This window comes from Taudactylus pleione, unplaced genomic scaffold (assembly GCF_031769625.1).
Source record: "Taudactylus pleione unplaced genomic scaffold, aTauple2 ptg000041l, whole genome shotgun sequence".
NCBI classification, from domain to species: domain Eukaryota; kingdom Metazoa; phylum Chordata; class Amphibia; order Anura; family Myobatrachidae; genus Taudactylus; species Taudactylus pleione.
This window is the reverse complement of record NW_028284443.1, coordinates 12,501,829-12,573,917: the sequence shown is the minus strand read 5'-3', so window position 1 is coordinate 12,573,917 and position 72,089 is coordinate 12,501,829. Positions and strand designations below refer to the sequence as shown.

The 72,089-nt window shown below is 43.9% G+C and overlaps 1 protein-coding gene across 2 annotated transcripts; it reads left to right on the top strand.

Annotated features, from left to right (window-relative positions):
• Positions 1-50,946: 50,946 nt before the first annotated feature.
• On the top strand, positions 50,947-68,658 carry LOC148537977 (hyaluronidase Ccc Hy-1-like). 2 transcript variants are annotated; one of them, XM_088455992.1, is made up of 5 exons: positions 50,947-50,989; positions 62,538-62,615; positions 63,399-64,337; positions 67,270-67,359; positions 67,474-68,658. In XM_088455992.1, the coding sequence occupies exons 3-5, from the start codon at positions 63,405-63,407 to the stop codon at positions 67,903-67,905; spliced, it is 1,455 nt and encodes a 484-aa protein (XP_088312118.1). In that variant the 5' UTR covers positions 50,947-50,989; positions 62,538-62,615; positions 63,399-63,404; the 3' UTR covers positions 67,906-68,658. The 2 variants fall into 2 exon arrangements, with proteins under 2 accessions (XP_088312118.1, XP_088312125.1); XM_088455999.1 differs by lacking the exon at positions 50,947-50,989 and adding an exon at positions 61,359-61,386.
• Positions 68,659-72,089: the final 3,431 nt, after the last annotated feature.

The window sequence follows — 72,089 nt, the reverse complement described above, 5'->3', positions numbered from 1 at the left end:
AGCTAGCCAGCAGTGCGCATTGAGACCGGCGGCAGACTGTTCTTGGTGGCATCAGCGGAGGTAACAGTGGCTGTATCAGCGTAACTGCCCTGATCAGCGGCGCAGGTGGGTGGTCTTTTTCTCTTCCCATGGTGGTGTTACAACTCACAGTGTGGGTTCCACTCCGGTCCTCAGAAGATACAGGCGTTCCAGGTAGCTTCCGGACTTCCCTTCCACATGATTGGTTGCTAGTCCTATTTCTAGGCTTTGAATTGTCATTGCCCTGCTGGCTATAGCTCATTCCTCCCACATCTCAGCTGACTGGGTTGTGACTCTGTGGTTCCAATGTGCTGCTTCCTCAGTTACCTGCTCCGTGGAATATCCTCTGGCATACCAGCTTCCTGGAGAAGCCTCTGAAGCCTGATCTACACCGTGCTGCTGCTGCTGCTGCTCTCATTCAGCTATACACATCCATCATATGTTTAGTGTTTGAGTATAACACACCATTACCAAACCTGTGTGGCACCCCACCAACACCCTGTGTTCCTACCCACTCTGATGTGCCTCTATGAAAATGTAAAATATTAATGTGACTCCTGCCATTGTCTAATATAGGGCATGATTTAACTGGTTTCAATAAGGTTCAGGGACTATTTGCACGCCCCCACAGTGGTGGTGGACGTTAGGGGACCAGTGAGTACTGTAGCAGGCTCAAGGATTTGAACTAGAGAAAAATGGCAGTTGGTGTGTGCAGTTGGTGAGGTAGCTGGACAAGAGAAGGGGCTGCGCTGCCTTGATGCTTACCTGAGGGCTGCAGCCGTACTCCGGGACAAGCAGCGGAGGTCTCTGAGGCGGGGAACATCCGATGGGACTAAGCTGTGTCATCCGGGGAGGTACTGAGAACAATCAGCCTAAGAGGGGTGTGTCGGACGACCCCTAAGGGAGTGCCTCAGGCGGAGCTGCGGAAATATAGAGAGACTGAGCTTGTAAAGGAGCCGGAGGGTGAGAGCTGATACTGGAGGGGTAAGAAAGCTGCTGCAACCTCCCAAATAGACACTCAGTGACATTAGCGCTTATTAACTGGAGGCCTACAGTTGTCCACCATTACATATGCACATCAGTCCCTTCAGAGATCAGCCTGGGGTTTATAGACTGCATCATAATAGTAAGATTAACCCCCTGATACCGCATATTGGAGGTTACAGTTACCAGCAGTGTTAGGGGGACACTTCAGTGCCAGCACCTGTAATACTATGAACTAAGGTTGCTAAGCAGAGAAGGAACTGACTGTAATACCAACACCATCGCAGCAGGATTATTTACAGAGGATTACAGTATTGCATTAAATACAGACAAGTACTGTAGCTGGAGCAGTTTAAGAACTGTTCTTCATATCCCGGGCAAAGAAGCGTGCACCCTATTAACTATTTCAGCGCTGAACTAGCATTATATGAGACATGTCAAGTGCAGTAGTGTGAGGAAAACATTTTCCTAAAAAGATGTATAGAAAACTTTGCAATTGTATTCTTAATGTAACCTTGTCCGTTTATCATACTCACGTGAGGTTTTTGTATATATTTTAGAGATGTTAGGGGAATTGCAAAATTAGTCATATGTTAATTGCCACTAGAGCATACTTACCCATTTATAGTTTGCAGGTTCGAAGTCCAGAGTTCGCTAGTGATCTGCAGGTTCCTGAAAAATAAAATAAACATAAGAAAGGATTCACTATTGCCATCTTTATTGTTATACTATGTTGTCTGATTACATTGTGAATAAACTCTTAAGGCCCCCATACCATAGTTACCTACTTTCAACAATCTCTTCCCGGGAGAAGCCCGGGTAAGAGAAGCAGCAAGGGGCCGATGGGGGCGGGGCCTAACGATTCGCGTCATTAAGCCCCGCCCCCTCGCGGTAAAACTGCCATGATTGGGTAAAATTTACATAGGGGCGGGGCCTAATGCTGTGATTCATGCAGAATCACATCCTAAGCCCCGCCCCCTTCACGGAGACCCGCGATCGCTGCGGTTATTCTCCTCATTCTGCCCACTTCACTAGGAAGTGGGTAGAATGCGGGAGAAATGCCTACCCTTCCGGGGGTGCGGGGGGTTACCCGAAAAATCGGGAGCCTCCCGCGAAAACCGGGAGGGTAGGCATGTATGCCCCATACATCAGAGATGGATTGCAGCAATCGTGCAATTTGCAATCGATTGTGTATAAAAATCTGCAATGTATGGGCTTCACAGATCGCAGATTGCAACCAAAAAGTGATTGGAATTGTTTAATCAGATTGTCCAACATGTTGGATTTCACAGATCGATTGGGGCTGTAGATTACTAGTGTATGGACATGATCAGCAGATTTGCAGACCGTTTCTAGCAAAATGATGGGCCTTTCAAGATTGCCAGATCTGTGTTTGCTGCAATCGATCTGCAAATCACTGAAAAAGATCTGTAGTGTATGGGCGCAGATTGCTCGATTGGGAAATCCTAAGATCGGGCAATAAATCTTCAATATGCTTAGTGACTGAGTTATACACATCATTTCTTTACCTGCATGTATTTTTGATTCAGCTGCATCTTCGTCAAGTCTGGACTACTTTACTAGTTCCTTCTGGGAGTTTAACATACTTGCACTTTCAGCAGTGGCGTAACTTCATCCCAGGTGCCCGGAGGCAAGATAAATGTAGGTGCCCCCCCCCAATTAAAATGTACCACCTCCCAGCACCTATGCCAGCCCCAGCTGCCGCTGCCCCCCCATGCAGTTCCTTTTCTACTATGCCCCCAGTAGTGGTCCCCCTATGCAGTGCCCGCCTATGTAATGCCCCCCAGTAATGGTCCCCCTATGCAGTGCCTCCAATAGTGGTCCCCCTATGCAGTACCTCCAGTAGTGAGCCCCCGGTAGTTGCCCCCTGTAGTGAACCCCCTGTAGTTTCACCCAGTAGTGAGCCCCCTGTATTTACCCCCTGTAGTTGCACACAGTAGTGAGCCCCCAGAAGTGAGCGCCCTGTAGTTGCCCCCAGTAGTGAGCCCCCTGTAGTGAGCCCTCGCCCCGCGCACTCACACAGAAAAACAAACACTTACCTTTATCTCCGCTCCAGTGCTGCTGCCGTCCATCCCCGGCGTCTGCTCCTCGGCACTATGGGAGTGACGTCATTACGTCACTCCCATAGTGCACTGCAGGACCCGGAAGACGGAGTGAGCTCCGTCCTCCGGCTGCCGCCGGGGGTTTGAATAGAAGCCGGGCGCCCGTTGGTAACACACTCAGCGGGCGCTCGGCAAATGGAGGGTGCAGGGGGTGCGACCGCACCCGATGCACCCTCCATAGTTACACCAATGGAGGTGGAGCGCCGATCAGTGGCGCTCCTTCTCCATGCAGCTCCCGGGGACAATGGAGCCAGGTGCCCTCTTCAGGGCTGGCGCCCAGCGGCAAATGACTCTATTGTCTTCGGGAGTTCCGCCACTGACTTTCAGCTTCACGCTACAGGTACACACACCTGTTCCGTGACTTTGTTTCTACCGGCTCAATAGCCGCAACTCTGCCTATGCCGCTCCAATTGGCTTTCAAGGCCCTACATCTTCATTGGCGCAATTGCCACTTCATTCGTCTCACTAGCCGCAACTCTGCCCGTGCCGCATCAGTTGGCCCTCAAGGTGCTACGTCTTCCCTGGCGCAATCGCCACTCCATTCGGCTCACTAGCTGCGACTCGGCCCGTGCCGCACCAATTGACCCTCAAGGTTACGTCCTCACTGGTGCAATCACCATTTCTACCGGCTCACCAGCCGCAACTCGGCCCGTGCCACATAAAATTATTTTCTATTTTCAGGACCTTTTGTTTCATGTACTCTGTTGCTAATTAGCACTCCTTGAATTGTTGGGATCCAACTTTATTAATGTTTTACTGCATGTGTGTTCTATTTTGTTCATTTATGCCAGTGTCACTTTATACTCATTAAACCTTTATTGGGTTCCAATCACCCTGTGCCTCTGTACAGCTTTACTCTGTCTACGTACCAGGTAGATCATAACAGGTGGCCTCAAATGTAAGGAGATTAAAAGTGAAGTGAACTGCGTCACAGACTCATATATTATACACCATGGTGGCTAGTGGTGCTGAGTGTCACAGGCATTAACTGCACTCTGAAAGGGCACTCAATGACAGCCATCCATTTAATCATTACATGTAAGTCTGTCAGTGAGTACCTTTTCAGAGTGCAGTTAGTGTGTGTGTGTGTCATCCATACCTCCCAACTGTGCAGATATCAGCGTGACAGTCCCATTTAACAGGCACTGTCCTGCTGTCCCACCCGCGGGCTGCAGTGTCCCGTGGGCGGAGAGAAGATGGGGAGGACATGCTAACATCGCTGCTCTGCATAGCTGAATGGGTGACGCGGGCATGCGCGCGTCATCCATATACCCATTGCCAGCTGTGGAAGAGGCTGGAGGACTGTCTTGCAGCTCCTGGAGTCCTGGGCAAGCCCCCAGCATGATGAAAACTGGGGTGTGGCTCACGAGTATGGCATTTCCTGCAAGGCTACTCCTCCTGTCAATAGGTCACGCCCCCTCTTTTTGAGATGTCCCTCCTCATCTAAGTAAAATGTTGGGAGGTATGGGCATCTATTAATGTGTCGGAGAGGTGGAGTATTATTGTAAATGTGGCAGGGCAGAGATATATTAATGTCAGTGGGGGAGCTAGGATCTTAGCTTGTAGGAATATATAAGTCCATAAGTGGAGCTAGACACGCCCTTTGTGCAGAGTGGACCACGCCCCCTCAATGGCGCATTCTGCTGCCATCTTCAATCTCCCTGAAAGTGTTTTTCAAAAGTAGGCAAGTATGCTGTTACATCATTAACAGGGGTCATCTCTTCACACAGAAGTAAATACTGTAACTCTAACAGCACTGACAAATGAAAGGTGACTTCCCTTGAACCAATTGTCAATTTGCATATTTATTTTGGCCTGGCATATTTTTACATTGTATTTTGGCATGTGTTTTCTGGAAATGCAATGTGTCATAATGCCCATTCCTGTTTTTCTTTACTGCTGGCACAAAACCTTTACTTTGCAATAAAGACACCCCTTCACTATCAATAAGGGAAAGATTGAATATTTTTATGATACCAATATTAGTACCAGATAGGCCACTTATTTCAGTGGTTCCCAAACTTACTTGAATCACGGCACCCTAGAGTATCAACATTTTTTTCACGGCATCCCTAGGTCAAAAATGTTTTATTGAGAAATTCAGAAAAAATATTAAATTAAGTAAATTCTGCTTATCTGTTGAGGGGTGATGGACAAGGTTGTGCTTCTGTTTTTACACACATTTTTTGATTGGCAGCCACAAGCACTGATTTTGCCTTTCGCTTTGATCATAAATAATTTGATTTGGTCCTGGGCCACCAACCCATGGCACCCCTGCAAGTGCCCTGAGGCACCCCAGGGTGCTAAGGCACCCAGTTTGGGAACCACTGACTTATCTTCATGCTAACAATGTTATGGTTTGACAGTTTTTGAAATAAAAAAAAGAGCAGCAAGAAATGAAACAACACAGCACAAGTGAACTACATTAGAACAGCTAATATGTACCAAATGTTTCAAAAACAGGCAGTGTTTCATCTAATTTCACTACTCAACAGCCATTTTGCATCTGATATCAATCTCCATGTAATTTGGTGCGTAGAATCCAGATATACCATCAGAAATTTGATATCACCTAAGGTTTTTGAGATATTAAAAAATAAAATTAAAGTAAGTGCTCAGCAGGACTCCCTTTTGCCTGCACCATGGGGTACGCATCCTGCCCAGACTCCTCATTCTCTATGTCACCAGAATCCCTTTCCTCATCTTCTTCATTCTCCTCCATGTGCTGATCCTGGGGTAGGACCCTCCTCTTAGTGCCGGATGCCAAGTTGCCTGCTGGCTCCTGTCCCAGTTCCCAGCCAGGCTGCAGAGGGAGAAGTAAGCAGGAAGCTCCCCAGACAGTACCATGACCATCGGTAACCTGGGGGGTGTTCTCACAGTGAGCTGCTTTGTGATGGAGCCTCCGTCTCTGTGTTACAGCACTATGGCTGATGGCTGATCACCATAAGGCAATATGTGGCCATCACACCACTGGCAGTGACCAGTGCAAGTGGCGATTTTACCTTTATTTTAATTTCTCCATTTTAAATCAGTGGCATTCTTTTCTTGTGTTCGTTATTTCGTATCTTCATGAGTACATTTTTCGTGCTGTTTGTAAGTAGATGCTAAATTTATGGCATCCGATGAAATTCGTGAGTGTGTAAACCATCCTGATAATTTTTGTTATATACTGTATGTGGTAAGTTCACACCAAAAAGTCAAAGAAGGCCTATTGGTATCTTGATAAAGAAGGTTTATAAAATGTACTTTGTGCTTTTGGTGACCAAGATAAATTCTGGGCACCCCATATTTCTTGCATAACCTGCACAACTAATCTGACTGAATGGTTGAAAGGAAGTCAATAAACTTTTCTTTGGCCACATATTCTGGAAAGAAAAAAATCAATGTGTGTGTACCGATGTTAACAATTAATGATTGTGATTGGTGTTCAGCACAATAATAGTGTGTGGCGACCGTTTATTGATTCCTCGAAGAGTAGTCTGAAAGCAATGTTCCCATAATGGGAACAAACTCCCTTCAGTGCCTCTGGCCTATGCAGTGGACATGAAAGTATGGCTGTGTTGTTGGGGCTGTGTTCGTGAGAATCAAGTATAAGGATCATGGATGGAATCTTTGTTGTGACTTAAAGGTAGTTGCGCTGCTGTTAGGTTTGCAAGGTGGATTAAAAAAGTCCTGCTGTTTTCTGTGTTGATGGGACAGCACAGATACTAAGGGCTATATTTACTAAAGTTAGAGTTTTTAGAAATGGAGATATTGCCCATGGCAACCAATCAGATTCGACTTAACATTTAACAAACACCTTCTAGAAGATAATAGCTAGAATCTGATTGGTTGCTATGCCAACATCTCCACTTCTAAAAATCTCTCACTTTAGTAAATATACCCCTAAAAATCACTATACCACCAAGAAGTGACCAAAGAGAGAAACCCATGTTGAGAGACACTCCAAAGGTTGAGCCGCATACAATCATTTTACCTCTGGTTCACATTAAGTTGGGCCTTATGAAGAATTTTCCCAAGTTAAGTGAAGCAAAGCTAAAAGAAGACATTTTTGTTGGCCCCCCAAAAAAGAAACTGGTTATGGATGGAATAGGTAAAGCTAAATTGACAGAAACTGAGGGCTTGATTCAGACCCGCTCGCGAGCGCTATGCACTCGCGAGCGGGTCAATGTTAGGTCACTGCGCATGCGCACGCCGGAGCCGACCCGGCTTGCGACGGGCACTCCGTCGCTCCGGGTTTCACACCAAAAGGGGGCGGCTGTCGATTTTGATCGACAGCTCGCACCGTTTTGGAGGCGTGGCATGGGGGTGGCTTCACAAACGTTCCCATGCGAATGCCTGCTGTTTGTGGGCGGCCCCACTGACATCACCAGTGATGTCAGTGGGAGAGCTTCTGGCTCTATTAGAGCCAGAAGCTCTCTGGGGCTTGCGGCCACGAGACCCTACCACAAGGGTTTCGTTGCAAGCCCGATGGTCGCGATGGTCTTGACCATCGCGACCATCATCCTGACCGCCCGCAATAGCTGTGGGTGGTCACCCACAGCTATGCGAGCGGCCAAGAGGCCGCTCCAAAAAAAAGAAAACGTCCTGATTCAGAGTGAGCGCTCTTTCAGAGCGTCCGGCTCTGAATCAGGGCCAGAGTCTGTTGATTGGTCCTCATTCAGTGCTGCTGTGCTTGTCCATTGTGAATGAACTATTGGACAACTACAAGACTATGGGGTCTATTTATCAAGCAGTGAAAAGCGTGGAGCAGTTGCCCATAGCAACCAATCAGCTTTGAACTTGTATTTATCAAATACAGTTTATAAAATAATAGGTAGGAGCTGATTGGTTGCTATGGGCAACTTCTCTACTGGTTCACTTCTCCACGCTTTTCACTGCTTGATAAATAGACCCCTATGGGTTGTAGAAAATAACTTAGAATTCACTTTTTACTTTCCCACCTAGACTTTTTCCCTGACAACCTTGGTAGTATAATACCTCTTTTACATCTGACTGCCAGGTTGCACCCGGGATAATGTTCACGCGCCCATCATCTCCAATCGCCTGCTTTTCCTATGCAAAGAACATCGACCCAGTTACCCGTTAACACTGCACCGTGAGCAGGGTTGCACACGCGATCAATCTTCTCCTGACCAGGGTTGAAATGCCGGGTCACTCGACCCGGAATATTATTTTCAACCTGTCCCTTTCACACTGCACAGTAACCCGGGTTGCTGCGTGTTCATGTGCAATAACCGGGGTTATAGCTGACAGTGTAAAAGGGGTATAAGTGATGAACTGGGGTAACATTTCCATCAAGATATTCTGACAAAGGACCATCACTACCAAGGACGCTGGAACCCTGCAATGATGGGGGACTACTACTGGGTCCTTTTTAGATAGACCAATGAGACACTGTACATACGGAAAGCGTCAACATACTATTTCCCTAAAAAAAAAAAGTGACTTTACATTTTATCTTTTATTAACAATTACATTACGGCTAATTTGGATTGTTAGAAGTTTAGTTTCTGCCGTTTTTAAGCGTTTCTGTAGTTTCATTAGTATTTTATAAATTAATAAAATGAGAAAATTTTTAATTCTATAGAGATTAATTGAAATTTTCACTTATCTTACTTTGTTCAGATGTAGCTATTACCGTTTTTTTTTATTTGTGTGTATCTAATAAATGTGATGTAATAAAGAAAATCTGTTTTTTTGTTTCCCACTGAATTCAGCATCCCTAAATTAGGGGAAAATACATATTAACATGCCAGATGCAGTTCATTTTGTTGAGCAGAGTTATCTAATACTTAAGAAAGATAATAAACTAGTAGTCCAACTGGTACTCTGATACTTAAAGTTAAGAAAGATAGTACAGTAGGGGTATATTTACTAAAGTGTAGATTTTTAGAAGTGCGGATATTGCCCATAGTAACCCAATCAGATTCTAGCTTTTATCTTCTAGAATGTGCTAGATGAATGTAAAGTAGAATCTTATTGGTTGCTATGGGCAGTTGCTAAGACGCACGCAATTGGCCGATTGTTGTGTACTGTGCATGCTTCGCAGTGCGCGTGTGTGAACCGGCCACTGCGATGTGGACTGCGGTCGCAGTGACCACGCAGACCCATCGCAGAGTGACTGACAGGAAGTGCCATTTGTGGGTGGTGACCGGGGGGTGGTGGTTGACCGCGTTTTGCTGTTGCATGGGTGTGCATAAATTATCCACTGCGATACCCTTTGCAGCCTGAGGCCTCATAGCGTGCGCTGAAGTAAGCAATCCTGAGTGAGGTCTGACCTGCCTTAACTGTGCGTATGGGTCCGATGGTACTCGATTGTACCGATGTTTGCTTGCGCAGTCTTGCTAACCATTACGTATGTGCATGTAGGTGAAGTGGGTGTCCTTATGTAGTTCTGCAGCGGCATTGCAATTGCTATGAATTAGCATACTATCGCACTGAACTGCGTGCGTAATCGCTATATTGTGATCCGTAGTGAATCAGGCCCTAAGATCTGCATACTTAATGAACATCTGAAAAAAGGATTGTGAAGAAACCTCCACACCCCAGAGCTAATCAGTATGTAAAGCAATTAACTGCAAGTGGAATAATAGGTTGTGCAAATACCCATTAGTGCTGGTGTTATTAACTTTTCTTTAAATCTATTTACATATATTGTATATTATCAAATTGTATGTTTATTTATGTATGTTAGGTTATTCATATAACATTTTAAAATTATATATTATTGCATCTATTACTTTCTGACACAAAATGCACCTGACTTGACTTTAAAATGCATTGCATGAGCGCAGTGCTGGTTTTTTTTTATGTTGTGTTTCTTAATGAACAGTTATAAGGGCCACCAGAGAGTTAAAGAAAGAAGTATGCAATGTCCAATCCATGCCACCACTGTTTCCTCAATGTATGAATTGCACTGGGAATCACTACCCAAAACAGCAGAAATGTCTAGCTTTTAACAAGCAATGTACTGCATGTAATAAATGGAGCCACTTTGTCAAATGCTGCAGGTGCGTATGCACTAGGCGATTAAAAGGAGCGATTGAACGATAACAACATCATTATCGTTCAATCGCTCATTAATCGTTCACAAATCGTGCATTAAAATGTTTAAAACAACTAGCGATGCGCGCTCTCGCTGGTCTTTTTCAACATCAATCATCGCCTGCACATGTGGGTCAATCTGCCTGTAATGACAGATTGTGCATGTTCGGGGATGAGGGAGGGTGCCTACACTGAATGACATATCATTCAGTGTAGGCACGTTATCCACTGCACAGGATGGAGAACAATGTTGTAATTGTGCAGTCGTTCCACTCTCGTGTAATGGATACGCACCTTATGGGCAAATTGCTAGGCTGCCACGTGACACAGAGTGAGAGAGCTGCACAAATCAGTTAGGTAGAGATGTAGCAAGAACTAGGGATGAGCAGGTTCGGATTTCTGAAATCCGAACCCCCCCCGAGCCACCTCGATCCGAGACGGGAACCGAGTCCGGCTCGGGTTTTCCCGCCTGACTCGGAACTGAAATCGAGGCAAAACGTCATCATCCCGCCTTCCGGATCTCGCCATTTCTCACTCCGGCTATGGACAGTGAAGAGGGAGGTTGGGAGCTAGGGCTGGCTGGGCTGTGTTGTGCTGCTGTTGTCCATAGGGGCTGTGTCCACTCAGTCCATAGGGCTTACTGGGCTGTGTTGTGCTGCTGTTGTCTATATGGGCTGGCTGGGCTATGTTGTGCTTTTGTCATAGGAGCTGGCTGGGCTGTGTTGTGCAGTCAGTTGTCCATAGGGGCTGTGTCCACTCCAAAGTCTATAGGGGCTGACTGGACTGTGTTGTACAGTGGCCCATAAAGGCTGTAGTCCTAAAGGGGTGCTGTAGTGTTGTCCAGGGTGTGATCTGTGCATCAGGGGTGCTCCCCCAAAGTGCACTCCATAAAAAAAAATAATTCTCTGTTTGTGAATTGTGTGCGCAGTAGCCACACGTGCATCAACAAAGTAGCGCCAAGTGTACGCCTGTGTCATAAATCAAGGTACGGATGGCTTGTCCGTTAAAGGGTGCTGTAACCCCCAAAGTGCACTCCAAACAAAATAAAATATTATTTTCTGTGTTTGTGAATTGTGTGCACTGTGGTTGCACGTGTATCAACAAAGGAGCAGTGCCAAGCGTACGCCTGTGTCCCATAAGTAAAGGGCCAGCTGGCTCATCTCTTAAAGGGTGGTGTAACCCCCAAAGTGCACTCCAACAAAAATAAAAAATAATTTTCTGTGTTGTGAATTGTGTGCGCTGTAGCCGCACATCCATCAACAAAGGAGCGCGCCAAGCGTGCGCCTGTGTCCCATAAGTCTGTTAAAGAGTGGTGTAACCCCCAATGTGCGCTCCACAAAAAATAAACAATTCTTTATTTTCAGTGTTTGTGTGCGAAATGTATGCGCAGTAGCCGCACGTGCATCAACAAAGGAGCAGCGCCAAGCGTGCGCCTGTGTCATAAATCAAAGGCCAGCTGGTTCATCTGTTGAAGGGTGGTGTAACCTCAAAGTGCTCCAAAAAATAAAAAACATTTTTTTATCTGTGTTTGTGACTTGTGTGCGCTGTAGCCGCACGTGCATCAACACAGTAGCAGCGCCAAGCGTGCGCCTGTGTCATAAGTCAAGGGCCGGTTTGGACATCTGGTCTGGACTGAAGGACGTGCCAACAATTTCTGACATGTCTACTGTCACTGCATATGATACTGTCACCACTGACAGAATGGTGGATGATTCCATCTGTGACAGCATCCAAGTAGGGATGTCAGACAGTCCGTACCTGTACTGGCAGGAAAAAGAGAGGCAATTTGGAGGCCCCTGTATAAACTGGCTCTATTTTGCCTGAGTTGCCCCCCTCCAGTGTGTACTCCGAAAGAGTGTTTAGTGCAGCCGGGAACCTTGTCAGTGAAAGGCATAGGAGGTTGCTTCCACAAAATGTGGAGAAGATGATGTTCATAAAAATTAATTATCAACTCTTCCAGGGAGACCAGCCTCCAGAATGTACAGAGGGACCTGTGGTGGTGGATTCCAGCAGGGATGAATTAATACTCTGTGAGGATGAGGATGTACACAACACTGAAGAGGGTGAGGAATCGGTGGATGAGGAGGATGAGGACGACATCTTGCCTCCGTAGAGCCAGTTTGTGCAGGGACAGATTAATTGCCAGCTTGTTTTGTGGGGGCCCAAACGAACCAATCATTTCAGCCACAGTCGTGTGGCAGACCCTGGCGCTGAAATGATTGGTTTGTTAAAGTGTGCATGTCCTGTTTATACAACATAAGGGTGGGTGGGAGGGCCCAAGGACAATTCCATCTTGCACCTCTTTTTTTTTTTTTGCATTATGTACTGTTTGGGGCCTAGTTTTTCAAACTGCCATCCTGTCTGCCACTGCAGTGTCACTCCTAGATGGGCCATGTGTTTGTGCCGCCCACTTGTGTCGCTTAGCATAGTCATCCAGCTACCTTGGTGCAACCTTTTGGACATAAAAACACTAGTGTGAGGTGTTCAGAATAGACTGGAAATTAGTGAAAATTAAGGTTATTGAGGTTAATAATAGCATAGGAACAGAAAACCCTACAAATTCTGTGATTTTAGCTATTTTTATGCTTTTTTTTTTCAAAAAAATACAGATCCAAAACACAAAACCCAGAACCCAAAACACGGAAGGGTGGTTTTGGCAAAACCAATCCAGATCCAAAACACGAAGAAAGATCCAGATCCAAAACCAAAACACAAAACACAAAAAGTGGCCGGTGCACACCCCTAGCAAGAACCCACCAACATGCTGGACTTTGAGAGTATTGACCTCATAACTGAGCGAGGTGAAATCTTCACCATCGTCCATGTTAAGCACAGCGACTGTGTTATCAAGATAAAAATCTACACTGGAGCTAAGTGTAATTTCATATAACAAAGCCTCATTGTAAAAGTACACCCTCATGTACAAATTACCCTCACAAGTTCAATGAACCTAGTAACATGGAGGTTAGATAATCAAGACTGGTCATGGCCATATTGGAATTCAAATATGCTTTATTAGAAATTCATGTGGTCAACCTTGATAAATCATAGCTGGGCCTACCTGATAGTATCAAGTTTGGTCTGATACAGTTAGGTCCAGAAGTACAAGTAATACAACATTAAGGAATTCAGTGTCTGCCACCATTGACAAGCTTCCAGTGATTTATTAGATGATACACATAGAAAAGGGTTGGCCAAAAAGCGCTGTTATTAACTTTTAAAGCTTGTGTGGGTTCGAGCTGTACTCTTGAGCCATAGAAGGAAACTAATGTTTTTTACGTCTTCGTCATTAGTTGATATATATAACATAACAAATGGAGCGAGAAAAAACAACAATAGAGTGATCCTGAGGATAAATATTTCCTATTGTCAATAGTCTTCTTCAAAAATTGCACTCACCTGACCTAGGTGAGAATTGGGCCAAAAACTTTTTTTTAACTTGCAATGGAACCCAGATCAATTGTATACTTTCCTTGCTAATATTTATAATAAAAACAAGGTGATCATAGTGCAGTATAAACAAGGACCCTGGCTATATAATAGTAATAATGTTATTTATATAGCACTTTTCTCCTAATATGACTCAATGTGTTTCACATTTACATTTAACATACAGAATAAGCTTAACAGCAAAGAGAAACATTAGTGAAGGGACATTAGTAAAATGCTTGAGAAAACAGGTGGGTCTTGAGTCTGTTTTCTAAGGATTCTAAAGTGGAGGCCTCTCGAACTGTGCGGGGAAACGAGTTTCATAAAGTCGATGCCGCAATGCTAAAAACTTGAACCCCAGATGAGCTCAGAGAGATTCTAGGTACTGCTAATAGTCTTTCATCTACAGACTGCAGTAATAGAGTGGGGCAGTAAGGAATCAGAAGCTGCTTCAGGTACCTTGGTTATGTAGGGCTGTGAAAGTCAGTAAGCCAATCTTGAAACAGATTCTCCATCTTACAGGCAGTCAGTGAAGGGAGTAGAGATTGGGTGTTATGTAGAGATGAGCGGGTTCGGATCTCAGAGATCCGAACTATGAATGCCCTTAGATTGCTAGAGAGAAATAATCGCTGTCCAGGCAATAAGGACCTCATTCAGAGGCGGTCGTAGCGGCCGCACGGTCGTACGCATTCAATGTTTTTCTTTCTGCGCCTGCGCATGTGCGTACGAGCTCTACCGATGCAAAATACTGTCGGTCGTAGGGCATCCGAACCGGAAGTGGCATGCGAAAGTTGATTTACAGGAAAGTCCGTTTGTGGGTGTATACGGGGGTGGTGGCCTGCAAACGGAGGCGTGCTTCAGCGTTTCCAGGCGGTTTAGGGGAGTCCATAAATTATCTGCTTCGTACGACCATGAATTTCGGAGGCATGACAATGTCACTCTACGAACAGGATGATCGTCCAGGGTAAGGTAGGCAAGGAGCATCCGTAAGCCACAACAGTACAATCGTTGATCCTATGTTACTTGTGATGTTTCTAATTGGAACCACACAAACCAAGCAGCAAAGAATCGTGCATTGTAACTATTAACACTGCTAATTACCTTGTAAATGATTTCACTTGCGTGTGCATTAGAGTATTCTTTACACCACTCTTTATTTGTGGTTTTTTAACTTATTTCTTTCTTTCCTTTTTTAAAACATATAGCATTGTGTTTTGCGTAGCAGCCTTTTCAGATACCATACTTTTTAAACCATGTATACATTGATATAGTCAAATATGGACATTTTGAAAATATCATTTAGTTTATTTTTGGTAATTAGCCATAAATCATAATCATTTTAAAAATTGTTATGGCAACATTTGCACAAAACAAACAAAAACAAAAATAAAACAAATTAAAATAAAAAATAGGCAAATTATAAATGAGCTTGAGACATTGGTGACAAGAAATATGGGGACTGGACAAGAGGTGAGGGAGGAGATATCCAGGGCTACTTGCGTCGTTTTGGCCGGCTCGGAGGAAGAGGTAAGCTATGGACAGCCGACTGGCGTATAACACGCCGACTGGCCTGGCCAGAGGTAGATGGTATTTCCTCTGGCCTAGGCATAGGGCTCTCCACACTTGCGGGGGTGGCTGTTGGGGTGCCAGAGGTGGTGGTCCTGGGAGGAAGGGAGTCTCGCTCCATCATGGCAGGTGGGTTGGCCTGCTCCTGGGTATTGGCCAAACGATCCATGGCCCCAGCAATGGTCTCCAGGGCCACCGCCACCCTCACCAGAGTCGTCTCCATCCTCAGGAGAACACATCTGTTCTCCTGAGTTTGGGAGATCAACCTGGTGAAGAGAGGCACTGCTCGTTCCGATAGTTGCCCAGGAGTAGACTCTACAGGGTCCCCAGATAGAGTACTTGGATCCTCCCCTGCAGAGTCTCCATCTGTGCTGGAACCAGACCTGACCTCAGGAGCAGGCACTACCTCCTCTGAGTCTGTAAAAAAAATATAAAAATTAGTTTTTTTTTATTTTTGAAATGCATACACATTTTAGCTTTATACGTTTTCGAAACAATAAATATTTACATTCTTGAACATGTGGAGCGTTGAAGTCGGCCATGTCAGTGTCCATAGTGGACACGCCAACTATCTCCTCTTCCGTCACACATCCCTGAGCCAACGTCTCCAACCTCGTCAAGGTCAGTTCCTCAGGGATGGGACCACCACCTGTCCCCGCAGCATGGTCCACCCTACTCCGTAGCTTCCTCTTCAGCTGGTATTTAAAATCAGTCCATCTGACAATGTGAATTGTCATTTCTTCAGGGTTAGTTTATTATATTAATATCTAGCTTATGACTTCAGTACACTCACAATATAATTTCCTCACCTTTTTTTAACGACTTTCATGGTTCTGTGGGTTGTCCCCACAGCATTAACAGCTCTGGATATCTCCTACCAAATCCTCTCTTTTGCTCCAGCCCCCATATTTCTTGGGGCATGTACAAGGTTATCCATTGTCATGGTCACCAATGTCTCAAGCTCTAGCCTCGAAAACAGAGGATTTCTGGGCCTTGGCCTGCTGGGCCCCGCCTCCTCCTCTCGTGGTGGGACTGGATTCACAGCATCTACAATAAGTTGTTATTTATTTCCAAATATAGCATTTTTGGAACATATGAACTGTTATTGACAATTTTTAAAAATGTGTTTCAAACTTACCTGCCTCATTTGGCCTCTGCCCACCATGCTCCTCGCTTGCCATTTTACAAACTTTGGAGAGAGCATGAATACTAGTGCTTGTGAAGACTATTTGATAGATGTGATCGTATCTCTGCATTGGTTACCCGTGCATCCCTATTTGCCTACATACAATGCACACCTTGCCTGCATTATTCAATCACTGCGTGGGTTGGGCGAGATGGGATAGCATCTCTGGATTGGTTACCAGTGCATCCCTATTTGCCTACGTACAATGCACACCTTGCCTGCATTATTCAATCACTGCGTGGGTTGGGCGAGATGGGATCGAATCTCTGGATTGGTTACCCGTGCATCCCTATTTGCCTACGTACGATGCACACCTTGCCTGCATTATTCAATCAATATGTTATTTGTGTGTTTTTTTGTGTAGTTTTTTTTTGGGTGTGTGTTTGTTTTTTTGTTTTTTGATTCGGTTTTTGGGGTGTGTTTTTTGTGTAGTTTTTTTTTGGGGTGTGTTTGTTTTTTTTGGTTAAAAAAAAAATCACCGGTTACTTCATGTGCTTTGGTGGCCATGTATTTTGTTGTGGAAAATTAGAACGTTGTTTGCAGACTCCAGTAAGTGTTTCAGCCTATTGCGAGCATATTTCATTTTTTTTTTAATTAAAAAAAAAAACAACATTAGTACAACAATTATAGTCATGTTTTATATTTTTGTTTTAGGCGTTTAACAGGCCAGTTTGTACTGGATCCAGGTAAGTGTCTATTTCTTTAATCCTAAAAGTTTGTTGTATTTAAATTTAAAGGGTTTTATGCTTTTTTTTTTAGATTATACAAATGTTTTAGGCTGATTTTTTAAAAATTAAACAGTGATTTTGTCATTTATTTATATTGCACAATTTCAAAGTTAAGGATTGTTTTACCAATAATAGTAGTAATATACTTGGGTATAACTTTTTTTTTTTTAATTTTCCCAAAATGTTTTTTTCAGAACACAAACAACACCTGTAGGGGTTCGAGAAGATGGCACAGGCTGACCCTGTAAGAATATGCAACATTATTACTAAGCTAAGTATTTTTTTTTTTTAAATTGTAAAAACATTCTCACCACAACTAATTTTACAAAATTCAAACTTTACAGAGCGTTGTTGGCCAGCTAATAGTGGCCATGTTGCCCCCACCAACCTTCCTCAGCCTCCTCCTGGGCATAGGCATAGGAGGCGTGCAAGGGTCAAGATATATAGAACACGTGTCACCCTTTTTGGAATGCCTGATGATGTGGTTTTAACCACTTATCGCCTGCCTCCAAATATTATCCTAGACACTCTTTCAATAATAAAGAATGATCTAGAAAGTCAGATTAACATTCCTACAGCAATCACGCCACTTACACAGTTGTTGGCGGTGTTACATTTCTGCACCTCAGGGTCCTTCCAAACCACTGTGGGGCTGGTGGGTGGCCTCTCCCAGCCCTCATTTTCACGGATCCTGAGGCATGTGCTAGATGCATTCTTCAATCATATAGCACATTTTATTAGTATGCCTTTGGATACGGAAGCCCTTGATGTGGTAAAGCAGAAGTTTTTTGAGATTGCAGGCTTTCCACACGTCATAGGGGTAGTGGATGGCACTCATTTAGCACTTCAGCCCCCTGCATGCAGGGAACAAATCTATAGGAACCGAAAGCATTTCCATTCGCTAAATGTAATGGTGCTATGTGATGCCTCCCTCCAGATCCTCTCCTTGAATGCCAAATTTCCGGGCTGCAGCCATGATACGTACGTGATCCAGCATTCAGGGATTTGCCCTAAATTAACCACACTGCAAGCTGGTGACGCATGGCTTCTTGGTAAGTATAAATCCAGTATGTAGCTATAGTAATAGTGTAAACATGGTTTCCTTATAAATTTTTAGAACTTATGGTGTCCCATTTCCAACAGGTGACAGTGGATATCCTTGCACGGCCCCTGCCTGCTGACTCCTTATTTGAATCCCACACCAGGGCCACAAACTCAATATAATGCCGCGTTTACTTCCACCAGGCAGGTGGTGAAGCGCTGTATCGGCCTTTTAAAGGGCCGGTTCCGGTGTCTCCATCACTCTGGTGGTGCACTCATGGACTCGCCGGATATGGTTTCTCGCATTGTGGTTCTGTGTGGGATTTTACACAACATCGCAATAAGGAGTCGAGTACCCATGCAGCCAGAGGATGCCTTGCCAGAGGATGGCCCCCGGGAGGAAGGTGTTGTGATGCTGTTGGGGTGGGGGGGCAGACGTGATTCTGTGGTTTCCAGGTTTTTTAGGTATTAATTTTTAAGTTAAGTTTGTATTTTACACTTAGAGCAAATGTATTTTAAGGTGAAACTAATTTTTTTTTTTTTTCAAACAAAAATAACACTTTCCTAAACTGAAAAACAAATGGAACCCATTGGCAATACCCTGTACTGTTTTTGGACAACTAACATAATTTATCCGGATATACCACCACATGTTTAGTTAATTTTGTTGAAATTTGTGTTATTTTGCTTAAAAAAATTAAATATTATGTTGGAGTTTACCTTTTGCTGTTTATGTCTGACTAAGCAAGATATTTACTGTATAAAACACCTGAGGCCATTTTGTTTTGTGATTCTGTTATGAAATGCTTTTTAGAATTAAAAGCATGTTGGCAACATGTTTGTTATTGAATACATTTAAAAAAAAAAAAAGGTTTGGTGTGCATTGTTTGGAAATCCCATTTTGAGGTGGATAATGTAGGGCAACCCAAAAAAAAAAAAACACAGCAAAACATTACTGCAAATGTTCTTAAGATTAAAAAATACATTTTTGAATTAGTTACACTATGGGAAGGCACCCAACTTTGTTAGCAAACTATTTTAAATGCAGAATTACACCATTTAATGTGTTTCAAAAATGAGGACAAATGTTTTTTTAACAAAAACTTTACTTGAAATTACAACATTTTGAAATGTGCAAAGGTAAAAAAAAACTAAAAACGCTCCAGACTCCCCACAATCCGCTGTAGGCAGCAGTAGGCCTCCAAAAGATGCCCACTTGCTCTAGTGAGCTCCTCTCTTATGCCTCCAAGTATGCTTGTTAGATCTGTGGACATAAAAATGTATTTCCTTTTAAAAACTGACCCACATTTTAACAGGAAACATTATTCAATGTCCCAAACAGTGGGTGGACACAATGATGTTAGGGTGTGTTATAAAGTTGACTCCACACAACATTAGTAATATGTTGAAACATTTAATGTCTGAAAACACTGGGAAACCATAACTATGTGGCATCATAAAAAAGCCCCTAGGATGATTTGAAATCAACTGGGAGGTGTATTCCTAAATCATGATGGCCATAGCATTAAAACACACTGCACGTATTCACTTCTAGAATGTTCTTGATAATCCAAAAGTACAATGTGTTTGTTTGCTGTGGCTAACATCACTTTTCCAAATGTAGTAACACCTTAGTACTTTTTAAACACAGTGTACACAACATTAACAAGGTTAGTCTGGTTCCTATCACCTTCCCAAGTCCTGTGACATGTTTTTTTTATTTTAAAATACAAATCAAAATGTAAAAAAATGTAACACAAATTAATAAGCATTTAGAAAACCCCAAAAGTCAAACATTTTTAGCCACCCCAAAAAAATATAGTGCACAGCCACAAAACATAACCACAAAATATTGAGTAACATGATTAATGTGCACTGATTATGACACCCATACTGTGATAATGAAACCAAACACAAACCCAAAAAAAACTAATGGCTAAAAACACAACATGGATAACAACACCACAAAAAAAAAAAGATGGTTAAAAAATACAAAAACATACCATCACAGCCTGCCGAGGCACCAATGGAGATGGTGGAAGGGTGGGAGGGGAAAATGGCAGGAAATTTTCAGAGGGAGGGGTTATTTGGGATGAGGTCTCGGGTTCGGGAGGGGTGAGTTGGGATGAGTGGGCAGGGGAGGGAGGATTATTAGGGGAGTATTGAAAGAGGGAGGGAGGGTTACTGGGGGAGTATGGTGGTGGGGAGGGAGGGAGGGCTGGGTTGAGCGGATGGGGAAGGTGAGGGTGAGGGCTGCAGGTTGGGCCCTGCATTGCGGCCAATTCTGAGGGCCCTTCTCCGTCTCCGCTGTTGGCCTAAAATAAAAAAAAAAGGATAACATCTTAGTTTAGTTTGCACTTTCTGCTACACAATACAAGTACACTTTACACATTCTGGACAATAGGGATAACCTACATGAGTGTTTGTTTACATTTAGGAAAAGAATTGGAAAAGGTACAGACTTTTTAAGGGTCCTCTAATTTAAACATTTATACAAATGCATACTTACGTCGGCGTAATAGCGCCCGCAAATTGCCCAAAAGAACTGGCGACCGGCGGCACAAATTGGACCACCGCCTCTCTAATTGCGCAATATTGTGGCGAAAACCCGCACGCCAAAGGGCACTCCTCACCTCCGCATAGGCCGCACACTTTAAGCGGTTGGTAATGGGAGGCGGTGCGTTGGTTATGCGCCTGTCCAGGATATTAACCAGGATGCTCAATTCCCGATGGGTAAAAGCTGCGGCTCTCATGATGGCAATGACAGTTTTTACAGAAAACATGAAATATACATGGGGTAATAGAAAGATGATTGGCTAAAATATTTACTCAGTTTCATCAAATAAAAAACTATTGGACAATCCATTAATCATGTGACACCAAAAAAAAGGACAGATTTGATTGGTTAAAACACGCACTGTGCAATTGCAAACCTAAGAGTGCAAATGATCCTAACGCAAAATGCAAATGCATTTTTAAAGTTAACACAAATATCAACAGTACATTCAAAGATAATAAACATTACTTTGTATTCGAAACAAACAAAATACACGAGAACGGGGAAACCAAAAAAAAAAAAGTGATCAATAAAGTTTATTGTCAAACTAAAAAAAGCTGGTTAAAAAGAACAGCAAGAGTTAAACACTCTTAATTAGATAATTGACAACAAGCTAATAACAAGCTGTTTGATAGTCCATGTAAACATGACATGTGACCATCAATACAACACATATGGCCGCAACCATCACAACATAATTAGCATACAGCGACTGACAGCGCCTGACTATGATTGTCTCGATCGTTCGATCATATCAGTCGGTAGCTAGAGGAGGTGCAGTGCTAACGAATGGGCGTCACTTTGTTTACGATCGACCAGCCGTACGATCGCTTCCGTTTTGGATACTGCGGTCGTAGCCCGTACAACCGTGCGTCCGCTACGACTGCCCCTGATTGAGGTCCTAATTGTGGTTCCAAAGCACAAAAATTCTTATTGCATTGAAAAAGAAAGGTACACGCTTTCATCTAGCACAATTAGCGCAAAGACAATTAAATACAGAATTTACGATACAGCCCAATACATACGCATGCGCACTGGTCCCAGCATACAGTCATCAGTCCAGAAGCCTGTGGTCATCCAAAAAGAATAGCTGTATACTAGAACCAGCATGCAAGCTATATACTCTCCCAGAACAAAGAAACTAGTTAACGGGTTTCCATTGGGTCTTGCTCGTGGACATTCTGCTACGATGCAGTTCATTGGACAGTTCATATAGCATTACTAGGGGTATGTTCCAGTTCCTCAGATGTTGCTTTGTGTGGTTTTCCCGCCGAATAACTGGTTACTTTAAACTATTAAAAAATATTTCATACATTTTCACATTCTAACCACTATTTTCATTTAGTTCATATCTTGCGAATGCATGATGCGATTTCCTTGCGGGTCGAACCGGAAATCTGCAAATAAACAGTGGTTTAGAATGGTACCAAACATGATATGTCTACTAGCTTATATACCTTAAATATTGTATACCTTACATTTTGCAACATAAGTATTTGCTAATAAAACCTCTAATATTTAGCTTTTAATGTGGAGGAACCTTTTTATAAGTTTTGGTATGTGTAAGTGTGAGAATATTGCGTATAGTCGCTAATATGCATTGTGCGTTTTATGTGTAGAGTGCTTTGATAAACAGCGCAACTGTGCGCTGTGCAACTTCTATACTTTATATGTATTTAATGTGCGTATGGGGTATGGTACTACTTTCAACAATATGCGGTAGCAATGCAGACGCATGACACTAATAATCTCATATAGCATTGCACACAATGGTTTCATGCTGAAGACGCAAGGTGGCGTCGTCAGGGGCGACACAAAATGGTGTCATCCGATATTAATTTAAGATCTGGTCTCAGCCAATCATCCGGCTTCGACAGACCCACCCGAATTTTGTAGATCCGAGTCGGATCCAAGCCGGCTCGGGTTTTCGCCCCTGACTTGGTTCTCTCAAATCAAGGCAAAACCATAGAGACGAAATCTCGCGACTTGCAAGCTTTCATCTCTATATATAAGGGACGCGGTGGGCGCCATTTCACTCTGGCTGTGGAGACTGAACAGGGAGGGTGGGTGGTATAGGGCTGGGGAGAGGTGCTGTGCTGTCTGCTGTGTCCTGGGCTGGTGACTGCTGATCTATTCTGGTCTCTGGTCATGGTACTGTCACTGTCATTGTGCTGTCTGCTGATCCATTCTGGTCTCTGGTCACGATGCTGTCACTAATCACTAACACTGTGCTGATCCATTCTGGTCTCTGGTCATGGTGCTGTCTGGTGATCCATCTGGGCTGTCTGCTGTGTCCTGCGCTTGTGCTGTGTCCATTTCTGGGCCCAAGTTCTGGACTCCAAAAAAAAAAAGTATTTTTATAATTTTCTGTGTGTGCATGCGTGTTAGGCTTAACCACAGTAGCGCACAAGAGCCAGTCAGCAACGTACGTTGCACTTGCAACCTTGTGCTGCCCGACTCCAGTATTTTTTTCTTCTGTGTGTGCATGGGTGTTACCACAGTAGCGCACAAGATCAAGCAACTACAGTCGTCTTCAATCAAAAAAAAAACAATACAAGTGTCACTGTCTTATATATTTTTTTCTTCTGGGTGTGCGTGGGTGTTAGGCTTAACCACATTAGCGCACAAGATCCAGTGACTACAGTCATGTTCAATGGAAAAAAAAACAATTAAAGTGTCATATTTTTTTCTTGTTTGTGTGGTTGGGTTTTCGGCTTAACCGTAGTAGTGGACAAGATCCAGAAAGTAATGCAAGTTGCAACCTTGTGCTGCCAGACTCCAGTCGTGATCAATCGTTACTCTGGGCCAAGTTCTTCTGGAGCTGACAAAAAATATAAATCATCATTTGTCGTTTTTTTCTAATATTTTTGTGTGTGTGCACAACTGCACGTGTGTTAATTTTGTAACTGCACCTTGACTACACTATTGGTGATTGTGACACTGCTTCTAGACTGCAGAAAAAATATGGATGGCTGTCACATGACAGGAGAGTAAGGCCAAGAACCACATGTTGTAGCTGCCAGCAGCAGTGCAAGGCCGTCAACTTCCTCAACCTCTAGGAAGGCCCATGCCCCAGGGCTTAAGTCACGCCATCGATATGGTAAAGCAGGTTTTACTGAAATTAAGAAAAAAAAATTGAAAGGATATTTGACTTTAGATAAACAAAAAATTGGCAATATGCGATTCACTACACGAAGTGGCAAGGAAAGGATAAGGCCTTGGCCTTCTTACTTTATGAAGAAGACTGCTGATTCTGATAGCCCTTCTGCTTGTAGTAGTAGTAGTAGTAGTGGTGGTCCAATTAAAAATGTGAAAGTTGTTAAGACAGCTCTGGAAAAAACAACTGTGTGCCCTGAGAAATCGAAATCACAAATCCCTGAGGAGAGTGCAAGTGTGTCCGCGTTTGCCATATGTGAGCCCGACCTAAATACTAGTGTACTGGAGGATGCTCCAAGTTCCAACATTTGTGTGCCCTCTGTAAATGTGGGGAAGGGCAGTCAACATCTTGCACATGTAGTCATTGAGGATGCTTCTGGGAATTGCACATGGAGGAGGAGGATATTTTGGTGGATGAAGGTGCTAAGGATGATGAGGATGTTGATGATGAAGATGTTGGTGATGAGGATGTTGATGTTCCAAAATTCAAAACATAACAAGTCCAGTGTCACCTACCTGCTCCCTCTCTGTGAGATCCAAGCGCCTTCGATCTCCAACACCAACACCTGCATCATCAACATCCTCATTCATCATTGGGAGTAGTCCTGCTGCATACAATGTTGGTAACATCCAAACATGATTGACTCCTCTCCTATCCATGATTCCTCAGAAGGATTCTTGATGACTACGCCTGTTGCTGCTGCTGTTGCTGTCAGTGGATCTTCATCCCAGAAGGGGACCAGGAGGAAGACTACTTGTAGCGTATCCTCCAAAAAGCAATTAACTGTTAAACAATCGTTTGCAAGGGCAAACAAGTATGACAGCAATCACACAGTTGCACAGCGGATTATTGACGCCGTAACAGCTATGCTGGTATTAGATGTGCGTCCAGTATCCTCCATTACTGCAGTGAGTTCTCAACAGTTAATTCAGGTCCTGTGTCCTCGCTACCAGATCCCTTCTAGATTCCAATTCGCTAGAAGAGCAATTTCAAATCTGTACAAGGACATTAAAAAAAACCTTATTAATGTCCTCAGAAATACCGTTGTACCCACAGTCCACTTGACCACTGATATGTGGACAAGTGGGACAGGGCAAACTAAGGATTACATGACTGTGACAGCCCACTGGGTAGGTGTATTGCCTACAACAGCAACATCCCAAAATACAGCTGATGCAGAGGCAGGCTACTCTTTGTATAACTGGTTTCACTAAGAGGCATACCGCTGAGAACCTCTTAGAAAAACTCAGGGAAATCATTGGTAAATGGCTTACCCCACTTGGACTCTCCGCGGGATTTGTGATTTCGGACAATGCCACCAATATTGTGAGAGCATTACATCTGGGCAAATTCCAACATGTCTCATGCTTTGCTCACACAATTAATTTGGTGGTATAACATTTTTTTTAAAATGACAAGGGCGTGCAGGAGATGCTCTCGGTGGCATGCAAAATATCCAGACATTTTAGACATTCGGCGACCGCTTGTCGAAGATTGCATGACCAGCAGGTACAGTTAAATTTGCCCTTCCATCAGCTGAAGCAAGAGGTAGCAACTCGGTGAATTCTACCCTCTATATGCTTCAGCGGATGGAGGAACAGCAAAAGGACATCCAGGCCTATACATAGGCCGTGGAGGGGGAATGCACCTTACTCAAGCGCAGTGGAGAATAATTTCCGTGTTGTGCAAGGTTCTCAAACCTTTGAACTTGCCACACGTGAAGTTAGTTCAGACACTGCCAGCTTGAGTCAGGTCATTCCCCTCATCAGACTTTTGCAAAAACAGCTGATGAAACTGAAGGAGGAGCTGAAATGGAGCGGTTGCGCAAAGAATGTCGGACTGGTGGATCAAGCCCTTGATTCACTTCACCAGGATCCAAGAGTCGTCAATCTATTGAAACCTGAAAAATATATTTTGGCCACCATTCTGGATCCTAGGTTTAAGTCCTGCCTTTTGAGTTTTTTTCCAAAAGACCTAAATCTAAAACTATGCAAAAAGCTGTTGGTCAAAAAATTGTCAGCTGCAGCCGCATGTGAAACACCTTCATCTCCTCCTTCAGTTTCAATAGCTGCCAGGAAAAAACTACATTTTCCTTACAGAATGCCTGCTGGTCATGCAGATCAGTCACCAAAAAATGACATCTGGTCGGGCCTGAGAAAACTGCCTACTAGTGACATGTCTTCTACCGTGACCATGTGTGATACGGTCTCCATTCACAGAATGGTGGAGGACTATTTCAGAGTTAACATCCTAATAGACATGTCAGACAGTCTCTTTCAGTACTGGCAGGAAAAAGAGGCACTTTGGAGTCCCATACACAAATTGGCTTTGCATTACTTAAGTTGTCCACCCTCCAGTGTGTACTTCGAAAGAGTTTTCAGTGCAGCTTGCGACCTTGTCAGTGATCGGCGTAGGAGGTTACTTCCTCAAAATGTGGAAAAGATGATGTTCATTAAAATGAATTACAAACTCCACGAGGAAGACCTCGACCAACACGTACATAAAAAAATGACAGAGGCGCCTATGGTGGAATCCAGCAGGGATGAATTGATATTGTGTGAAGAAGAAGATGTACACACTGATGGGGAGGACGAGGATGAGGATGATGACAACTTGTAATGTAAAGCCAGTTTGTGTATGGGATTATTTTATTTTCCATGTCCAAAGCACATTGGCAACTTGTTTTATGGAGTTCCAAACATACCAATCATTTCAGCCACAATTGGCAGTCATTGTCACTGAAATGATTGGTTTGTTAAACTGTCCTGTTTCATATACAACGTAGGGGTGGGTGGGCCCAAGGACTATTCCATCTTGCACCTTTTTCCATTCCATTACGTGCTGATTGGGGCATTGCTGTCTGACATTTTGAATTAATGTTATGGTTGGTTAGGAACCAATGATTTTTTAAAATTAATTTATGATCAATTTAACAGCCAGGGGCTGCAACCAATGAATTGTTTTTTTAATCAATTTATGATCAATTTAACAACCAGGGGCTGCAACCAATGAATTGTTTTTAATTAATTTATGATCAATTTAACAGCCAGGGGCTGCAACCAATGAATTGTTTTTTTAATTAGTTTATGATCAATTTAACAGCCAGGGGCTGCAACCAATGAATTGTTTATTTAATTAATTTATGATAAATTTTACACCTGGCTGTCACTGTCATCGGCATAGCTGTGCAAGGGTGCTGTGCTCCTGTCTGTCGAGGGGCTTCTGCCCAAAATAATAAATAAACAATTTTTTTTATGTGTGTGTCAGCCACACATTTCATTCGCATAGCTGCGCAGGGGTGCTGTGCTGCTGTCTAACGAGGGGATGCATGAATATTGCAATGAAAACTTTTTTTTAAGTTATTGGGTTACAAAAGTTTTTTTTGTTTTAATCTTAAACATAGCAGAAATGTTATCCTAACAGCTTATAAAGTTATATGCTCTAAAAAGACTCCCATCACCCCCATCCACCACTGCCACCCTTTCCGAAGTCTTCAATGGCCTTAGGGTGGAAGTGGAATGACAGACTGCAGCCATTGAGGCCTTGCATCATACAGTCCAGACCAGCATGGGGGAGCAAACCTCCATTCTAAGGACAATCAACCAAGATCTCAGGGATATCAAAGAACGACTTCCTGGCCCAAAAGAGTGTTCGAGTGAGGTGGACCAGTGCCCTGCCCTGGCAGGAACTAGCTATGAGCAGGGTACATGACGGTCCACCCGAATCCTGAAAATTACATCTCCTGAGTTGGCTGCAAAGCGTCATTGCCATGATTGATTTTGTTTGCAAATTTGGAACCAGATCTTTCCTCGAGCTTTTGCCTAATATGAAATCTGGTTAGTGCCTCTGTAGACCATATTACTATTACTTGGAACTTATATCTTGCCATCATATGTGGCAGACATATTTGGATGTGATTTTTGTTTTTGAGGAGGTGAAGTAGGGACATTTGGTGATGGCACAAAAATCACATCCCACATTTGCAAGTGTGTACCCCTTCCAAATTTGACCAGAAAATCTTGTATATTCCAAAAATAACTTTTTTTGGTTACAGTATTCTTTTTATGTGAATCTTTTTATTTAATTAAAAATAAAAAACATAATTTACAGTAATTTTGCATGTTTATTATTTTGAATAAATCATTTTGAACATTTAAAACAGTGTGTGAGTTTTATTTTGAAAAACATTTAAGTATGCATTAAAAACAATTTTGCAAAAAAAATGTTTTTATTAAGAGGGGCACTACAGCCCCTCCAAGCATGGGCTGCCACAGTATTGCTGTGAGTGCTTAAGGCATGTAATAATTACTGTGGAATGGCATGCTGGGAGTAGGAGGGGAGCACAATAAAAAAAACCTTTTTTTAGAAACAACTATTCCTTAGTTTTCTATTTCACTCTTGAATTACACAATTTGTAATGTTTTTATAAAAGGAACATGCTGCAAACTGTTAGGGCACTAATATTTATTTGTTACCTGTAAACACATCACATTTAAAAAAATTCAGACTACACAAAGTGAAATGTAATTGGATTGGGCGAATATACACACCTATACAGCAGAATGCAATCACTCAATGCAATGACCAGCACCTGCTACTTAATTTTGTGTGTATGCATCGACAACCATCGAAACTATACGTACAATAGTGGTTGACCTGACCCTACCGCAGGAGTTGAGAGATTCCTGCACGCATAGAGACGCCCGGCTGCGTGCGGCACAGCATAGGCTAATTTATGCATGCCCCTGCAATGCACGGGCATTCCTGCGTTTGCCTGAACACTCCCCCATCACCACCCACAAATAGCACTTCTTGTCAATCACTCTGCTTAGGGTCTGCGTGGCTTCTGCACACGCAGTTTCCATCACAGTTGGTAGTATGCACACGCGCATTGCAATGCATATGAATGTGCAGTGCGAAAACATCGGCCGAGTGCGTGCGCTCTCTCACTTGTGTTACTTGCTGAATCAGGCCCTTAAACCACTGACTACACTACATCTTCTGCACTTTAAAACAATTTTTCTTTTGACCACTAGAGGACCACAGTACATACCCATCAATATGATTCATTTAAAGCTCAGTGCATTCTGAGCAACAATGTGTGTGTTTTATATTATACATATTAAGCATTGATATTTATAGTGATATTTGCTTTATCTAGTTCTGTCGGTTGTGACTTAGGAAATTCAAACAAACCTTTATCATTTGTTTCTGGACTTTATCAGTTTTATTTCAGATCTCAAGCAAATAGCACATTTGATTTTCTATAACTAGAGAAGTAGCTGAATTAGGTCATTAAAAACATACTAAATGCTGCATACTTACACACACTGGGCCTGATTCTCAGTGGCTGCAAGTGGCTTTGTGGACGGATCTCACTTATTTAAGCATAATGTGCATGCATGATAGGAAGAAATAGTCAACTGTGATTGCGCAGGATCAGACTAACTCACATAGATGGAGATTCCAGGTGCGGATATATTGCTTAAATCACTTTTTACGTGAATTTGGCGTTTCTGGCCTGTAACTGGATGGCGACCATGCAGACACACGAAACTGTTTAGTCTAGTGGGAGTGTCGTGGGCATATAAGCTAACTTCCACTTAAGGGGCCCATACAACAGCGCCACAATTTCCAGACTCCGAACCCATCGGCGATCAAAGCCAATAATTGGCGAATGTGGGTGTTCAGCGATCTGTCGGGGAATTGAGGAAATTCTGCATGTTAAAATTCTCTGATTTTCTAGTCCCGATCTTTTTTTTTTATACATGATCGGCAAATCAGGGAAATCCAACAAGTTGGAATTGTGGCAATCAGACGCATATGGGTCCCTTTAGCGAGTGGATAGAGATAGGATGCCTGTTTCTGGCAGATCTTTTGCACCTAGCATGATGATGGCTGGGAATATAAAACAGTGGTCAAATAGGCTTCCACATACAGTCATATGGATTTTCGCCATACGTGGATGGATTCTTGTATTAGCATAAGGCAGTAAGTTGTCGCGATCGCACGGAAGAGAGGCCGCATACACGTTCAACTGAGAATCAGACCCACTGACATTTTCATATGCAGACTTCATGCATGTCACGCAAACTCAGGCTCATTTGTTTAAAAAAGGGCAATGACACAAAACATAATTTGCACTACATGTGTGCAGTTTCAAATTTCTATTAGTAAGATGAGTCAGTGGATGAGGATATTTGGATGTCCTTTCCTTATCTGGTATATGACCAGACTGTCGATACCAGTTGTTTGATGAAAGGGAAAGTAAATAATTTCCTGACAAGGGTCCTGGCCTGGAGGCTCTCAGGAGAGTGAGCTCTTGACGGGCTCCCAGCACTGTGATGGACTCAGGGGCCCAAAGCTCTGATGGCGTTGCCGCCAGCTCTGGACACTGGGAGCTGCCATGTTGGTAACCGCTAATTCCTCAATGGCAGCTGGGCTAATGTCCACCTGCACATCGGCCAATCACCGTGTGACCCAGGGTATAAATACCCTCCACTGACCGCATCCTGAGTTTCGTCGCTGTTAGACGTCCAAGGCTCCAGCTCCCTGGTTTACTGTCTACGGTTCACTTGTGTATTCCAGCAGTGATCCCACTGTGGCTCCAGTTTGTGCTACAGTCTGGTCCCACTCCTTCTACAGTTTGTGCTATAGTTCGATCCCACTCTGGCTCCAGTTTGTGCTACAGTGGAAGACTGGAACTCCTTTAGACTTCACATTGGCCTTTTTTGGCCTCCTATTACAGTCTTGCCAGGACATATTCTTGTACCCTTTTCTCATTGACCTTGTCCCAGATTTGCTAGGAATATTCTGTTGTTGTCTTTGGGCCTGATTCAGACCCACTCGCGAGCAGCTGTCCGCTCGCAAGTGGGTCGATGTTATGGACTGAGCATGCGCACGACGGAGGGAGCTCCGTCGTGCGCATGCGCCAGACGCGACGAGCGAAGGAAAGTCCTTCGCTCGTTGTGTCCGATCAAAGGGGGCGTGCTGTCAATGTTGATTGACAGCACGCCCCCTTTGGTGGGCGTGCCGGTGGCGTGCCTCCATGACGGGGGCGTTCCCACGGGAACGCCTCCCGTCAGAAGCCGGCCCACTGACATCACTAGTGATGTCAGTGGGAGTGATTTTGGCTCTGATAGAGCCAAAATCACTCCGGAGCTTGCGGTTGAAAACCTCAACCGCAGGCTCCGGCTCGCAATTTCGATGGTCGCGATGGTCTCGACCATCGCGGCCATCACAATGCACGCTCGTATAGCCTGTGTGTGGTGACCCACAGCTATACGAGCGTCCAGGAGGACGCTCCATGAAAATGGAGCCCGGCCCTCATTCAGAGCGTGCGCTCTGCTCAGAGCGTACGGCTCTGAATGAGGGCCTTTATTTCTTAGGGCCTGATTCAGTATGGATTGCTATTGCGTTCGCAGCTGCAAATTCACATGGAATGCAGCTGCGAAAATATGCTAATGCTTGCAAAAACACCACTGACATAAAAGCGCCCACTACAACTTTCTCACATGCATCCGCTGTCGCTCTTTTGTGTAAATTTTGGTACCATCGATGCACATCAACCACTCAGGCAGCATTTACACTAGGTCTGACCTGCTGCAGACACTGCAAGCCTCAGTGCAAGCAGTGGGCTCTCAAGCTGCTGATGCAATCGCGGTGGCTAATTTTTGCACGTCCAATGGCGTTCAAACGGACAGGCACACCTGCGTTTTTCCTACTACTCCTCCGTCACCACCCCCAGACGCTCACAATTTGTCACTCACTCTGCGATGGATTCCTCTGTGCGTACTTAATCGCAGTGTGATCGTTGCGCAGTGCAGCATATACGCATGCGCAATGGCTAACAATCGCTTGGTCTGCGTACGCAGTTGCATTTGCAAATACAGCTGAATCAGGCCCTTAGTCTTTGCTAGGAAATATACAACCTAGGTGGGGGAGCTCGCAGTGACAGGACTTTTTATACTGACACAATTTGACACATCTTAATTGCACACAAGTATACTTCAATAACATAACCTATTTATGTTGCTATGAGCTCCCGATGCCTGGCTTACCTATGTTGGGTATGCTGCCGGGTGTTGGGATTTCGGCATGGGGCTAATGATAGGTGTCTGTATTTAGACGCCTATCATTAGTCCCATGCTGTGCTTTCACTGTCGGGAAGCAGGTGGTCGGCATTTTGAACGCCGGCTTCCTGACTACATCCCCTTCAATAACATAACCTACTTATGTGACTTGTGAAGAAAATTGGTTACTTCAGAGGAAATCTAGTATGGATATAGGGCCTAATTCAGAGAAGTACACTATTGCTGTCATTGCTTAGATTTTCTAAGCAGAGAATATGAGAAAATATGCTACTGGTGCAGACACCGGGATTTGTATTGAGACACCCCCAAGCACCATTGCAAATCCAAGAAACTCTGTACTAACACACAGCCACATGCGCAGACCTTCAGAACCCAATTCAAACTCCTCACACTCACTTACAAAGCCCTCAACCAATCTTTTCGTATTTAAATCCCTGACCTTATATCCCTTCAAACTCCCGCCTGCCCACTTCGCTCCACAAACAAATGCCGCCTCTCCATCCAACTCATTACTTCCTCCCACGGCCAGATTAACAATGGGGCAGATGGAGCTACAGCTCCAGGCCTCCACATAAAAATAGGCCCATTGTCATGACAACATGATGTTGACTGGCCATCTGCTCTCCACACGGTCAGCCATATATTATAAGTCATAAAATTGTATTTCTATTTACCTCACAAAATGAAGCATTTTTTTTCTTTTACATATTAGGGAGACATTGGGGCTGAGAGTATAGGGTGTACACACCCACATGGCACTGGCCACACCCTCACAGCACTGGTCACGCCTCCTCTGCTTCTCATAATAGGCTCTTGATCATTTTCAGCTCCAGGCCCATGTGGCCCTCAATCCGGCCCTGCTTCCTCCCACTCTTGCCTTCAAGACTTTGCCCGTGCTGCTACTTTCCTCTGGAACTCTCTCCCTCTTCCTATCAGACTCTCCACCTCTCTACAATACTTCAAACAGGCTCTTAAGACCCACTTCTTTATCAAAGCCCCCAGCTGTCATTCTAACCCACTGCTCCATGCTCTTTGCTCACTGTCTCTGCCCACTGTGTACCCATGTATGTCTGCCTCTCCCCATTAGAATGTAAGCTCTTATGGGTAGGGCCCCTTTTCCCTTATGTACTTTGTCTTGTCTCACTTAGAAAATCGTCATCTCCTCACTGCCTACAACGGTACCTATCAGTCGCGCCGGGTGTCTCATGTGAGGTTGGGTATGGGATGCTGGCACCAGCATCCCGTCAGGGTTAGAATACTGACACTATGTTGGTCGGTATCCTAACCCTCCCCCTTTCCCTACCCTAACCCTCCCTCCCCGGTGCCTAACCCTAACATCCCTCCCCCTAGTGCATAACCCTAACCCTTAATCCTCCCCAAACCCCGCTACTTACCTTTGGGATTCCGGCGGTTGGGACACTGGCACCCGGATGCTGACAAGTGTCGGGATTCCGGCGTTGGCATTCTGACCGCCAGAATCCAAGCGGTCAGGATATTGACCGCATCCCTTCATGATTGACATGCTGTGGCCTTTTGGGATTGGGGAATGGGCAGCGTTGGCCAGTGTTCCCAAAAATGGGTGCATCTACCCTGTTTTCTGTGTGTGGCAAGACCAGTGTTGGCTTCTTCCGATGCATATTTACTGGCCTTTGCTACGGAAATGAGACGGCCATTCTGAGTAGCATTGGGCTCAGATGGCCAATGCCATGACTGATGGTCGCTCTGGAGATCCAATGCTACGTCTTCAGATACAGCACTCAGATCTGCGATGCCAACAGTGGGTTCAGACGCCTCCAGCAGCAAAGACGCAGCAGTGGTGTAAATAACGTCCATCGCTGAATCAGGCCATTTCAACTTGGACTGTCTTCTTGCCAACCTTCCAAACAACCCAGAATTATGAAGTGTGCATCTTATTATTGTCCCATGTATAGTTATTCCCATCTCTGTCATGGAAGACTGAAACTCCTTTAGACTTGACATTGGCCTCTTTTTGACCTCCCTTATTACAGTCTTGCCAGGACATATTCTTGTACCCTTCTCTGGATTGGTACTTCTCATTGATTTTGTCCCAGATTTACTAGGAATATTCTGCTGTTGTCTTCATTTCTTAGGGCCTGATTCAGTATGGATCACTATTGCGTTAGAAGCTGTGAATTCGCATTGAACGCAGCTACAAAAATCTGCTAATGGTTGCAAAAGCACCACTGACATAAAGACGCGCACTGCAACTTTCTCACGTCCGTCCACTGTCACTCTTATGTGTAAACATTGCTACCATCAACGCACACCGACCACTCAGGCAGCAATTACACTAGGTCTGAGCTGCCGCAGACACTGCAAGTCTCTGTGCAAGGAGTGGGCTCTCAAGCTGCGGATGCAATTGCAGTGGCTAATTTTTGCACGTCCAACGGCGTTCAAATGGACAAGCACACCTGTGTTTTTCTTACCACTCCGTCACCAACCCCAAATGCTCACAGCCTGTCACTCACTCTGCGATGGATTCCTCTGTGCATACGTAATCGCAGTGCGATCGCAGTGCAGCGCAGCGTATACGTATGCACAATGGCTAACAATTGCTCAATCTGTGTACGCAGTTGCATTTGCAAATGCAGCTGAAATCAGGCTCTTAGGGCCAAATGTAATAGGTAGTCTGTTTTAGTAACAGTACAAACTCGCACAGTTTGTACTGAAACTCACAAATTCAATAGCCTGCGAACTTTTCAGCTCGAGGCTACTGCATTTGCGAGTTTAGGCGAGTTTAGGACTATGTACACTGGCACCTTTTAATGCAAGTAGCATTAAAAGGTGCGAGTTTTAGAGAAGCTATCACAGATCAGTGAGATCCGTGATGGCTTCTGTGTGTGTAAAAAAAAAAAAAAAACGTGCACCCCCTCCCCAAAAGCATAACCAGCCTCGGGCTTTATAAAGCCTGTTCTGGTTCTAAAAATACAGGGGCCAAAATGCGTAGGGGGCCCCTGTATATTAAGAACCAGCACAGGGCTTTGTTGAGCTGGTCCTGGTTCTGGAAAATCTGGGGACAAAACGAGTAGGGGTCCCCTGAAAATTCCAGAACCGGCACTGAACTCTTTCTAGCGGGGGGATAATGCCACAGCCAGGGAAAACCTTTCACCGGTTTCCCCGGCCAAAGCATTATCCCTGGCTACTAGTCAGTCCAGGCCGGGGATCCCTGGGGAGTTGGGTACCCCCCCCAATAAAGGGGTACCCCTCTCCAGGGCACTCCAGGCCTAGACTGATAGCACGGGGTGGTGGGTGCCAGGTTGATTGTGTAAAGTGTAAAAATAAAATTAGCATATTGACTTTAGTTGTAGAACCACAAGTACCAGCAAGCCTTCCCTGCATGCTGGTATTTGAAGAACCACAAATACCAGCATGCGGGGCATTATGGGCCCGCTGGCACTTGTAATTCCACAACTAAAGAAATACATAAATAAACAAACATACACCGTGAGAGTAAAATTTTAATAAAACATACATGCACACTCACACTCACACATACTCACCTAGTATCTGAAGTAATCCATAGGGGTGTACCTGAAAAAAAAAACACATACTCACCTCTCCTATGCGTAGATTGCGTCCACTTATCCAAATAGGCAATCCAGGGGTTAAAATAAAAAACGCAAAAAACCCGATCCATGCCAGACTGAGCAAAGGTATGTGTGTACACATACCTTTGCACCGCATAAATGACCGGGGCACACGTGTGCCCCGTCAGTGAAGGGGCCGCCAGCCAATCAGGGAGCATCTCCGTCAGAGCAGCTCCCTGATTAGCTGAATGCGGCCAGCCTGTGTCTCCCATAGACTTCTATGGTGAGAAATCCCCATTGAAGTCTATGGTGGGAACCGCTACATCGTAGCCGCAAGATTAATTGAGGTTAATCTTGTGGTTACATCAATGATACAATGTCGTGACTGAAGCAGGTCAATGCTAGCCTGAAGCAGGTCTATTATTTGGGGACTTTTGGTAATCTTTTTTTTGCGAGTCTGAAACAGACACTCTATTACATTGGGCGAGTTGATTGTTTTCAATGTGAAAACATCTGGATGCGAGTTTGAGAATGGAGAGTTTTAGTAACTCTGCGAGTTATAGTGAACAGACACCCTATTACATTGGAGAGTTGTGAAAAATTGCGAGTTTAGCACCAAACTCGCAATTTACCAAAACAGACACCCTATTACATTTGGCCCTTAGTATTTGCTAGGAAATATGCAACCTAGGTCAGGAAGCTCGCAGTGACAGGTCTTTTTATGCTGACATATTTGACACACATTAATTGCACACAGGTATACTTCAATTGGAATCGGTATTTATTACCGCCGGACCTAAACCTGGCAGATGAATTACCAACGCTGGAAGGCTGGCAGATGAAAACTGAGGTGAGTATTTACCCTAACCCTCCCCTCTCCCCCTAACCATGACCATCCTTAGGGGTGCCTAACCCTAACCTCCCCCCTAGTGCCTAACCCTAACCTCCCCCCACGGGTGCCTAAACCTAACCCCCCCTTCCCACACACTAAACCTAACTCTCCCAGGGGGGTGCCTAACCCTAACCCCCCCCCAGGGGTGCCTAAAGCCCCCTCCCCTAGCCTAGCCCTAACTCTCTTGGGGGGGTGCTAACCCTAAGTCCCCTCGGGAGTCCCTAAACCGGTATCGGTATGAAATACTGCCGGCCGCATGACCGGCGGTTCGATTCCCAGCAGCGGCAGCCCGACACTGGAACAGGTCCCGGCAGCGGCAGCCCGACAGTGCTGGAAATCCAGATCGTCCCTATGTAAGTATTAACTAACCTAACCTACCCCCCTAAACCTAACCCTCCCTTAGGGGTGCCTAACCCTAGCCTCCCCCCCAAGTGCCTAACCCTAATCCCCCATCTAAGTGCCTAAACCTAACCCCCCCTTCCCTGCTGCCTAAACCTAAGTCCCCTGGGGGGGTGCCTAACCCTAACCTCTCCCCGGGGGTGCCTAACCCTAACCCTCCCTCCCCCTACCCTAACCCTAACCTCCCGGGGGGGTGCCTAACCCTAAGTCCCCCCTGGGAGCCATAAACCTAACCCTCCCCCCCGCAGCTGTCAGCTCGCGGCGCCCGGCATCCCTTCGATCGGGATGCCGGGCACCGGTCTCCCGGCATCGGGGAAATGAGTGGCGTCTACATCTAGACGCCGGACATTTCACTCTCGCCGGGATATGACAGTCGGGAAGCCGGCTGTCGGTATAATGTCAGGTGGCTTTCCGTTTGCATCCCCCTTAACCTAACCCTTCCCTCCCCCACGGCTATGAGCTCTCGACGCCTGACTTACCTACGTTAGGTATGCCGGTTGTTGGGATTTCGGCGTGGGGCTAATGATATTTAGACGACTATCATTAGTCCCATGCCGTACTTTCACTGTCGGGAAGCAGGTGGTCGGCATTTTGACCGCCGGCTTCCTGACTACATCCCCTTCAATAACATAACCTACTTATGTGACTTGTGAAGAAAATTGGTTACTTCAGAGGAAATCTAGTATGGATATAGGGCCTAATTCAGAGAAGTACACTATTGCTGTCATTGCTTAGATTTTCTAAGCAGAGAATATGAGAAAATATGCTACTGGTGCAGACACCGGGATTTGTATTGAGACACCCCCAAGCACCATTGCAAATCCAAGAAACTCTGTACTAACACACAGCCACATGCGCAGACCTTCAGAACCCAATTCAAACTCCTCACACTCACTTACAAAGCCCTCAACCAATCTTTTCGTATTTAAATCCCTGACCTTATATCCCTTCAAACTCCCGCCTGCCCACTTCGCTCCACAAACAAATGCCGCCTCTCCATCCAACTCATTACTTCCTCCCACGGCCAGATTAACAATGGGGCAGATGGAGCTACAGCTCCAGGCCTCCACATAAAAATAGGCCCATTGTCATGACAACATGATGTTGACTGGCCATCTGCTCTCCACACGGTCAGCCATATATTATAAGTCATAAAATTGTATTTCTATTTACCTCACAAAATGAAGCATTTTTTTTCTTTTACATATTAGGGAGACATTGGGGCTGAGAGTATAGGGTGTACACACCCACATGGCACTGGCCACACCCTCACAGCACTGGTCACGCCTCCTCTGCTTCTCATAATAGGCTCTTGATCATTTTCAGCTCCAGGCCCATGTGGCCCTCAATCCGGCCCTGCTTCCTCCCACTCTTGCCTTCAAGACTTTGCCCGTGCTGCTACTTTCCTCTGGAACTCTCTCCCTCTTCCTATCAGACTCTCCACCTCTCTACAATACTTCAAACAGGCTCTTAAGACCCACTTCTTTATCAAAGCCCCCAGCTGTCATTCTAACCCACTGCTCCATGCTCTTTGCTCACTGTCTCTGCCCACTGTGTACCCATGTATGTCTGCCTCTCCCCATTAGAATGTAAGCTCTTATGGGTAGGGCCCCTTTTCCCTTATGTACTTTGTCTTGTCTCACTTAGAAAATCGTCATCTCCTCACTGCCTACAACGGTACCTATCAGTCGCGCCGGGTGTCTCATGTGAGGTTGGGTATGGGATGCTGGCACCAGCATCCCGTCAGGGTTAGAATACTGACACTATGTTGGTCGGTATCCTAACCCTCCCCCTTTCCCTACCCTAACCCTCCCTCCCCGGTGCCTAACCCTAACATCCCTCCCCCTAGTGCATAACCCTAACCCTTAATCCTCCCCAAACCCCGCTACTTACCTTTGGGATTCCGGCGGTTGGGACACTGGCACCCGGATGCTGACAAGTGTCGGGATTCCGGCGTTGGCATTCTGACCGCCAGAATCCAAGCGGTCAGGATATTGACCGCATCCCTTCATGATTGACATGCTGTGGCCTTTTGGGATTGGGGAATGGGCAGCGTTGGCCAGTGTTCCCAAAAATGGGTGCATCTACCCTGTTTTCTGTGTGTGGCAAGACCAGTGTTGGCTTCTTCCGATGCATATTTACTGGCCTTTGCTACGGAAATGAGACGGCCATTCTGAGTAGCATTGGGCTCAGATGGCCAATGCCATGACTGATGGTCGCTCTGGAGATCCAATGCTACGTCTTCAGATACAGCACTCAGATCTGCGATGCCAACAGTGGGTTCAGACGCCTCCAGCAGCAAAGACGCAGCAGTGGTGTAAATAACGTCCATCGCTGAATCAGGCCATTTCAACTTGGACTGTCTTCTTGCCAACCTTCCAAACAACCCAGAATTATGAAGTGTGCATCTTATTATTGTCCCATGTATAGTTATTCCCATCTCTGTCATGGAAGACTGAAACTCCTTTAGACTTGACATTGGCCTCTTTTTGACCTCCCTTATTACAGTCTTGCCAGGACATATTCTTGTACCCTTCTCTGGATTGGTACTTCTCATTGATTTTGTCCCAGATTTACTAGGAATATTCTGCTGTTGTCTTCATTTCTTAGGGCCTGATTCAGTATGGATCGCTATTGCGTTAGAAGCTGTGAATTCGCATTGAACGCAGCTACAAAAATCTGCTAATGGTTGCAAAAGCACCACTGACATAAAGACGCGCACTGCAACTTTCTCACGTCCGTCCACTGTCACTCTTATGTGTAAACATTGCTACCATCAACGCACACCGACCACTCAGGCAGCAATTACACTAGGTCTGAGCTGCCGCAGACACTGCAAGTCTCTGTGCAAGGAGTGGGCTCTCAAGCTGCGGATGCAATTGCAGTGGCTAATTTTTGCACGTCCAACGGCGTTCAAATGGACAAGCACACCTGTGTTTTTCTTACCACTCCGTCACCAACCCCAAATGCTCACAGCCTGTCACTCACTCTGCGATGGATTCCTCTGTGCATACGTAATCGCAGTGCGATCGCAGTGCAGCGCAGCGTATACGTATGCACAATGGCTAACAATTGCTCAATCTGTGTACGCAGTTGCATTTGCAAATGCAGCTGAAATCAGGCTCTTAGGGCCAAATGTAATAGGTAGTCTGTTTTAGTAACAGTACAAACTCGCACAGTTTGTACTGAAACTCACAAATTCAATAGCCTGCGAACTTTTCAGCTCGAGGCTACTGCATTTGCGAGTTTAGGCGAGTTTAGGACTATGTAAACTGGCACCTTTTAATGCAAGTAGCATTAAAAGGTGCGAGTTTTAGAGAAGCTATCACAGATCAGTGAGATCCGTGATGGCTTCTGTGTGTGTAAAAAAAAAAAAAAAACGTGCACCCCCTCCCCAAAAGCATAACCAGCCTCGGGCTTTATAAAGCCTGTTCTGGTTCTAAAAATACAGGGGCCAAAATGCGTAGGGGGCCCCTGTATATTAAGAACCAGCACAGGGCTTTGTTGAGCTGGTCCTGGTTCTGGAAAATCTGGGGACAAAACGAGTAGGGGTCCCCTGAAAATTCCAGAACCGGCACTGAACTCTTTCTAGCGGGGGGATAATGCCACAGCCAGGGAAAACCTTTCACCGGTTTCCCCGGCCAAAGCATTATCCCTGGCTACTAGTCAGTCCAGGCCGGGGATCCCTGGGGAGTTGGGTACCCCCCCCAATAAAGGGGTACCCCTCTCCAGGGCACTCCAGGCCTAGACTGATAGCACGGGGTGGTGGGTGCCAGGTTGATTGTGTAAAGTGTAAAAATAAAATTAGCATATTGACTTTAGTTGTAGAACCACAAGTACCAGCAAGCCTTCCCTGCATGCTGGTATTTGAAGAACCACAAATACCAGCATGCGGGGCATTATGGGCCCGCTGGCACTTGTAATTCCACAACTAAAGAAATACATAAATAAACAAACATACACCGTGAGAGTAAAATTTTAATAAAACATACATGCACACTCACACTCACACATACTCACCTAGTATCTGAAGTAATCCATAGGGGTGTACCTGAAAAAAAAAACACATACTCACCTCTCCTATGCGTAGATTGCGTCCACTTATCCAAATAGGCAATCCAGGGGTTAAAATAAAAAACGCAAAAAACCCGATCCATGCCAGACTGAGCAAAGGTATGTGTGTACACATACCTTTGCACCGCATAAATGACCGGGGCACACGTGTGCCCCGTCAGTGAAGGGGCCGCCAGCCAATCAGGGAGCATCTCCGTCAGAGCAGCTCCCTGATTAGCTGAATGCGGCCAGCCTGTGTCTCCCATAGACTTCTATGGTGAGAAATCCCCATTGAAGTCTATGGTGGGAACCGCTACATCGTAGCCGCAAGATTAATTGAGGTTAATCTTGTGGTTACATCAATGATACAATGTCGTGACTGAAGCAGGTCAATGCTAGCCTGAAGCAGGTCTATTATTTGGGGACTTTTGGTAATCTTTTTTTTGCGAGTCTGAAACAGACACTCTATTACATTGGGCGAGTTGATTGTTTTCAATGTGAAAACATCTGGATGCGAGTTTGAGAATGGAGAGTTTTAGTAACTCTGAAAAATGCGAGTTATAGTGAACAGACACCCTATTACATTGGAGAGTTGTGAAAAATTGCGAGTTTAGCACCAAACTCGCAATTTACCAAAACAGACACCCTATTACATTTGGCCCTTAGTATTTGCTAGGAAATATGCAACCTAGGTCAGGAAGCTCGCAGTGACAGGTCTTTTTATGCTGACATATTTGACACACATTAATTGCACACAGGTATACTTCAATTGGAATCGGTATTTATTACCGCCGGACCTAAACCTGGCAGATGAATTACCAACGCCGGAAGGCTGGCAGATGAAAACTGAGGTGAGTATTTACCCTAACCCTCCCCTCTCCCCCTAACCATGACCATCCTTAGGGGTGCCTAACCCTAACCTCCCCCCTAGTGCCTAACCCTAACCTCCCCCCACGGGTGCCTAAACCTAACCCCCCCTTCCCACACACTAAACCTAACTCTCCCAGGGGGGTGCCTAACCCTAACCCCCCCCCAGGGGTGCCTAAAGCCCCCTCCCCTAGCCTAGCCCTAACTCTCTTGGGGATGCTAACCCTAAGTCCCCTCGGGAGTCCCTAAACCGGTATCGGTATGAAATACTGCCGGCCGCATGACCGGCGGTTCGATTCCCAGCAGCGGCAGCCCGACACTGGAACAGGTCCCGGCAGCGGCAGCCCGACAGTGCTGGAAATCCAGATCGTCCCTATGTAAGTATTAACTAACCTAACCTACCCCCCTAACCCTAACCCTCCCTTAGGGGTGCCTAACCCTAGCCTCCCCCCCAAGTGCCTAACCCTAATCCCCCATCTAAGTGCCTAAACCTAACCCCCCCTTCCCTGCTGCCTAAACCTAAGTCCCCTGGGGGGGTGCCTAACCCTAACCTCTCCCCGGGGGTGCCTAACCCTAACCCTCCCTCCCCCTACCCTAACCCTAACCTCCCGGGGGGGTGCCTAACCCTAAGTCCCCCCTGGGAGCCATAAACCTAACCCTCCCCCCCGCGGCTGTCAGCTCGCGGCGCCCGGCATCCCTTCGATCGGGATGCCGGGCACCGGTCTCCCGGCGTCGGGGAAATGAGTGGCGTCTACATCTAGACGCCGGACATTTCACTCTCGCCGGGATATGACAGTCGGGAAGCCGGCTGTCGGTATAATGTCAGGTGGCTTTCCGTTTGCATCCCCCTTAACCTAACCCTTCCCTCCCCCACGGCTATGAGCTCTCGACGCCTGACTTACCTACGTTAGGTATGCCGGTTGTTGGGATTTCGGCGTGGGGCTAATGATATTTAGACGACTATCATTAGTCCCATGCCGTACTTTCACTGTCGGGAAGCAGGTGGTCGGCATTTTGACCGCCGGCTTCCTGACTACATCCCCTTCAATAACATAACCTACTTAGGTGACTTGTGAAAAAAATTGGTTACTTCAGAGGAAATCTAGTATGTATATAGGGCCTAATTCAGAGAAGTACACTATTGCTGTCATTGCTTAGATTTTCTAAGCAGAGAATATGAGAAAATATGCTACTGGTGCAGACACCGGGATTTGTATTGAGACACCCCCAAGCACCAAATCCAAGAAACTCTGGGCCTGATTCAGATCCGCTTGCGAGCGCCATGCGCTCGCGAGCGGGTCGATGTTAGACCACTGCGCATGCGTACGCCGGAGCCGGCTCCGACGTGCGCATGCGCGAGACCTGGCTAGCGACGGGCACTATGTGTCTCGCATTTTGATCGACAGCTCGCACCGTTTTGGAGGCATGGCATGGGGATGGCTTCACAAACGGAGGCGTTCCCATGCGAACGCCTGCCGTTTGTGGGAGGCCCCAATCAGCACCTAATCAGCTCCTACCTATTATTTTATAGACTGTACTGATAAATGCTACTTCAAAGCTGATTAGTTGCTATGAGCAACTTCTCCACTGGTTCACTTCTCTGCATTTTCACTGCTTGATAAATAGACCCCTTTGTTCTTGTTTTCTTCATACTGTTTCTGTCTATGGGTGAGATATACTAAGCTTTGGAAAGTGATACATTGGAGAGTGATAAACTACCAGCCAATCAGCTCCTACTTGTCATGTTACAGTTATGAGCTGATTGATTGGTACAGTAGTTTATCACTCTCCGATTTATCACTTTTCAGATCTTAGTGCATATACTGTGTAAGGCCCTCCGGACCCCTTATGGCTCCATATAAATAAAGGACAGTAATAATAGTAATATATTTGCCTCTCAAGAGAAGTTGCAGAGTATGAGTGGATATGAAGCACACACACCACGGCTGTCCTAATCGTACACAGAGTAACTGCATAACTATAGTAATAAGCTTTGGAAGCTACATGAATAAAGCTTCTTAGATGTCGCCTACATTGAAAGAATTAGCTCTTCATTTTATTCCCCACTGCCATCTCAGTGGCACGCCCCAAGTTTCAGCGTCCTAGTCTGCAGCCTGATCAGCCCTCTCCCCTGTACTTCCAACAGTCCCTCAGTCCTCTCTCCCCCTGCAGCCACTGTCAGCCATGCTCGCTGCCCACTCCCCCGCCTGTCAGCGCCCCCTAGTGCTCTTGCCACCTCCAGACGCTTCAGCCATGCCTGCTGCCCACTCCCCCGTATTGCCTAAATGTGTCCCCACAGTCCTCTCTCCCCTGCAGCCACTGTTAGCCATGCCCACTCCCCTGTATTGCCTGTCAGTGTACCCGCACAGTGCTCTCCCCACCTCCAGCCGCTGTCAGCCAAGCCCACAACCAGTTCTCCCATACTGCCTGTCAGTTTCCACATAGACCTCACTCCACCTGCAGCTGCTGTCAGCCATGCCCGCTGCCTGCTCCCCAGTACTGCCTGCCAGTGTCCCCGCAGCCCTCTCATTTATTCCTACTGCAGCCGTCTCTGCAGTCCTCTCTCCCCCTGCAGCCACTATCAGCCATGCCTGCTGCCTGCTCCCCTGTACCCCCAGCATCTGTCCCCACAGTGTTCTCTCCACCTCCAGCTGCTGTCAACCATGCCCGCAGCCTACTCCCCCTTACTGCCTGTCAGTTTCCCCGCAGTCTTCTCTCCACCTGCAGCCACTGTCAGCCATGACCGCTGCCTGCTCTCCCATACTGCCTGCCAGTGTCCCGTAGCCCTCTCTGCCCTGAAGACTATCGGGTACTGTACGCCATCTCCAGATGGCATATAATAACACTGTCAAGTTACGAAAAAAATGCTTTCTCGGAACTTGATGAATGAAGTAATTTCTACATTCCCATACTAAAGTATGGGACCTGTGGAAATTATTGGGGGAAAAATGTAACTAGGAGATATCAGTGATATCTCCTGCATTACTAGTTTCATGAATGTTAATTTTCACCTGCTTTTGTAGAAATTAAGTGATGATGAATAGTGAGCATCAAACCACGGTGGGAAAAGCCGATGCGTGGTGTCACAATTCTCCCTGGGATAATATGGATGTTGGTCGTACTTATAGGATTTGCGTATACCCAGAGCAGAGGTAACCAGGGACTCCTGCAAGGAGGGCTGGTCTTTGCTGCACTCATTACGCAGGTTGTGGCCCTGTGACTCAGTTACTAATGTACGAGGTGGTGCACTCTGGAAGAACCGAAGGCAGGCAGTAAACAGGGTGCCATTATTTGTACACCAAGAGTTGAATCCGCACTAAATTAAACTTCACACAATTGGCTAGTAATAATCATCTATAGACCAACATCATAACTGTTATTGTGACTAATACCACAGCATTTGGTTGGTGGTTCCCCAAAATTTTAAGTAATCAAACTGTCAATGAATTTTGCAAAAGAGCAAAACAAGACATAAATAGCTTTTTGGGGGCTAGAGCGGTAGCTCTTTTGTCCACATTTCCCTGTGCAAATCAGCACCTGGATTTCTAGCAATTCCCAGTACACTTTCCAGTATTCTCTAGCAAGCCTGTGTTTAGGATCTCTAACAGTGTTCTATCATTTACTTAATTTAACATAGTTTCCGGTCTTCTGCCATTCCCAGGTACCTGTCCAGAGGGCCGCAACCTGCTCACTTGGTGCGGCGAAAACCAAATCCCAATTGGAGGGGTCACTAGAGAATACCACCAAGTGAGTTAGACTCCGCGCCTCTGGGCAGGTCTAGCCAAACCTGGGTTCGGCCGCAACTAGGAGACCTAGTTACAGTCACTTCCCTAGTCACCCGAACCTCCCGGCTCACCATCCTCTACAGAGGAACACTTGCACCGCATCATGACAGAGCTCCAGTTCTCCTGTCTCAATTGTTATACTGCCGTTTGTGTCATCCAGGCAGCACAGTTCGCATACTATCTACCTGCCGTTTGTGTCATGTAGGCGGCTCCCTGGATGTTAATTTGTTATTGTCTCGTTCAGAGAACCCCTGCCAGAAGATAGCGACAAGGGCCTCATTATTCCAATTGAGCACACAAGCTAGGGTTCTACATTTTAAGCCATATTGACCCACAGATTGGGGCCCCTGTTTGAGGCGCAAAATAGTGGAGGCTGCAGGCATCTCTCATCCAGACTCATCAAAAACCTTTTTGAATGCATAAAGGAAATTCACTCTATTGTGCACCAGAGGATTCTTTCTTTCCCATTAGGGAGAGGCCCAGGCCAAGGCCAGACCAGAATACTGGATTATGATATAAGCCACCTTTGTTCTTTCCATTGGGAAGTTGGTGGCCTGTATTTAAATTTTTATTGGACACTAATTCAGAAAACCCTGACAACTTTCGGGGTCCCCATCAAACTTCTGAGGGGTTAGGTATACACAGCTAAGATGAAGCAGAGCTGCAGGATGTGGCACAAGCTGCACCTAAAGAGGCTGGATAGCATCAACCCGCTGTATAAAAGTCCGCAAGTACTGCATTATCTGGGCTTAGTTGTTCTTGTCTCTCCTCTCTGTTAAGCAGATGTTTAAGGAGTTTTCTTCGAAGAAGAATTACAACCATGTTTCTTAGGCCAGAGCATACTGCCACTATTCGCTCTAAAAATATGGATGTTGGCTAAACTTGTAGGATTTGCATGTACCCAGAGCAGAGGCGCGTAGTCTAACATATTAGTGGTTTTCACATGGGACCCCTGCAAGGAGGTTTAGGCTTCGCTGTGCCCTATATGCAGGTAATGTCCCTCTGAATAGGTTCCTAATGTACAGGCTGGTGGACTCTGGAAGAACTAAAGGCAGGCAGTAAACAGGATGCAGTGAGGCAAACTGAGGAGTGGTTGTCAGAAACTGTCAAAACCAAGTGCCACAACCAGTGTTTGTTACCCTTGCCACTGGGTCACTTAACGCTTCTCTGGCCAGTCAGCTTGCTCCCTGATCACGGGATGTGCCTCCACTACTATTCCAGTAAGACGCAGGCTTCACTGTTCCCGGCCTGCTAGGCCGCAGCTCATATACAGCCAGCCCCGGAGTACTGCTGTCATGATCAGCTGATCGGGCCGACCAATCCCTAACCAGTCTGAGTCAGCCGGGACCTATATTATCAGTATATCAAGTTGCACGGGTAATCTCAGCGTGTTCCAGTGTGCTGTATCTGTGCTGTATCTGTTCAAAACATCCACCTGTCTGCTTAGGTGTATTGCTGTTCCTGTTTACCTGAATCCATTCCAGAGTATTCCACAGTTAACATCCATTCCAGTGTTCGGTCTGAATCTGGTCCTGTCATCTAAAGAGTGCTTCCAGACTACAGAGAAAACCCAGTCCAAGCCTGGTAAATCCTTCTGCCAAGATCTGCCACTCAAGTGTCCTGGACTACAGCCAAGTAAAACGAGTGCTTTATTATTATTATTATTATTATTATTATTATTATTATTATTATCAAGTAACAAGCAGTTCAGCCTGGTTAATCTACTTCTCTGCTACATACATCATACCTTCAACAACACCGATCACCCTGATGGTCTAGTGGGTATGATCCAGTATCTCTCTGCCGAGACCTTGGTTCGATTCCTGGTCAGGGAGGCATCTAACTACATGTCAAGAGGTCTCCTCAGGCCTGCCAGCTTTGCATATACACCTTCCACCTCCAATACAGACACCTACTCGACTCAGGTTCCATATAAAAAACAAGCGAGCCACCTGGTGGGCAATGCAATGCCATTATAGGACAAAACTAGGTCAGAAGAAAGCTAAAGTCTAAACCAGGAAGCCAATATAAGCAGTACCAAATAAGCAAGTGAGGAGAATCATAAGACGGACCAGATCAGAACACAGGTAAGTACACAGGGAGTCAAGCAGAACAGATGCTGGAGATCTGGTAGTGAGCCTAATTATCTGGCAGTGATAAACACTGCCAGAGCAATTTAAATAGGGTGGGCCATTTGAATTTGGCGGCAGAATGACAGGAGGCCGCTCTTAAATTCAGAGGGACGGCCCTGATTCAGAGCGAGTGCTCTGTCAGAGCATCCGGCTCTGAATCAGGGCCTTTGTGCGTACAGAAGACACGAGCCTGAAAAAAGGAAAAGCTGTACCCACGAGCCATACATTTAATCTCTTGAACTCGTGACAGTGCGAGCCATCTGCAAAGGGGGCGTGGCCTTGCCTCACACCACCATTTTGTCACTCTGGGGACGTGCCCAGCACTCCCGGAGATGATGGGCTCCCCCCAGAGACTCTCCTCGTGTAGATGCCATGTTCATGCGCTTCTGGGTAAAGTGCCCGGAGCTATTTAACTATTCCTCATGGTTAGCCCACGGTTAGCTACAAAAGTTAGCTACAGACCTAGGGATAAGTGGCAGGAGGTATTCAAGTACTGCCCTTAGTACGCACCCAAAACCGAAAAGCCTCGAGTTTAGCCACACAAAGCGGCTAAACCCAACTAAAGTCCTGACCGCAGTGCGAAAAGTGCTGTTTGGCCCTAATGTGCGCATGTGGTATGGAACCTAGACTGCAAGCTCCACTGGGGCAGGGACTGATGGGAATGGCCAAATATTTCTCTGTAAAAAGTGCTGCGCAATATGCGTGCGCTATATAAATAACTGATAATATATAAATTGCCCTCATAGAATACACACCTCTATTTGAAGTGAAGTATTTCTATGATAGAAATACATAGCAATACGTCCACTTCAAATTCAAATAGCTAACAAAAAACCGCAAGATGTCAACAAACATCCACTTTCAAAACAAATATATATTTAATTACCAAAAAGAAACATTTAATTTGTAGGCAGTAAATAATATATTTTCCCAGTATATATATTCCCAATAGTTTATTTTCACTAAATATGTGTGTATAGAAGAGAGAGGCACACACACATGTACACATTTTAAAATCAAGGCATTAACATACTTATTGGAAAAAAAAGCTGTTTTGTGTGTGTGTGTGTGTGTGTGTGTGTATATATATATATATATATATATACATATATATATATAATATATATATACATACACTACACATTTGGGAGTTTAAACAAAAATATCTTATTATTATCATTTTTTTAAAAACCTAAACTGAGTAATCAAACTAAAATACTTTATATAATGTACCCCCCAAACCATCTCCCCCCCATCTCCCTCCCCCAAGGCTGCAACATCCCCAAGTCTCTAGGCCAGTGACAGGCAGCCTGACTGGTGGTGATAACTGCTCACCTTCACTTCTATGTGGGCGTCCTACGAGGAGTTTTTGTGTGCCGCTCCTCATCATTGGCCCAGCGGTGATGCTGCTTTAAGAATAAGCCGGCGAGCGGGTGTGCTGCGCCCGCGTGATGTCATCACGCCACGTTGCGCAGCCAGAGGAGGCGGAGCTACAAGGCAGCCATAGTCCTCCTGGTCAGCGGGTGGACATTATGTATTCGCGGCTCAGCTGTCTGTATCAGTAGCCGCTCAGGGAAATGAATTGCAGCCCGGTGGCTTCACGTCGCCCTCTACCGGCTGGCGCCCTACGCGCTGGCGTAGTTAGCGTAATGGGTGGGCCGGCCCTGCCAGTGGTGTATCTATAATGGGTGCAGTGTGTGCGGAGCACACAGGCCCCCGGGTCCAGGGGGGCCCCGCACCGCACACCTTGCACCCATATTATTTTAAACTTACCTGCCCGTGGTACCGCGGCGAGTGTCAGCGCTGCTAAGAACACTGGAAAATGGCCACTGACCATTTTTCCGGTGATCTGCGCATGCGCAGTAGACTCCGGGCACACTCTAGTGCCCGGAGTCTACTAATGCTCCGGTGGCTGGCCAATGGCCAGCCGTGTCAGTCGGCTGCCGGCCACTGGGAAAAGAGGAGGGGGCCCCACACGGGGAGTGCACACGGGGGCCCTCCTCTCTTAAGACACCCCTGCTAGGCACTCTAGATATAGCTATACAATATCATCCCTGGCTCCTCCAATACCCTCTCCAATGCCCAGCCCTTCACATCCACTGCCATTCCAGCCCACGTCCCAGCCCCCTGGTCATATACAGTCAAAAGCCAGATTTGCAGCTGCATTCCGAAAAAACATGCATGTATTGTAAGACGTCAGTGCTGTTGTGACACTTTCCACACTAAAGAGCAGAAGAAAAGTGACGCATGCAACAGGAATAGAGCCGCAGCCATTACCAGTATTATGTATAAGAAGGATGTCTCAGAGACATTGTTTAGGTTTGTGGTAAGTGGACAAAGCAGCACCCTCCAGTTAATGTGGCACTAGGCAGCTGCCTAAGGAATCCTAATGGTAGCGAAGGTCCTGGACAAAGACAAATATTAATACCCCACTAAAGTTTTGATATGGTTATGGCAATTTTGTGTTACCCTTGGCTAGACTGACACTTCTGAAAGTAAGGAAGCAGTGTACTCACTAAGATCTACTGAAACTAAGGGCCTGATTCAGATGTGGACGGATGTAGAATATCGATGTCTGAGATGTAATGCACAGATCAGAATTGCATTCCTGGGTGATAGAGGGGGAGTGGCTGGCATTGGTGGGCATGTTGACGGCATGTTAGGGGCATGCCTGTATCAGGGACTGCATCAAAAAACTCAGTTTCTGTCGCACATTCTGAGCAACCACAGAGTTGCTCAGAAATGTGATGGTGTAGCCACTGTCCAACGGTGCGACCTTTTGTGCACCACAGCAGATGAGAGCCACAGCTGGTGGGCGTCTCTGTAGAAAACCAATCGCTGCAGCACTAACATAAATTTACAGTAGCGGCTGCAACGAAAGTCACAGCCACTACTGCACCTTCGTCCACCTCTGAATCTGGCCCTAAGAAAGGAAAGATAGGATGTGGGGTATGGGAAATTGGGTGCCGATAAGGAGCTTTCATCCATAAGTGTAAAACCATTTATTTATAACTCGAATTAAAGATAAAAATGCTGTAAGAAATACAGTTCCACAGTACAATGGAGGACAGCAAGTGCAAGGCAGAGGCAAGGCATATTTGATATATACATTAAAGCTTGAAGCATAGGTGTGGTGATTTGGTTCATTATCAAATTTGAGGTTTCTGTTATCAAAGGGCAAAGTACAATTCTGTGTTCCTTAAGCTATTGAAGTGTGGTGACTGGTGAAACACTTGAACCACTTTGAAACCTGATCTCAAGAATTTTCTCTCTTCACAGTTGAATTTTGTTAACTAAAACACGCCCCATATGGCAAGGAGAAGAGGCGACCACTCTTGTACAAAGAGGAGAATCCCTGCCAACTTCTCCTGACTGGCTGGAAAGGTGAGTTGTTGTTGTTATTTTATTTATATCATAGCATCATACTCCACAGAGCTGTACAATTGGGTTCTATCAACATGTATTTATAAATATGGAATTCTGATGAACATACATACATACATACATATAATTATAGCGGGCATTTTGAAGATTAAAATGCTATGAAAACATAGACATGTATTTATATTACTTGTAAACATAACTCAGAAATATAAGGAATATAGCAGACTTGTATGCAAAAAATTATTTTATACTGTTAAGTTTTCTACTAATTGTAGTATAACGTGTTATTTATTAATTTCTGAGTTTCTAAATTGTGACTTATTCCTACATTATTCTTTTTCTACTAATAAGGTATGTTTTAATATTTTTGCTGTGCAAAATATGTTTATATTTAAAGGAATAATTAAGAAAAAATTTTCTTTGCAAATGTGCTGCCTTATTCAACGTTATTTTATTTGACAAAAAAAGTATTAGAACATCCTATATACTCACAAGTGTAGTTTACAATCCAGACAAAGCAGTGTTAAATTTGTATGTGTGTTTCCTATTTGGGAACAGCATATGCTGTTTTGTTGCTGTTGCCTAATGTATTGATTCCTGCTTTCATCTTTCAGTATAAAAACTAATGGCTTCATTATGAGTGTAGGCAGGGGGCAATAAATCCTTAGAATTCATACCCCCTGTAATTATTACTAGGCATCTGTTGAACAATGGTATTTAGCAATGTGCTGTTTTCATGTTATAAAAAATATGATTTAATGCAAAATATAACCTATACTGAGGCTTATTAATGAAAACAAGTAAACAAAAAATAAATGCTTCCTCTCATTGTCTCCTTTCTTTGCTTTTTCCCTCCACCTCCCCTTCCCTCCCCTTTTCTTTCTTTATCCTATTTCAGTAAATAATTTGACAGTGTTAAAGTTGACTATGATACTTCTGTAAACCTCTATTTTTTACCACTTTCTCATACTGTTACATAGTAGGAGTAACAGAATGCATGACTTGTGTTGTTGAGCGTTAAAAATAAAAAAAATAAAAAAATTTTGATCATGCTTTATGGGGTCAATTCTGTTACATGTGATGCACTCGTGGTGCGAGTCATCGTGACAACGGGCACACTTGACGGTAGCCCGAATTCGCATATAAATTCTCGCATAAGGAAAGGTGGCAACCCAGATTGTCACCTAGGGCTACGTGGCAACTTAATTCGGTTCTGTGAGGCCCCAACATATCTAGGTATGTCTCTGTGTATGGGTGTATACATAAGCATACAGTAGCATCTTCTATTAGGAAATCCAATATAACGTTAAGAAAAACAAATTAATTGTTTTAGTGAAAATAATACACACACACACATATATGTTTACTATATATGTCTTCCTACAGTGACTATCAGGAGCACCTCTTAACAATTTAATAAGTAATGGCATACAAAAGGCCCTGAGTGAAAAGAGAGGGGTAATTTTTAAATAGGATTTATTATATCTATTGCTGGACATACACTATACAATTATCTGTCAGACATCTGTCCAATCTGGCTGGTTGTAATGAAAACCTGGTAATGTATGGGAGCAAATCACATTTAACCATATGGTCCCAAACAGTAGAAAATGGACAAAAACGATTGTTCAACTTGGTTAAAATCGATTTGATTTAAACAATTTGTCTGAATGACCATTTTTGTCTGTTTTCCAGTGTTTGTGAGCAAATGGTCAATTGTCATTTGCTCCCATACATTAACAGGTTTTCATTCCAACCAGCCAGATTGGACAGATATCTGACAGATAATTGTATAGTGTATGCCCAGCTTTAGGCATGTTGCTCCTAATTATAAAAAAACTGCAATAAATGCAGAAGATGGAACCAGTGGTATGACAGCAATATAAACAATGTTTAAGAGCCTAAAGTTTCTAAATAATAGATCCCTACACATATCTGTATTTCACTTATTGAATTATAAGGGCTTAAGGTGGGTACACACTTAGCAATTTTTTTAATGATTTGCCTGATTCCATCAGATTGGAACGACAAATTGTTAAAATCGGTAAGTGTGTACCCACTGTATCGTGCAGAGCGTGCTCCCGTGGGATAGTCAGCCTCATCGTCAGGACAGCCCATCATGCAGCCCTTCATGCAGCTCTTCATGCAGCTTGATGTGGCAGGGGCCGACATATCAGGCAGTCGGGCACCGGATCGTCAAGTGTGTACCGGCCGCCTAGAATGTTGGCCCATCGGCGCGTAGGGGTCACCGGCGCATCGTGATTTAGTGTGTATCCAGCTCTAGGGAATCGGCTAATGACTGATCACACTATCAAAATGAGGTCTTCGGCTAACTGGCATTATATTCCAGTACTTATTAACATCTGAGATGCACTAAGCTTTGGAGAGTGATAAAGTACCAACCAAATAGCTTCTAACTGTCAGTTTATAGGCTTTATTTGAAAAATGACAGTTAGGAGCCGATTGGTTGGTACTTTAACACTCTCCACTTCACCACTTTCCAAGGCTTAGTGCATCTCCCCCTGATCTTATGGCAGAGAGACCCATCACTGATTGGTTTATTTTATTGTTTATTATGGTTTCTTAATACATTACTGATTTATGTTTTAAAGGGGTTAATGTATCAAGTAGTGAAAAGAGTGGACAAATAGCCCTGGGGGAGAAGTTGCCCATAGCAACCAATCAGCTTTGCAGTAGCATTTATCAAGTGCAGTTTATAAAATAATAGGTAGGAGCTGATTGGCTGCTATGGGCAATTTCTCTAGTGGTCCACTTCTCCATGCTTTTCACTGCTTGATACATAAACCCCTTATAATCATGGCAGGAAACTGAATCAACTAGAGAACCCCATAATTATTATTATTATTTATTTATATGGCTCCACAAGGGTCCTGCAGCGCCTAATAAAGTACATAAACAGTTGAGCAGAACAAGAGAATAGTGACTTACATTACAAGACATTGCAGGACAAGTATATGGTATATAAACATTGCTGCAACAGCTGACATATCATTCACATAAGTAGCAGAGTGGCAGAAGTCAAAGGTTAAGTGCTGTTGTAAGGAGTATGGAATAAATAATATTATAAGTAAGGGTAGGAGAAGCACATAAGGGAAGAGGTCCCTGCTTGTGAGAGCTTATATTCTAAAGAGAAGAGGCAGACAGACAAGGCTGACACAGATGGGGTAGATAGTGAGCATGGGCCAGAGTGTTAGGATGATGGATGGCTTTGATGAAGGAAGTGGGTCTGGAGAACCCCTTTGTAGTTTTGTAAAGTGGTGGATAGTCTGATAGAGAGAAGTAAAGAATTCCAGAGATAGGGAGCAGGACATGCAAAATCTTGGAGGGGAGAACACACAAACTCTACACATGCATTTTCATTTAAAATGACGAATAATTGTGTGTACTTGAAGCTTGAGTTTCATTTTCAGCAGACCTGGGACAAGTTACTGTCGAAAAAATGTAAATATATTTTTGTTTGGATGTTATGGATGTTTTTCTATTTCCAAAGTTAAAGTAAAGAACTGTTACAAAACCTTTTTATCATTGAACACTTTAAAACATAATAATGCAGTTTATGTATGAAATAACATTGAATATACCAAAGTGTTGTTTTAATAACTGAATGAGCCAGGAAGCATGTGTTGGTACAACATGCAAGTTAGTATGTCTAAAAGATGTTATGTATTAGAGTCCCTGGTGCTTCCTCTAGAGCTCTATCCTGTTCCTTTTCCAGATGGTCAGTGTTTGGCAAATTCCTTTCTTTTATAGAAATGTAAGTCACCAGACTTATATATGCATATGTACCTCATATGCATTGCATAATACATACATTAAGATGGGTCCTTTGCAAATGTAGCTGTCCTTTTCACTTTGTTCAGTGAAACAATGTTTACCTCTATTTACATACTGTTGCAACAGTTTCATGAGCATTAAAACAAACTAATTTCACTAATCTACATACCATACATTACCACAAAAAAAAATCTATAATAACAGAAGAAATAAAATAATAGAACATGCTCTTGATATGCTCTTGATAACACAGTGTAGGTAGGCTGTCAGGAAACACATAGTTTTTATATGCATAGGTACTGGATTGCAAGTGATATGATATATTTGGATTTAGCAAAAGCATGCAATACTGTCTATGTAAGAATCTGGTACATACGATGAGAGCACTACGACTGAGAAAAAGGTATGTATACGGGTAGAGGACTAGTTGATGGATAGGAGACAAAGGAGTACAATTACCAAGCTTTTGCAAACTGCTGATTCTCGACTGGTTAGTCCCTGAAATGTAAAATGTCAATACAAAACCAGACGTGTTTTCTACTTAATATTGTTGACATTTTAAATATCGGGGTCAAACCTGCAACTTAATAAAACTAGCTCAAAGTGGAACATATCCAGACTAGGCTAAAATTATTACTTGTAACAAAGATATATGCATTAGGCTGTGTTAATTTTAATGTTTTTTTTTATTAATGACCTTGTAAACCATCTGGAAAGTATGGTGTCCATATTGTGATGGAAAACACTGCACAGAATTACAGTCATTTTCATTTGATGGTGACTGTTGCAGCATCCTAAAAATGAGGGTGTTCAGTCTATATTCTGACACCTAAACTATATACTGTAGGGTATTTAATACAGTTCAGGATAGTAATTTGCAACAGAAAAGACTTATACAAAACAGATAGCTTGCAATTACATGGCAGATTAAATGTAACAGTAATAATGAATTACATAATCTATTACAAATGAGTTCGGAGTAGTGGTTGACAGAAAACTGAGTAGCAAGATTAAAGAAAAAATCATGGAATGCATAAAAAGGGGGATAAGAGCTCATAATGCAAAAAACACTATTACCATTGTATGAACAGAGGTGCTGAGATGGGGATGGGGCGTGAACCTCTCTAGGGACTCAGGATTGCTGGGGAGGCGTAATCACGCTCCACAAGATGGCAAGGCGCACGTCACTGCATTGCACAGCTCCTTCAAATGGCCCAACAGGGCATCAAATTATGGCCTGTAGAATTAGGAAAAGTTTTCTGCCCTACAATGTAAGGTCAAAGGAGTAGTAGATAAGGTCGAGTGAGTGATCATCCAATTAATGGAAGGGAATCGAAAGGTTAAATTATAAAGAGAAATGAGAAAACTAGGATATAAATTTGGAAAAAAAGACACAGAGGTGATCTAATTAATCTCTGTAAGCATTTGAAATGACTTACCTACACTTCTCTAGCCAACTGAGGAAGGAGAGAAAGCAATTGGTGCAGAGTGTACTTATTTGGTGTACTGCATGACCTCTTTGTAGTGTGAACAGGAGGTCATATGATGCGAAAGCCCTCTATTCAGAAGCCCTCTTTGTGTTATAACAGGTACACAGACTAGCAGTCAACATGGATGTAACATTAAAAGTAGTCGGGAAGGGAGCCAAGGAACACAAGGTATATAATATAGGTTTGCAGAACAGGCAGAAAACTTGATGAATGAGCAGGCAGAAGGATGTAGTCAAGGAACAGAGCCAAGATCGCTACAGTGTCAGTTAATATAGGAGTGTGGTAAACAGGAACACTAGCAATCACCTAGCAAGTTTGTGCTAGGTCAGGCCACAATTTAAAGTGGTTGAAGGTAGAGATCATAGGTTTTAAAAGAGCTACAGCAGACTGTACAAACTAGTTCCACTGTGCCACCATGCAATGGGTATCTGCATTGCACTGGATTGTTTAATGTCTTTCCCAGTAGACAAAAAAAATAAATTATATGCAATTTATACATGGTTAGCAAATTTTTATTTTGTGTTTTTTATATTTTGTAATTATATAATATTCTGGGTGTATTTATTTTAACTACAGTATGATTATAGGCAAACTCATGGGACAGAATCTACTGCTCCTTTAGACAAAAATGCAATTACAATGAAGCGCTCACACTGGCTCCTTTTTGCATAGTAATTTTCTTATAAACACATCAAGAGGGATACCATACTATACAGCCAGGAGAAAGGAAAGTGCAAGCTTTATTATATATAATGATATAATTAACAATCCTTTAGATCTCACATAGTGAATTTTATAAATCTAATTGCATGAACAAATAACACATTTGACTTTTCATCACTAGGTTTTTCTTCATAGTGTAAGCTAACATGAACTCATGAGTGACAGGGCAAAGCTGGGTACACCTAAATGATGTAACAAACAATACAATGTTTATTCCAATTTCACTTACAACCATATAATCCCGGAACACACTATTTTTAGTGTTCACACTATGCAATCTTCAGGATGACGGCACAATATGTGTACACACTATGTGATATATCCCACATCGTACATTCAGGGGCGCCGAGGGGTGGGTACTAATTATCCAGGCCCGAGCTTGATAGAGGGGCCCAGGTCCGGCATCGCCCCCCCTCTCTCTTATCTCACAGCAGTCCAGCACACGCTGCTGTGTGCTGGGCTGCAGTGGGAGCCTGCTCACGGATGCTGAGCAGCAGCCACAGCAGTCTCCTATGCCTGGGGGTCGAGCGATCACACTGATCGTGCCACCCCCGGGCTTTGCGTCGGGCTGAGGGTCTCACAGCACCTCCCTCCCCAGCGTAGTGGCAATGCAAATTTTTTTTTTCAGTTTTCTTTATCCTAAGGGAGCGTGACCACACTTCCCGCAATTAGGCCATGCCCCCTACCCCTGGGCTAAGCTCTTAACACCCCTGCGTACATTGCATTGTCTCTTCTGATGTGCCGCACATCAGATGGGACTAAGCGATGAACACCTGCCTACTTTCTGGCTGCTCTTTCTGAGAGGGAGCAGCCAGATCGGCAGGATAGGGGGAGCGTGGCTGGGACAAGGGGGAGTGGCTGGGTGGGTGACGGGCACTTGTGACCGTTGCAGGGATGGGGCCACTCGATCACATAATTTTGCCCCCGTCCCCGCTACACAATGCCGATAATATAGGCATTGTGAAGCAGGGGGTGGGGCCAAAATGATGCGAATCAGCGTGAATTGCATCACCGCCCCCCCCCTCGCTGCGGGGGTTGCAAAGGTTATTGCGGGGGGATAGAAGAGGTGGGAGGCAGCCAGGAGGATTGCCTGCCTTCCCGGGAGGTCGGAAGTGGCACCCGATTTTCGGGAGGCTCCCGACCAAATTAGGAGGGTAGGCAAGTATGGATTAACAACGTGTGTAAATGAATGATTGGGTGTACGCCATATTTGCCATCATTTCAATTCTCCTCTCTGGAGAGTAGATGCAGCTGACAACTTAATGGTAAGGCCAGACTCGTTACGTAATTAGGGGCTGAAATTACTTGATTCCAGTGGCGGCTCCAGAGGTGGGGCTGCAGCAGGGTCCAAAATTCAAATAGGGGCAGCCACACCAACTGCCAATGATGTTTGGCAGCAGTTTTAGTGACAGTGAGTGTGACTCCTCTATTTGAATTTTGGACCACACTGCAGCCACACCTCTAGAGCCGCAACTGCTTGATTCGTGTCATTTTAGCCCCAACCCATACCTACGTACCCGCAATTCCCAGCAATTATCTTACCATCCTGCCCACTTCATTAGGATGTGGCCAGTATGTGGAAGATCCACTCACACTTCTGGGGGTTTGGGGGACTAAACAAAACATCTTGATTCTCCAGGAACTTCTGGGAGAGTAGGTAAGTATGACACTGTACAATGGTCGTGCAGTTTGGTCGCGGATTGTATGATTGCACAATATATTGTATTTCGTGTACCCAGCTTTAGAACTCCCTTGCTACTTATATAGCAATAAAGAAGGTAATTTGATCCAGGTGATGCTAATCAATTGCACTTAATTATTGTACTCTTGATCATCAGAAAGGGCCAGCACCTCTGTATAAAAGCAAAACCTTTGCTAGTTTCGTCTGGAACATTGTTTTGTTTCAGATAGCTGATGTCAGTGAAGCAATTGTGACTGCTGCTCTTTTTAAAGGGTAATAAGGAAATTTCCAAACAATTTAAAGTTTTATAATTTCACAGTAAAAACAAGTATTTACTGTACATATAAAGAACACTGAAGACAATTGCCATTCTATCCAAGAGTGGGTGTCCCAGCAAATTCACTCAACGATCAGTCTGTATCATTTGCAATAGAAATTGTAAAGAACCCAAAAGCTATATCCAGGGATCTAGAGGACATGGTAAATGTTAAAGTGCATGACTCATTTATGAAGAAAAGACTGAACAGGTATGATTTTCATGGAAGACTTCTTTCACAATGTCTTCTAAACGGAAGAAAAGATCAAACCGGAGTTTCTTGCTTTTAATGCACACCACTATGTTTCTCTAAAGCCAAACACAGCACAGCGCCACAAGAACCTCATACCAACTACTAAGCATTGAGCTGTCATTTTTCTGACACAGGTTCAGGATACCAAGCAATCATTACGTCCGTCATGAACTCCTCTTTATACTATTGTAGAGGAAAATGTTAAATCATCTCTCTAAGAGATGCTTAGCTAAAACTTCATGATGCAACATGAACATAATCCTAAAAATAACAGCATATCTATTATTTAATGGGTGAAAAAAAAGAATGAAGGTTTTAGAATGGCAAATTCAATGTTCAGACCTCCTCCTCATTGAGATGTTGTTGTCCCGCCAGAGGGTTGGTTTGGGTAGGAAGTAGGAACAGGCATGGGAGGCTGAAGGGGAGATCAGAGTTGCATGAAGGAACTTGGGTAGCTTGAGCCAGGACTTCCTCATGTAATGATGTGAGGAGATAAAGATATCGCAGTAGATGATGGGTCCGAAGGCGAGGACAGAGATAGAATGCCTTTACTGAAGAGTAGGTTGGAATAGGAATGGATATATAATACTGAAGTTATTGGCAGAATTGGATTGGGACCGATGATGCTGGATTGAGAGCTGGGTTGGTTTGAGACTGATGTTGATGAATTAAAGAACTTGATGTATTTAAATCCGATGTTGATGAATTGATGAACTTAATTGGTTGGGTCTGATGTTGATGAATAGAAGAACTTAATTGAGAAGAGTCTGATGTTGATGATTTGATGAACTTAATCGGTTGGGACCGATGTTGATTAATTGAAGAACTTAATTGATAAGGGTCCGATGTTGGAAAAATTAGATGATACCAATGGTAGGAGATTTCGGCTGGAACTGATAGTGGCTGTAAGAACAAGTCTCAGTGGTAAAACCAGACTGGTGTGAAGATGGTATAGGACACTTGTTTACCAGATTCAGGAACTGGATATAACGGACTGGAACCGTTCAGATACAGAGTAGCTGAGCTGTAACTTCAGCAAGAAGCGATGTTGTACTGGCAACAGAGGCCAGTCTGGAAATGGAATGTATATGGGAGGATCCCCAGGAATTGGATGCTGTAATCAGCTGGTCAGGGAGCAGCGCTCTGAGTGGAGGAAGTGCATCAGCTGACATGGTTGCCCCATACTGTTGTTTAGGAGGGAACTCTGGGCCTGATTCAGACCCGCTCACAAGCACTATGGGCTCGCAAGTGAGTCGATGGCCGGGCAGTGCGCATGCACCGCGCGTGCACGAGCGAGAAATCACTTGCCCCGGGGCTCGCAAAAAAACGGGGCTGCTGTCGATGTTGATCGACAGCTCGCCCCGTTTTGTAATCGGGGAGGGGGTGGTTGGCTGGCCAAATGGAGGTGTTCCCGAATGAACGCCTGCCATTTGGAGGCGGCCCTACTGACATCACTCGTGATGTCAGTAGTTGAGCATCCTGCTTTATTAGAGCAGGAAGCTCACTGGGGCTTGTGGGAACGAGACCCTCGCAACCATCATCTGGCCACTCGCAAAAGCTGTGGGTTGTCACCCACAGCTTAGCGAGCGGCCAGGAGGCCGGATTGAAAAAAAATACAGGCCGCCCAGATTCAGAGCGAGCGCCCAAAAAGAGCGTCCGGCTCTGAATCAGGGCCTCTGTGTGCCATCATGCTGGGAAGTGACGCTGTGAGCAAGGGGCTGTGGAAGGCCATCTCCATGCTCAGTAACAGGACACTGAACGGACGGGGCAAGAGCAGCACAGACAGACCTCAGTACCAGCCGGGAGCAATGTGCAGCGTGAGCGGACCTCTGTACTTTCCTGGAGTGATGCACAGCACGAGCAGACCTCAGCACTAGTCTGGACAGGCATTAGAGCGGTAAGAAAGTGGTTTTAATAGTCCAAAGTGTGACAGCTGTCTTGGAACCTTAACCCGGTATCATTGTGTTTGAGTCATAATGACCTGGGACATTTTAAAATACGTGTATCTTTTTACTTAATTGTGCAATGTTGCCAAACCTCTCTGTAGCTGGAGTTAAGACTCCTCCCTACCAGTTTCCTGCTACCACTCAGTCAGCAGGCGTCAGGGCAGAGAACTAGTTGGGCGTAAACTCCAAAAAGGTTATTATGACCCAACCTCAATGTCGGTATAACAATTGTTTTTGTACTGTGTTAATTTTCAAAGATTGCATACTTAAGCCAACGAAAAAGTTTAATTTTAGATGAAAAGTTTATTTTTCGTTAAGATATTAGAAATAACATAGAAGTTGTCAATTTTGTTGATTTTTATTTTGAAGACTATATAGAAATAATAAAGTTTCTTCTCTATTCTCTTTGATTTTTTATTTTATCAAAGTACCTCATTCAAAAGGTCATTATTTGAAATATACTAATAAAATCATCCTTAAAATTTCAAAATCAGGCATAAAATATATCCGGGTCATAATTACCCATCACAACATCCGTGTAACAACTTTCCACCACAATGAAGCCAGGTTAAGAAAGCTGTGCAGAAATGAATTGAAATGGGTGGTTCTACATCCTACTGGATTATAAGGAGTACTTACATGGATTCTTTGCGTTGGTTTATTTTTTGTGGAATTAATAATGACAAAGTAAAATGTTATTTACCACAAGAGACAAGATTAATTATATTTAACGATTGATAATTATGTCTTGATGTGTAAATGCCCATTTTTTACATACAGTATCAAATATTTGCTATGTTGTATATGTATGTTTGGTGGCCTTGTAGCTCATGTTGTTATATATGAAATCAATATTTTTGGGGAAAAGGAAAATTTGGAATCCACCGTATGATGTTAAAGTTTTAAAAAATAATCTCAGGACAGAACAGTCTACTGCTGTGTGATGTCCGCAAGTAGACAGGAATCCTTCCTCTGTGCAGGGGGTGCATTGCATCCCCAACCATACATCAAAGTAAACAGCTGTTTATGTGAATGTTTATCCTTTTTATTCAAGGGTATAAAACAACTGTAGAAGGCTCTCTGTGTGCATGATATAACATAATCCATAGTGTAAGCTATATTGCTAGAAAGCAATAGTATCACCCAATTACCAAGGAACCTATGCTGCAAAATAACTACATGCTGTACCACACTAAAGTATGCTAAACATAGATTACATTGTAGTGAGACAGTGGTAGCGCAAAACCCAGCATAATAATCTATGATACTTAAATGCTGCTCTTCCCGTAATCATCTAGAGTTGGTTCTGAAGATAGTGATTTTTTGTTGTTTTTTCCTTTTCAGAGCTACTGTCTGCTTGCAGCTGCTATTACTGTACTAATTATCACAAAAGAAGAAGTGGGAACTGTAAAGTTCAATAGCGTGAGTATAGGAAAATGGGCTGCATTTTATATAATGGGTGATATCTCTATAGCCTATTTAATTAACTTTGGGCCTGATTCATTACGGATCGCAACTGCGATTGCAATAGCGATTACGCACGCAGTTCAACTGCGATAGTATGCTAATTCATTGAGATCGCTATGCCGCTGCAGCACTACATAAGGACGCCCACTTTACCTTACACACATTCGTAATATTTAACAAGACTGCAAAAACATTGGTACAATCGAGTACCATCGCAGCCTCACACACACTTGCACAAGGTCTGACCTTACTCAGAAATTGCTAACTTCAGAGCACGCTATCAGGCTTCAGGCTGTGTACGGCATCGCAGTGGATAATTAATGCACGCCCATGCAACGCCGTTCAAACGCACTGGCACACCTGCATTTCCCTGACCACCCCCCTTCATCTGTCAATCATTTTGCGATGGGTCTGCGTAGCCGCTGCAATCGCAGTCCTGATCCCAGTGGCCACTTTGCACATGTGCACTGCGATGCATACACATGCTCAGTATGCAACAATCGGCTGATTGTGTGGGTATTAGCAGTTGCGTTTCTTGCTGATTCAGGCCCATTGTCTTTTTTAATGTAAATACTATTATCATTTAAACATATCTAATATATAAACTGTTACTTTCCACCAAAAATGAATTCATGTGACAGGACCCACAGTACATGAATAGTGTCCTGTGCTTCTCCAACATGACTGTAAGTTGGGTAGTATAAACATAACTAAAATATCCCCTTTTTCTTTATCAAGGTGATAATGTTCCAGTCTCTCACTCATCAATGTTTACTCTGGTTTTCCGTGGAACTTCTCATTACCATTGCCAATGGCCAGCGGTTGAAACAAGCAAAAACACCTCTATTGGAGAATAAACCTTTCATTGCAATCTGGAACGCACCCACGCAACAATGCAAAATTAGATATAAGATTGACCTGGATCTCAGTGTTTTTGACATCGTTGCAAACAAAAATGAAACCTTAAGTGGTCAAAATGTCACAATATTTTATCACACCCACCTGGGGCACTACCCTTTTTGTACTGATGATGGACAGTCTGTTAATGGTGGCGTGCCACAAAACCTAAGCCTCAAAGAGCACATTGTCAAGGCTACAGAAGATATTATCACACGTTTACCAGATAAAGATTTCCCAGGCCTAGGAGTCATTGATTGGGAAAACTGGAGGCCCCAATGGGACAGAAACTGGGGAGTTAAAAGCGTCTATAGAAATAAATCAATGCAGCTGGTACAAAAACATCATCCAAAGTGGCCTATTGATATGATCAGGCAAAAGGCTAAGGAAGAGTTTGATGCTTCCGCAAAGCGTTTCATGAGTGAATCTGTTCTTCTGGCTCAGGAAATTAGGTCACATGGGCTTTGGGGCTACTACTTATTTCCTGATTGCTATAACTATGATTATAAGACTAAAGCTCATACATATACAGGGAAATGTCCAGATATTGAAATAAAGCGCAATGATTACCTGCAATGGATGTGGAAGTATAGCAGCGCTCTTTACCCCTCCATATATTTAGACTATGTTCTCAAATCAAGTGAAAATGCCAAAAAATTTGTTCATCATCGTTTAAGAGAAGCAACACGAGTTGCCTCAATGTCAGAAAGACCATATGATGTGCCAATTTATGCCTATGCAAGGCCGTTTTACTCATTAACTCTTTATACTTTATCAGAGGTAAGTACTTTTAATGTGTAGATTAAGGGAGATGTTTTTTTTTATTTATTATACTCCAAATGATTACTTTTTTCTGTTGTCTTTTGGTTAAATAAAGTTTTGCAGTGGAATGGACGGCTTTGCAGAGCTGGGAACTCTGGTGATTTGATCTCTGAGTCCCGCTTTTCCTTCACTTCAGTTTGCACTCATTTTTAAAAAAATTTTGCAGCGTCTATGGTGCACGGAAAAATCTAGGGCTACAAATGGTCAATTTATCTGTTAAATGCTGTTTTTTTTCCCCCAAAAACAGATTAAAGATTGTCAGTTTTTTTTATAATTGATTAAGTCCAGAACATCTATTTAATACTTAAACACGATTTTATTTAAAACATTTAACATTAGCATCGGTTCTTAATATATCAGTCATCGATATATCAGACCATCAAGTTTGGAACATCACGATCATCGCGACTTTGGATTTCCCAAAGTCCTCTGAGCAGTTGGCAGATACACTCTTGGGGGCTGGGAGGGAGGAGTTAATTTACATTTCCCCGGCGGCTGCAAAGAGTAGCAGGGAGGGTCCTACTGTGCTGACCGAGTAGCGGTTGCTGGAAGATTATCTTCCCACAGCTGCCCACTGTGTGCTAATAACAGATCGCATCGTTTGCGACCATATCAGATAACACACTGCCTGGTGTGGTTATAAACTATTTAACCACACCAGGCAAGTGGTTAAGCTAATGTTTTCCAGCAACATTGTAGCAATAAAATAAAAATCTAACATTGTTGCTGCCCTTAAGAGTTCTTTTTATGTAGGGACGGTATAGGATTGCACATAGGTTAGTAGATCTGTAAACCATTTTAACGTATAATGTGTTTTAGCAGATGGCCATAGAAAAATTATACGTATTAACTTTTGTTATTATCCAATGTTGGTTATGAACAATGTACATGTGGAAGTCATTTTTTAGCCACATAACTGGCACAGTGGCATGACACGTGTATGCATCCAGTTGTGCTTTCACTTATGTCCCCCAGCTTTTAAAAAGTAAATCCATTCTGCATGTGTACAGAACAGATTTCCTCCAGCTGCTTTACAGTGATGTAGTGGTCTCTGACCACCTCAGAATACTGTGTAAATGGAATTATGGAGCACATGCATTGCTTCTGATATTGGCCCCTAACACATGCTCCACATGTTCTGCTATGGTGGTGGGGAAGGGGAAGTTCTGCTATGGTGGTGTGTATTTCCATATAAAATTCTGTTGCTCTTCGGAGGATGGAGGGGTACACAATATGTATATGTTACACATGGCACTGGGGAGGGGGGTTGGGGGTAGTACCCCAGCTTGTAACTATGGCACTGGTGAGCTGGGGATCCATTACCACTATGGGGTTGGGGGGGTAATGCTGCTGGGCATCTATGGGGAGTGGGAGGTAATGTTACAATAGGGGCGTATGGACATGGTGGAAGGGTAAAAATATGTCAGTTAAGTGGTTAAAGCAGTACGATTTACAGAAAGACAAAAATTTGTGCAAAATGTAAAAGTTACACAGTTTTAATTATGATTAAAATAGTAACAAAACTACTTCAGTGATGTTGCAAGTGCCAAATTGAGACCCTGGAGTTTTGAAAGGCCTCCAATGTAAGAGAGGCCAGTGTTGTAATGGGATGGCCAGCAGCAGCAGCAGCAGCATGGAGAGCAGCTAAAATGATGTCTGCCCTCTATTCTCTGTCATCACCCTGTGTGACTATATGCTGTGTGCTCAGCATATTGTATAAGGAAAGAGAGGGAAATATGCAACGCAATAAACAGTTACCATGTGTAAGGGGCAGTTTTTAGGGTAGGGGCTAAACTCACTGCTTTCGAAGTACAAGGCATGCACCTGGCTGATGTGGCCAAGTTCCCAAACTTTACTATCAAAGGTGTGTAATTAGCAGTAATTAGCAGTTGTTTGTTACTCTGATCGTAGGTGGCTTGACAAAATCCCAAAACCCCATTCCCTTTATAAGGTTCCAAGATGTTGCCATTAGAAGGCAGTACAGCATATAGAGAAAACATACTGATCATTTTAAAGGAGGGATGTCTACTGCGAAAATCATTGGTGTTGTCCTGGTGGGAGGAAGAGAATGGAGAGAAGCAGTAAATCACAGACTGAGAACAGTGGGCCCGATTCAGACCCGGACGCTAAGCCGCGAATGCATGCTATGGTCGATTGTTGCCCGTCTGCGCATGCGTATGCATCACAGTGTGTGAGCATGAACCAGTCACTGCGATCGGGAATTGTGTGTTCGTTGCACAAAGACTGAGAACTACTATGAGTGACAGCGCCGTTTGTAGGTGGTAACAGGGGAAGGTGCTTGTGAACGGGGGGATGGTGCTGCGAATGCGGGCGTGTCTGGCCGTCAAAACAGCGTTTTATGGGTGTGCATAATTAGCATGGAAGCGTCATTGTACACGTCACTTGGTTGTATTTCAGCCTGCAGTGATCGCAGTGCTTGCGGCGGGGTAGGGTCTACCTCAAGCGCTGCGTGCAGCACCGGTGGCTCTCAATAGTTTTGATTAATCATACACTTCCTGGAGATGATGTGTGCTAAGTAAGAAAAGTGGGCGTCTTTATACCAGTGTGTGCTCACTCTGCCGTCGCTCTCTAAAACAAAAAGGGCGTCCTTACACCAGACAGTGCGATCGTGGAATTTGCATACTCGGCCCCTTTTGGCAGCGAGAGAGCGCAGCTTAGCGTCCGGGTCTGAATCGACCCCAGTGTCCCCCAAATAGACATATTAGTAATTCTCCTAATACACTATTATTAAAAGATTGGTGTCAAAAGCACCTCTGTATGAAGCAAAATATAACAAATTCTATTTCTCCAATACTAACAGAGTCTTCTATAAATGATACTTTTCTTAAAATGGTTTCTTCTGATATATATTTTAATATTTACTGTCTAGATTGACTTAATTCATACAATTGGAGAAAGTGCTGCATTAGGAGCTGCAGGGATTGTGCTGTGGGGAGGAAGTGATTATTCCAGTACACCGGTAAGATAAATATCTCTTATTCCAATAAATTATGTATCTTAAGAGAAACTATAAGAACACACTGAATAAAAATGAAAACTATAAAATACTGAAATCCTGTTATATTTTTTCCAGGAAAGCTGCAAATTAGTGAAGAACTATATTGATGGACCATTTGGACATTACATTGTCAATGTAACTTCAGCAGCTAAACTCTGCAGCAAAGCCTTGTGTGGAAAAAATGGAAGATGTGTAAGAAAGAATCTGCATTCAGCATCTTACTTACACTTGAATCCAATAAATTTTAAGATAAAGTCTCATGTTTCTGGCAAAGGACATTATGTAACTGGGCACCATGGAAAGGAAGATGTCCAGTACATGAAACACAGATTTGTGTGTCAGTGCTTTGAAGGGTGGACTGGAATGTTCTGTGAGCTCCCTATACCTGAGGATCTAAAATGGAAGACAGATAACTCCCATAATGGCTCAGACTTACCCTTGCTTGCTTTTACCTTTATGTTTTATGGATTTTTTCAAATCAGTATACTACTCATGCTTTATACATAATTTTTATGCCCTCATACATAACAAATATAATCAATTCATTCTTTTAAATATAAAGTTGTGTCATGTTAATCCTGTTCTAGTTAAAGTGCATCTCTCACCTACTTCCAATGGAGGCAGTTATTTTATGGTCCGAATCCATATTCATAGGAATGTTACCTACTACACTAGGTACCCACAAAATGTCTGCCCCCACTATGTATATGACAAGTGCACTCAGAACTTCTGAGTGTTAAAATCTTAAGCGTTCTATGAAAAAGAGTGGAAATATCAATGTATTGCACATAAATCACCAGTATTACTATGCTGTAGAGTAAAACAGTAGAACAATAAGCAAAATAGTTGCCTTTACTAACGAAAATACGGTAGAATTGAATTGAGATGCTGAATACTTACTTGCATGCTTGGGGATTCTGCTGCTGCGAATCTGACCGCCGGCATTATCAGCGTCGGGATCGCATACCCAACCCGGCTGCATACAGAATGTTATTATTTTGCTATTGAATAGCTAATTATTCATGTCTGTTATATTTTATACCTTCAATAACTTCTACCACTTAGAGCCCAGGCACACTGTCAATTTTTCATTCATTGCATGCCACTATTTGGGATTGGGGAAACCCAAGACAATGTTCTTAGGCCTGCTTAGCGTTTTTTAGGGTGCACCTAGGAGCCTCACTTGCCAGTTTCTTTGTTACATAACATTCATCAGAAGTTAATAGCAACTCACCTGGTTGTATCCTATTAAGTTGGGGAATTGGAACCTATGTATACATACAAAGAGGAGTCTTGTTCATCCATCAAAGGGTTTCTAATACCCATCAGTTCCTGTAAATACACCCTTTGAATGCAGCCCACTAGCGGCTGGTGCATGTGCCACCCATGCAACGTGTTTCTGTTATGCAGAGCATCAGTGAACGTAACATACCTCTCTACTTTCTGGTCCGATTGGGTAGATAGGACACAACCTTCAAATTGGGACTGTCCCGCCTAAATTGTGACAGTTGGGATGTATGCTTGTAATACACTATGTATATTGTGTATATATATATATATATATAAATAGAGAGAAAGAGAGAGAGAGAGAGGCTTGTACATAAATTACTATCACTTGTGTATTATAGTACAGGTAGTAGTATATAGCATACATAGTACATGTCATTGCATGTTTATAGAATAAGATGTACCCAGTGCAGACTTTATGTACAAGTATTTTTTTTTTACAAATGCTCAGAGAGGTGTTATTTTTTGTAGATAGTGGTACTTTTATGCACATTTGCAATTATTAATAGGAAATAAGTTGCCTCATCAGTTGTTTTGCTGATGTGTAATGAATGGCATAATGTGTGAATCTTACCAAGCACAACTTTTGATCAGACTTTAACTAAAACTTTCAAGATACATTTCTTTCTTGATTAAAATAAAGTAGATATTCCAGTCTAACAGAGCTCCAATATCAGCAGCAATAGTAGTTAGAATATTATATATGCATCTTGTTTATTATTAAAATCCTAAGGTTGTGCTCTGAATGATTCTTCTACTAGCCTGGGCAGTGGGATCTGCAAAATTAATATCTACACAACAGTCAATTACCTTGCTAGTGGAATCTTGGTAATATAGGATGCATGAATTATGGCAGATTGTCTACTGATGAAATGGGATTGATATTGGAAGATAATAGAATAGAGGATATAATGATGCTCCAGAATATATAGTATAACTAATGGTACTAATCAGTAGAGAAAGTATTTAGAGATATAATACAAATCTTGTTATTTGTTTTTTTTATATATTAAGACATAATTTATAAAAAAATTGTGTTCTTCAGTGAGCCATAGAAATCCTACTGTGCTTTCAAGCAATTGTTTTTTATAATGTTCATTTGAATATATTCAAACAATATAAACACTGCTTATAGGTATGTATTAAAAAGAGGAGCTGATGTAATAATGTGCATTTAAATAATATGCATTCAATTGAAAAATGATGGTAAAGCAAATATCAAAATTCAAAAACATAGAAAAGAGGAGGTAACAATTTTTTGGTGAAAAGCAGATAAAGATAGCTAATGCACTTTCTTTCCCTCTTCTTCTGAAATACCGTTCTCTCTCCTACCCTTGCGTTCTGTCCCCTCCCTCCTGCAGTTTAATCTCCACTCTACATCCCCCTGCTGTTGTATCTTTTTTAACTTATCCACCCTACAATGCTATTTCAATGATAGGAGGCATGTTACTTGTTCATTGTTGCCCCTGGGCCCTGCCATGTTGTTAATTGCACTGAAATTGTACTTTTAGAGGAAGGGAACAGGGTGCGGGTGAAGTTGTCCAGCGTGTCAGAAGCTTGTCCTGCATCCATCAAAAGCAATAGGGATGCTGTCACCATGTGGACATTCAGAATGTCTACAGTCACAGTGTCAACACAAAAATAATATCGACATTGTTGACATTTCGACATGGAGTTCACAATGTCGGAAATGTCAACCTGTGCAAGGCTGACATTTTGCAGAATGCCGACATTAGGGTTAGGCTGCTGGTGGAGGATTAGAGATAGGCTGTGGGAGGAGGGTTCTGGATAGGTGGCTAGCGTAACCACCGCCAGAACTACTGGATCAGATGACACCAACAGAACACCCAGAAGACACTGCTGCATGCCGGAGCTGAATGGAGGTAAGTGATCACCGCACCTCAATGAACCAATGTTTTGCAGACATTGTGAGCATGTCGACATTTCATCAGAGTCAACATGCTAAATATGTTGCCATGCTGTATGTTGACTTTAGACCATGTCAACAAAATATACCAAACCCGTGAAAAGTTGGGAGGTATGCTAAAACAGAGTTTCAGTGTTATTACATCTTGTGACAACTACAACTGTGAAAATAGGCAATGGTTCTGCAAAATAATACAGTAAAACAGCTGTATGGAAAAAAAATATTGATGTTACAAATTCCACTACTGCAGTAATACTGTAATACCACATTAATACCCATCCCTAGGACAGACAGGACTGGAAACAAGGTGACCCTTTTTTTTCTTGGCCATTGGATGATTGTCACATCTAGCCATATTATCTGCCACTGGCATCATATCAAGCATGGTAATAAATATCCCTGACATAACTCGTGCTTTGATTAAAAGCATAAACTATAAATTGTTTAATGTGCTCAGTATAGTAAAGTGTTGTACATGTCTCTTCTTCCATATGCTTAATTTCTTTCATTTAGAATCACATACTGTGTCATCATATGACCTCACATGCCATCATATAGCCAATATGCTACTATATAAGCCCATATATTCTCAAGTGTCCCAATATACAAACACCAGCAATAACATTAAAACCACATGTCTAATTTTGTGTAGGTCTCCCTCATGCCATCAAAACAGCTCTGATCCTTCGAGGCATGGACTTCACAAGACATGTGATGGTGCCCTGTGGTATCTGCAATCAAGACGCTAGTAGCAGATACTTTAAGTCCTGTAAGCTGCAAGGTGGGCATCCATGGCTCAGACTTATTTTCCTAGCATATCCCACACATGCTTAATGAGACTGATGTCTGGGGAATTTGTAAGCCCAGCCAACACCTGGAACTCTTTGTCATGTTCTTCACGCCTATCCTGAACATTATTTACAGTGTGGCAGGGAGCATTAACCTGCTGAAAGAGGCCACTGCCATAGGGGCATATTGTTGATATGAAGGGTTGTACTTTGTCTACAACAATGTTTAGGTAGGTGATCAGGGCTGGACTAGCTATCTGGCAGTTCTGGCCGCTGAGGGAGGGCCCAGATGGCAGCAGTATGAACTTGCTGCCTGCCTGCCAGCTGCTTACAGCTGCTGCACCGGCATTCAGCCACAGCCCTTGAGAGACCGTGTTATCATCATTCGAATCTAGCGCTGTTTGCAAGCCAATGGGAGCTTGCGGACCAGCAGCCAATCAGCAGCAGCTGCCGGTCTGCAAGCTCCGATTGGCTCGTGACTGCCGCCAGATTGGAATGACGGCGGCGCTGTCTCTCAAGTGCTGTGGATGCATGCTGGTGCACTAGCGGCCTGGCACCAAATTTACCTGCGATAGCACACAGGGGGAGGACAGAGGCTACTGGATGGGTACAGGGGCAGGTGCAGTGTTAATTTTGTCTATGAATATTTAGACTAAAAGTAATCGTCGATTACATTTTTTAGGACTAAA

What these genes read in the sequence shown, in the direction of transcription:
- LOC148537977 (XM_088455992.1), top strand. Translation starts at nt 63,405, where the DNA reads ATGTTCCAGTCTCTCACTCATCAATGTTTACTCTGGTTTTCCGTGGAA. An exon ending in CTCTTTATACTTTATCAGAG is followed by an intron (nt 64,338 to 67,269) that starts GTAAGTACTTTT and finishes TTTACTGTCTAG; the next exon opens with ATTGACTTAATTCATACAAT. An exon ending in GTGATTATTCCAGTACACCG is followed by an intron (nt 67,360 to 67,473) that starts GTAAGATAAATA and finishes TATTTTTTCCAG; the next exon opens with GAAAGCTGCAAATTAGTGAA.